General features: G+C 37.0%; 2 protein-coding genes across 2 annotated transcripts; both read left to right on the top strand.

Moving 5' to 3' along the window:
- Positions 1-18,937: 18,937 nt before the first annotated feature.
- On the top strand, positions 18,938-37,319 carry IFI44L (interferon induced protein 44 like). Its single transcript, XM_081491715.1, has 9 exons — positions 18,938-18,999; positions 25,214-25,707; positions 26,210-26,258; positions 26,978-27,173; positions 30,892-31,044; positions 32,065-32,236; positions 35,698-35,798; positions 36,079-36,253; positions 36,404-37,319. The coding sequence occupies exons 2-8, from the start codon at positions 25,224-25,226 to the stop codon at positions 36,247-36,249; spliced, it is 1,326 nt and encodes a 441-aa protein (XP_081347841.1). The 5' UTR covers positions 18,938-18,999; positions 25,214-25,223; the 3' UTR covers positions 36,250-36,253; positions 36,404-37,319.
- Positions 37,320-45,541: 8,222 nt separating this feature from the next.
- On the top strand, positions 45,542-63,342 carry IFI44 (interferon induced protein 44). The gene is made up of 9 exons (XM_081493891.1): positions 45,542-45,663; positions 45,901-46,352; positions 49,056-49,092; positions 50,035-50,230; positions 50,403-50,549; positions 57,480-57,651; positions 58,892-58,992; positions 61,323-61,497; positions 62,246-63,342. The coding sequence occupies exons 2-9, from the start codon at positions 45,911-45,913 to the stop codon at positions 62,263-62,265; spliced, it is 1,290 nt and encodes a 429-aa protein (XP_081350017.1). The 5' UTR covers positions 45,542-45,663; positions 45,901-45,910; the 3' UTR covers positions 62,266-63,342.
- The last annotated feature ends 8,747 nt before the right edge of the window (positions 63,343-72,089 follow it).

Genomic DNA, 72,089 nt, shown 5'->3' with positions numbered 1-72,089 from the left:
ATTCAAGACAAATCATTAAGCAAGATAATTTTATATGAATAAGCATGGTTCACAAGAACAATATCATGGTCATAAGCCATTTTCTCACAGTATTTCGTGTAAAAATGTGTTAGAAATACCTAGATAACTTGATAGAAACAATAATTTTAGAGCACTCAATTAACTTAACAAATTATACCCTGCTGAAGTCCAGCTCCAGCAGCCAGGGAATTGCCCTGAAGGGATGAACGGTGTCGGCGGAGAATGATGCAGCCTCTGATTCAAAGTGCGGAAATGCATGTTTATTTTAAGCATCAGGTTTTCCTTTATACTTTTACAAAAGCATTAGATCAGAGGTTTGACATCTTCAGTTTCCCCTCACCCGGATATACTGTCTCCATAAATCATTGTTGTCCTTCAGAGTTCCCTCTTAAGTGTCCTTGTGATAACATTGTAACTCATGTTTGTCTCTGGACTGCATACCACATTCCTCAGTTTATTTTTTATCCTTCTAAATCCTGCTATCCCCTAGTAACTTAAGCTCATTGTCTCCTAAAAAGGCTTCTAGCTATTAGTATCTCTAAAATTCCTAGTCTCCATAAGCTATAGTAAAATATGCCAACACTACAACATACCTTAAACTTTTAGCTTCTAACTATTCTTAATTATTCCTAAACCCTAAACTCAGCAAACTACTTTTGCCATAGACATTTCCCTCACAAGCAGGCCTCAGTAACAATCTTTCCCATGGCCTCAAGCTGCGGCCTATGTGCTCAAACTGGAACATTCTTTGTAAAGATCCTTGAACAAATGTAACTTTATGGATTATTTCCTGGGCAACTGCAGAAGGCTTTTTGCTTTCTCATGCAAGAACAATAAGCACCTTAATGTACTTTCCAGCCAACTCAACCGAAGGAAGGAAAGGACAAGTCAGAATCACAAGACCTAACTCCTTCATCCCAGGACCGTGCTGTGGGATGAGGAGAGGGGGTTGGGGCCGTGCCTCCATTTTGTCAGTAATGCCTAACACGGCTCCTGACAATACCCAAAGGCTAGATATTTCAGTAACACATTTAAAATAAATTGTTATGCACAATCATGTAAATTACTACTGGATGTAAAATAAAATTCAAACTCAATTTCATACTATTTAGAGAAAGTGGGAGAAGGCAATGGCACCCCACTCCAGTACTCTTTTGCCTGGAAAATCCCATGGACAGAAGAGCCTGGTAGGCTTCAGTCCATGTGGTTGCTAAGAGTCGGACACAACTGAGCGACTTCACTTTCACTTTTCACTTTCATGCATCGGAGAAGGAAATGACAACCCACTCCAGTGTTCTTGCCTGGAGAATCCCAGGTACGGGGGAGCCTAATGGGCTGCCATCTATGGGTTGGACAGAGTCGGACACGACTGAAGCGACTTAGCAGGAGCAGCAGCAGAGAAAGTGAAGATGTAATTTTCATATTAAAATATGAAATATATCTAAAAGTCCATTCAAGAGAAAATTCAAAACTTTAGATATTTTATTATTGAAGCAGATGAAATTCAAAGCAATTGAATTAAACATTTATCCATTGCATTTGAAGATGAACAGCGGCAACAAAAATATTGAAAGCACCATGAACTAAAGGAAAATGTGTAGGAAATGCAAAATTAATGTCATTCCCCAAAGTCAGAGGATGAGCACAGCACCAAAAATGATAAAGAGCACAGAGCAAATAAGTTTAATGACTCAGGAAATAGAAAACGGCAACTGATAAAAATCCAAAAATCGGTTACTTGTCTAAGAGTCGGGAACCCAATAATCTAATATTCTTGAAAAGCCTAGCAAGCAAAATTGAAATAAAGAAGAAACTACTAAAACCAATAGTAAGAAATTGGAGTAACACATTTTTAAAAGTTAAGAAGTGCTGCACACAGTTCCAGGCTTATGATATTAAAAAAATCTGGATAAAGTCGATTGTTTCTATTCATCCTAATTTCCCCTGTCTCAACATACAATGTACAAATGAATAGTATTTTGCAGTTCAATACTGGTTTGTTAACCATAGATACTGTGTTGTATAGCAGATCTCTACAACATATTTATCTTGGAAAACAGAAAATATGCATATATCCAAACTCAAGAGTTGCATACATGAAGTGTGTACAGTTTTTTTGTGCATAAATTATACCTCAGTAAAGCTAAAAATGAACAGTATTCAACTAATTTCTTATAATGGCACAGGCTGAATTAACTTCAGAATATAGATTCTATTATTGTTTTACTTTTTTTGAAACATTGTTTGTTTTGTCTCTGGTCCCTTTGTCTAATAATACTTTTATATACTACATCTCTATCTCTCCACCTGTCTATTAGATAATTTATCTTTAATCCATCTATTTAAAAAAGTTTTATTGGAGGATAATTGCTTTGTGTATGCTGGTTTCTGCCATATATCAACATGGATCAGCCACAGGTATACATATGTCCCCTCCCTCATAAACCCCCCCCTCACCTCCCACCCCATCCCACCATTCTAGGTTGTCACAGAGCACTGGGTTGAGCTCCCTGTGTCACACAGGAAATTCTCACTGTTTTACATATGGTAATGTATGTGTTTCCATGCTACTTTGTCAGTTCATCCCATCCTCTCTTTAATCTCTTCTTTCATAGAGTGTTATACATATAAGCCTTCCAATATTTGCAAAACTCTTTCAAAGTTTCTGAAAGCAGGTTGCTAGCTCCTCAGATGAAGATAAATTGGAGTCTCATTGTAAATACCACAATATAATCTTATTTTATGGGTACCAAAGCATCAGCATAAATTTGTGTGGTCTCACATCTTCCTCCAAATGCATTATGTTTTAGTGGTCTCAGCTGGATATCTGGGTCAAAATAAAGAATCTTGGTGAGAAGTTCATGCTTCACTATAGCTCATCTTTCCCAAGGTCATAAATAATGAAAGACAAATTGTGCCTTCCTAGTATTTCCAATGAAGTCATCAGGCCAAAAGGCATGGCAGTGGAACAGAGCATTAGGAAATAATCAAGCTATTTGTGCATTAATAGAAGCAACATCTGTTGGATGCTGATCTATGCACTTTGTGTTCTTCAAAACAGGTGCTTAATTTTCCTGTGCTAATAACTCTGTGTAAATTGTAACATTATATCATCTTCCTGGGAAAAAATAATCCTTCCTTCCCTCTTAACAAATATTTGTTAAACTCCTTTCAATATCTCCTAAATTTAAAAGCTATATGTTAAAACTATGTATTAATCATTAAGCTCACGGTAACTGAGTGGTCAATGTTCATTTCATAAGAATAGAAATCACAATGGGAATTTGAAGTCTATATTGGGTTTTATCAATTTAAGAACACGTGGTAGTTTTAAGCATAAAATAATTTGTCCTTAGTTTCTTTTTAAAAAATACTTTATTAAAATATAGTTGATTTACAGTGTTGTGTTAGTTTCTGGTATATAGCAGAGTGATTCAGTTGTAATGAATCACTGGACTTCCCAGGTCAGAGGTAAAGAATCTGCCTGCCAATGCAGGAGACCTGGCTTCAGTCCCTGGGATGAGAAGCTCTCCTGGAAAAGGAAATGGCTACTCACTCCAGTATTCTTGCCTGGGAAATCCTATGGACAGAGGAGACTGGCGGGATGCAGTCTATGGGGTCACAAAGAATCAGACATTACTGAGTGACTAAACAGCAGCAACATATATATATAAAATAGTTTACACGTGCTAATCCCAAACTCCCAATCCATCCCTCCCCCACCTCTCCTCTCCTTTGTTAACCACAAGTCTGTTCTCTATGTCCGTGAGTCTGCTTCTGTTTCAAAGATAAGTTCATTTGTATCATATTTTAGATTCCATACATAAGTGAAATCATATGGCATTTGTCTTTCTCTTTGTGACTTGCTTCATTTAGTATAATAATCTTTAGGTCCATCCAAGTTGCTGCAAATGATATTATTTCATTCTTTTTTTTTTTTACAGCTGAGTAGTATTAGGGTCCATGGAGGAGGACATGGCTACCCACTCCAGTATTCTTGCCGGAGAATCCCCATGGACAGAGGAGCCTGGTGGGCTACAGTCCATGGGGTCAAAAAGTGTTGGACATGACTGAGTGACTAAGCACAGCACAGCACAGTATCAGGGTGCCCACGCTCCATGCCACATAACCTTATCAGCCATGTATGGCTGTATCAGGATTAACGTTTTTAAGATGGCCTGGAAAGGGTTAATGGTAATTAGTAAGTCCCACTAGATTCACTCATTATCAAGAATTTGAATATGGAAATATGGAGAAAATTAGTTAATTGGTAGCTAGAGGGGAAATAGACATAGTAACTGAGCTGTGTTGGTAGCAGAAAACTAGAGTGATGTGAGGACTGTCATAGTGGAGAGGATTAAAAGTTGACCAGATTTTTAGAGCTGTCCTGGTGACTGAAAGATGGTTTGGTGCCTTGAGGACCAAGAGTGCGGTGGACTGGGAACTTGACTTTTTGTGAATTTCTTTGACGATTAATCATGTGCCTAGGATTCTTACTTTCTTCATTTGCCTGTACATACTATCAATTAGATTCTTATTAATTAAAATAAACATTCTGTATTTTGCACAGAGAATGATGCACACACACAACCACACATGCACGTACTTTATTTACTATTTTTGAACATTTTTGCTGGATTCTAACCAAGATTTTAAGGAAATAGCCAGTAAAGTGAAATCAAGCACTCATGAAATCATGAGAGCAATATCTCTAAATTAAGACAAGTAAGGAAGGGCTTCTCAGGTGGCTCAGTGGAAAAGAATCCGCCTGCCAGTGCAGAAGCCTCAGGATATGCAGGTTATATCCCTGGGTTGGAAAGATCCTCTGGAGAAAGAAATGGTAACCCACTCCATTATTCTTGCCTAGAAAATCCCATGGACAGAGGATCCTGGCTGGCTAATCCATGGGGTCACAAAGAATCGGACAGGACTGAAAGTGCATGTGAAAGTTAGTGAATTCTCATCAATGTTAACTACTTTATATAGAATGGAAAAAATATAATAGTTACATTTTTAAAAATAATAGAACTATGGAGTATACATAAGTTAATTTCTAGATACCTTGAAAGTTTAACTGAAGCATGTCAAATAAAATCAAGCACATTTAATATTCTATTAGAAAATATATTAAGAAGCTGGGGAGTGTAGCTGCCTATAAAATCAAATTATAAAGACTTTCAGCTTTCATAAATTATCTGTTGTGTGGTAAAAAGAATAAACAATGCTTACCCAGTATTGAACATATGGCCTATACACAAAACTGCATTTTCCAGAAAAACTTTGTTAGACTATTCTTCATCAGTCATAGACACAGAATTGTATGGTGAGTCAGAAATAATCTTAATGACTAGGACTTGAGAAATTTAAAGAGATTAAAAGCAAAAGATACTCAGATGCAGTGTTATCATTGCACATAAATTTCAAGTGCCAAAGATTTGAGAAGACACCAGAAAACAGATTTATGAGTTATATCTCAGAACCACTGGCTAGTATATGGTCTGAAGTCACTGCAGTCCAAAGATTCTGACAGTGTTGTTCCTCCTCTTTCTGTTCTCCAGTTTGTGAGTTAATCCCACCATATCCCAGCTTGCAAATTTCCCATCCAATTGGATTCAACTCTACTTTTCTTGGACTATCTTGATACATTTAAAAAGTGCTTCTATTGAGTGAGGAAAAGGATTGTTGATTTAAATAGTTATAATTATGATCTGTAATATACATATATATGTATATTTGTGTGAATATATTCTCAAAATCTGGGGCTGCATTGCTTGGAAAACCTCTATGAGGACAAGGACCCTCTGCTGTGCACGTTTCTCTCCTCAGTGCTTAGCTCAGTAAAAAGGCACATAAAAGATGGTCCATAAAGATTTGGTACATTAATAATAATTGAAAATAGTTTTAAAATTTCTCTGCCCAGTTCTCCAACCCTGACATTTTTAATCAGCTGTTCATTCTTTGTTTCTTGACCCTTAATGGCATGGTTTAGATTTACTGGAATCTGATGCACGATAGGAGGGATGATATGAATAATAGAGCTGAAGAGATACTTTACAATTTGGCTTTCTAGAACACTGAAATGTACAACTTAATCAATATAATTCTCACAACACTCAAATGTCTTGGAAGTTTTTCAGGAGATTTAGTAAGTAGAGTTTTGATGATTTGCTGAAGTAGCAGTGTGAGAAAGGATTAATATTTGAAAAAAATTGTTGATTGAAACTAATGGAACTAAAGATTCCAATGCAAATTCTATTAGTTGCAAAGAATTGTTTTTAATACACTAATGTTTTCTATAATATACTATTTGCCACTGAACTGAAAATTAGACTTCAAGTAATAAGAAAAACTTTTATTTATATACATATATTTTCTATTATCATTCTTTATCCTTTAATTTTTGAATAGTTGCAAGGGGCTGTTTGCTGCTTTGGTGGAATCCAAAACGCTTTTATTTAATTTCAAGAACTAAATGAATTAATGATTATTTTATAGAAAGAAGAGAGAGTTTTACTTATAATTCTTTTAACATTTGTTATTTTGTAGATAGTCTTCATGAGTAGAAAATATATTTATTTCCTATGGAACTGTCATTATTAATATACTGAATATTGTTTCTATGTTTCACTGAACAAACTTTAAAGCCAAAGATTTTATTTATAACACCTTTAGGATCTAAAAACTTTAGATCTTAAAACTTAATCCCCAGAAGCCCTAAATGGTTGCAAAAGGAGTCAATATATTTTCTCTGTAATCTGTTTCTTTCCTCTTCTCTCTCTGCCTCTCTGTTTCTTTCTCCCTCCCTTCCTCTCTTTCTTAGTCTTCTCATTATGTTACATTCTGACTAAAATTAAAATGTGGATATTTAAAAGCAGTTTTCTTTACATTAGAAAGTGAAGTCATCCAGTGAGAATGACATGTAAGTAGTGTCCAATTTCACTTTAGATAAATCTCTGTCTATTTTGCCAAACTGGTTTGGCTGCTAGGATTTGCGTTGACCCATCAGGTTAGTGGAGAAAACAAACTTCTAAGTCAGGCAAATGTTGGATATCTGCCTTATTAAAAAATTGTCAAAGTTTTGATCTTTGAGCTGGCTTAAAAAGTGTTTTTAAGTGATAACATTTGTTTAACATAACTTCTGTTTAAGTAATCTATTTTATATAAATACTAGCACTGTTTCAGGTAATACAAAAATGGGCAAAAAACGGTTCTGATTCCTGACAACAAATGTTTCCTGATTCCCAACAACTTTCTACAATATGTAAGTGAAAGTGAAAGTCACTCAATTGTGTCTGACTTTGTGACCCCATGGGCTGACTATACAGTCCATGGAATTCTCCAGGCCAGAATACTGGAATGGGTAGCTGTTCCCTTCTCCATGGGATCTTCCCAACCCTGGGATCAAACCCAGATCTCCCGTATAGCAGGCAGATTTTTTACCAGCTGAGCCACCAAGGAAGCCCAGGTATCAAACCCAGATCTCCTGCATTACAGGCAGATTTTTTACCAGCTGAGCCACCAGGGAAGCCCACAGTATGTAAAGCAGAAGTTAAACTACATTCTCTGTTTTCAGTAATAGCTCCTTAGGGGCATGGTTGGTGTGGGGCAGAGGAATGAATCATTGAACATCATCTAAATTCAGCCTGGGAAATGCATTCTACTGGAATTTCTAAGAATCAGCTCATAGAGCGAGAGAAGAGAAGAGAGAAGAGAGAATAAAGGGATGAACAAACCATGAAGTGACAGGCATTCCCAAGAAGCTCCTTTAAACTCACATGTCTAACAGGCAACTGAAAAGAACCCCACATAACTGTTTAACATCTAAGTTGGTACACTCAAAGTGGAACTTTTGGATCCATGGGCCAAATCTGATTTTTCCTGTTTCCCTTTGGCTCAGAAAAGGACACTTTCATATGGTCAATTGCTTAAGCCAAAAATTTAGAAATTGTTCGTTGTTTCTCTCTTTCTGCCTGTCCCATATACAATCCATCAGCAAGGTCTCCTGGCTTTACCTCCAAAATATTCTTCCTCCCTCTTCATTTACTGCCATCCTGATCATCACCACCCTAGGTCCATCCTTTATAACTCACTTGGATGCATCACATACTTTTGCTACCTTCCCTTGCCATCTGTCTTCTCAGCATACATAGTGATGCTTTCAGACTATCCCTGGATCATACCTTTCTTCCACTGAAAACCTTCACTGGCTCCCTATTATACTTGTAATGAAACAGAAGCTCCCTGACATGGTTGATTGATCCACACCAGCTCTGGTCCTTGCCAACCTTACTGGCCTCATCTCACACTTCTGCTGTTGCTCTCCGTACATTACTCTGATCTTCTTTCTCTCTTTCTCATCATGCTTGTTACTGCCTCAGATCTTTCTTTGATTGCTGTTTTCTGTTCTTGCAACTCTTTTCTGGGTCATTTTTGTGGCTGGTTCCTTACAATTCAGGTCTTAGCTCAAATGGTACTTCTTTAAAGAGGTCTTTCCTGTCTAAAGGAAGGCCTATGTAAAATAATTCCCTGTAATTTACTACTACCTAAGTTTGCTTTTGTCAGATTACCAGAATTTTTGCTATTCTGACATTAGCTTGCTTATTCATTTGTTCAGTTACTTATTTTCCATTTTTCTCCCACAGAAAACAGAGCTTGAAGGCAGGAACTTGTCACATCTCAGCTTCTAGAAAGTGTTGAGCACCTTACTAGCTTTCCATATATACTCAGTGAATGAATGATTGAATCCATGAGTGGACAAAATTATAGAAGGAAGTCCTTCTTCAGTGCAGGAGATGTAGGTTCGATCCTTGGTCTGGGAAGATATCCTGGGGAAGGAAATGGCAACCTACTCCGGTATTCTTGCATGGGAAATCCCATGGACAGTGGAGCCTGATGGGCTACCCTCCATGGGGATTGTACATATATTGTCTAAATATTTGTACAAAATATTTAAACAAGATAACACCCAGAAAAGAAAAAAATCTGTGAGTGTTTACCCAAATGTCAGTTTAAGAAGTTAGAGATAGAATGTAGCTGATAAAAATACCTCAGTTGCCTTAAAAGAAGCTTATACTCTGTCCAAAACAGAGAAACTCAGACCTGAGAGACAGAGCACGAATAAAGGCTAGAAAGGGCAAAGGATGGATTTAAATACTAGATTAAGATACATTTTGTAGTAATTAGATTAATAGTTTGCAGAAACATGTCCCACCAATGGATGACCACTTTTGAAGTAATCATGGAGAGGCTTCATGTTATATTCTATTCTGTAGATTTACAGATTTTCAGTAAAGAGAGTGCCTTGATGAATCCTTCAAAGATAAATAGGTAAAATGCCTCAGAACACCAAGAGAATCTAGAAAATAGGCAGTGTCATAAGTAAAGGAGTATAGCAAGGGTACCCCCTTGTGGCAGGAGAATATGTATTCTAAACGAAGACTGTAACTAGAATTTGTTAAATCTTTCCTATCTTATACCCAGGTGGCACTAGTGGTAAAGAACTTGCCTGCCAATGCAGGAGACCTAGGAGACCCAGGTTGGATCCCTGCATGGTCGGGAAGATCCCCTGGAGAAGGAAATGGCAACCAGCTCCAGTATTCTTGTCTGGAAAATCTCAGGAACGGAGGAGCCTGGTGGACTACAGTTCATGGGGTCATAGAGAGTTGGACATGACTGAAGCAACTTAGCACAGTCATAACCAATATATTTGAATTATGAGTTAATTGTACCATATTCATTAATTTCATGTCATTATGTTTGTTTTTATTTCCTTTTCTCTCTTTTAAGCAAGTTAAAGAAATATAACACATATAGAAAAGTATACAAATTACATGTTGACAAATTTATCATAAATGGAACATACCTGTGTAACCAGCACTCAGATCAAGAATATTATTATACTAACACCTGCAACATTCCCCTCGTTTCTGCTTCTAGTCACTACTCCTGAAGGGGGGATCACTATTCTGATTTTAAACACCATAGGTAGGTTTTGACTATTCTTGAACATTGATAGAGCATTCCTTTCCCACTTGGCTTCTTTCACTTAACATTATATTTGTGGGATCCATCCAGGTATATCGTGTGAAGGTATCATTCTTTGGTTCTCATTGCTATACAGTATTTCATTTTGTGAATATACCATAACATGTTTATTTGTTCTACAGCCAATGAGCATTTGATGAGTTTTCAGCCTGGGATTATTACAAACGGTGCTGCTGTGGAACATTCTTGTGCATTTCCTGTGATGAATAATGCATAGGAGAGTGTACAGGTGGTAGAACTGATGAGTCATAAGATACTCTATGTTCTGCTTTCACTGATATTGCCCACTAATTTGCAAAGTGGTTGTACCAGTTTATACTTTTATAACCAGAATTGCTCTTGTGCCACATTTTAACCAACAATTGGTTGGTCTTTTTCATTTTAGTCAATCTGGTAGGTGAATAGTGATATCTCATTGTGGTCTTAATTTTGATTTTCTTGATGATCGATGAAACTGAATATTTTGTATATGTCTATCCACCATTTATGAAGCACTAATTTTTCTATTGGTTTTTCTCTTCTGATTTTTAGGTATTCTTGAAATATCCTGGATATGAGTTCTCTGTCAAATATACGAACTGGAACTCTCCCATCGAAATTTGTGGGATGTATTTTCATTTTTATTGGTGTGTCTTTTGATAAGAAATCCTTAGTTTTTAACATTTTTCACTTTATCAAATTTTATACTTAGCTTTTTTCTTTTTGCATTCTATTTAAGAATTCTTTATTTACTCCAAAGTCTGGCAATGTTCTATATAATTCTTTTTCTAAAAGTATGATTGCTTTACCTTTCACATTTCAGATTTGTAATGAGTTTGGAATTGATTTTTAAGTATCCAAACCCCTATTGCTAACACGTTTAGTAACTGGAATACAATGTCTTACAGGTTTTAAAAATAATTTTTAATTAAACATTTTTAAAATTGGAAGATAATTAGTTTACAAAGTTTTTTTTGGTTTCTGCTGTGCAAAAAGGCAAATCAGCCATAAGTGTGTGTATATATATATCCCCTCGCTCTTTTTATCTATTTATTTTTAATTGGAGGATAATTACTTTACAATATGGTGTTGGTTTCTGCGTTTCTGCCATATATCACCATGAATCAGCCAAAGGTATAAGTATGTCCCCTTCCTCTTGAACCTCCCTCCCACCCCATCCCACCCTTCTAGGATGCCACAGAGCATCAGATTTGAGCTCCCTGTGTCATACAGCAAATTCCCACTGGCTGTCTAATCTTACATGTGGTAATGCATATGTTTCAATGCTACTCTTTCAATTCACCCCACCTTCTCCTTCCCCCGCTGTGTCCACAGGTCTGTTCTATGTCTGCATCTTCATTTCTGCCCTGAAAATAAGTTCATCAATAGTATTTTTCTAGACTCCATATATATGCATTAATATATGATATTTGTCTTTCTCTTTCTGACTTACTTCACTCTGTCGAGTAGGCTCTAGGTTCATCCACCTCATTAGCACTAACTCAAATGCATTCATTTTTATGACTGAGTAGTATTCCATTGAATATATGTGCCCAAATTTCTTTATCCGTTCATATGTCGATGGACATCTAGGCTGCTTCCATGTCCTGGCTACTGGGAATAGAGCTGTGATGAACATTGGGGTTCACGTGTCTTTTTCAATTATGGTTTCTTCAGGGTACATTCCCAATAGTGGGGTTGTTGGGTCCTATGGTAGTTTTAAAGGAATCTCCATACTGTTCTCCATACTGGCTGTATCAATTTGCATTCCCACCAATAGTGCAGGAGGGTTCCCTTTTCTCCACAGCCTCTCCAGCAGTTATTGTTTGTAGAATTTTTTGATGTGGCCATTATGACTGGTGTGAGGTGTTACCTCATTATGGTTTTGATTTGAATTTCTCTAATAATGAGCAATGTTGAACATCTTTTCATGTGTTCATTAACCATCTGTATGTCTTCTTTGGAGAAATGTCTGTTTAGGTCTTCTGCTCACGTTTTGAATGGGCTGCTTTTCTGATACTGAGCTGAATGAGCTGCTTGTGTATTTTGGAGATTAAGCCTTTGTCGGTTGTTTCATTTGCTATTAATTTTCTCTCATTCTGAGGGTTGTCTTTTTACCTTGTTTATAGTTTCCTTCACTGTGCAAAAGCTTTTAAGTTTAATTAGATTCCATTTGGTTATTTATTTTTTTATTTCTGTTACTCTAGGAGGTGGGTCATAGAGGATATTGCTGTAATTTATGTCAAAGTGTGTTCTACCCATGTTTTCCTCTAAGAGTTTTATAGTTTCTGGTCTTAAATTTATGTCTTTAATCCATTTTGAGTTTATTTTTGTGTATGGTGTTAGGGATTGCTCTAATGTCCTTTTTTTTTTACACACAGCTGTCCAGTTTTCCTAGCACCACTTATCGAAGAGACTGTCTTTTCTCCATTGTATATTCTTGCCTCCTTTATCAAAGATAAAGTGCCCATAGGTTTATCTCTGGGCTTTCTATCTTATTCCATTGGTCTATATTTCTGTTTTTGTGCCAGTATCATACTGCCTTGATGACTATAGCTTTATAGTATAGTCTGAAGTTAGGCAAGTTGATTCTTCCAGCTCATTCTTCTTTTTCAAGTATCTTTCGATATTCTTTTGTGGGTCTTTTGTGTTTCCATACAAATTGTGAATTTTTTGGTTCTAGTTCTGTGAAAAATACCATTGGTAGTTTGATAGGGATTGCATTGAATCTGTGAACTGCTTTGGGTAGGATAGTCATTTTCACAACATTGAGTCTTCCAATCCAGGAACATGGTATATCTCTCCATCTGTTTGTGTCATGTTTGATTTCGTTCATCAGTCAGGGCTTCCCCAATGGCTCAGCAGGTAAAGAATCTACCTGCAATGTAGGAAACAGAGGAGATGCGGGTTTGATCCCTGGGTTGGGAAGATGGCCTGGAGGAGGAAATGGCAACCCACTCCAGTATTCTTGCCTGAGAAATCCCATGGACAGAGGAACCTTGCAGGCTAAGTCCATGGGGTCACAAAGAGTCAGACATGACTGAGCACTAGCATGGATGGATCAGTGTTTTCTGCATACAGGTCTTTTCTCTCTCTAGGTAGGTTTATTCCTAGATAGTTTGTTCTTCTTGTTTCAGTGGTGAATGGGATTGTTTCCTCAATTTCTCTTTCTGGTTTTTCATTACTAGTGTGTACAAATGCAAAGGATTTCTGTGTATTAATTAGATATCCTGCAACTTTGCTATATTCAATGGTTAGCTCTAGTAATTTGTCTTCTGCTGGCATCTTTAGGGTTTTCTATGTATAGTATCATGTCATCTGCAAACAGTGAGAGTTTTATGTTTTTTTTACCCTCCCTCTGGAGCCTCTGGAGAAGGCAATGGCAACCCACTCCAGTCCTCTTGCCTGGAAAATCCCATGGATGGAGGAGCCTGGTAGGCTGCAGTCCATGGGGTTGCTAGGAGTCGGACACGACTGAGCGACTTCACTTTCGCTTTTCACTTTCATGCCTTGGAGAAGGAAATGGCAACCCACTCCGGTACTCTTGCCTGAAGAATCCCAGGGACGGGGGAGCCTGGTGGGCGGCCGTCTCTGTGGTCGCACAGAGTCAGACGCGACTGAAGCGACTTAGCAGCAGCAGCAGCTGGAGCCTCACTCTCCACATCCCACCCCTCCAGGTCCTCACAGATAGCATCATTATTTACATAGCCAGAACGTGGAAGCAACCTAGATATTCATCCACAGAAAAATGCAACAAGAAGTTGTGGTACATATATACAATGGAACATAACAGTTGTTTTCATCTTTAGTGTTAGAGTATTAGTCAAAGTACTATTTTTTGCAGTTACTTAGGTTAGTTCTTTTTCCCCCTCCCTCTTCTTCAAAGTAGTTCCATCGAATCAGCAGTGGGGGCGGAGCACCCGGTCCACTTCTTTAGCCAGCATTTCCGACAACCTGGCAGTGGGTCTCTGTCCACACTGTCTTGCAGTGCTCCTCCACCAGCCCTGAGCTCCATGCAGTTCAACAAGGGGCCCTCCTACAGGCTCTCTGGCAGAGGTCAAGAACTGGCTCCTGTAGGAACACGACCCTCAGGAGGAGGTGGAGCTCGGAAGCTGGGTGGAGGGACTCATGGGCCTGTCCATTGACTCGCCTTCCAGAAGGCTCTGAAGGACGGGATCATCTTGTGCAGAAACACAAACAGACTCACAGACATAGAAAACAATCTTATTGTTGCCAAAGGGGAAAGGTGGGGGAGGGATAAATCAGAAGTTTGGGATTAACAGATACAAACTACTGTATACAAAATAGATAAACAACAAAGATCTGTATAGCATAGGGAACTACGCTCAGTATCTTATAATAACCTATAATGGACAAAAATCTGAAAAAGAATATATTATATATATATTCGTATAATTGAATCACTTGATTCTGTACACTTGATACTAACATAACATTGTAAATTAATCGTATTGCAATTAAAAATGCTAATTGTAGTGTATACTTTTAAAAAAGAAAAATAAAATATAAGAAGGAATCAAATCATCCAGGATGTGAGAGTGTTGATAGAGAAGTAAATGCAGGTTTCGTAGGGTTCCTTTTTTATAAGCAACAGTAGTCAGCTCTCATTGACTTAAAGAACAGCAGTGTGTTACATGGATATCAACAGGGAAACTGGAAGTAAACTTGTCTAGGAGTCAAGGGAGAAGGGGCCCAGTCAAGCTCCTGTTATTGGAATAGTTTGCTTAGGACACATACCCTAACTGCTTTAGGACATACATTGTCCTGCTTCTGGATTCAAAGTTTTTGGTCCAATTCTAAAAATAGAGAGTCCCCCCAAATGCCAGAGCATAAATTCCTGACACTCTGGCAGTGGGATTCAGAAATGAACAAATTGATTTAAAGAAAATGATGATTCACACATGAGTTGGAAGAATGAAAACTTATGCTTCTGTTAAATGTATCTCTATTTTATGCTCATGATTACTGTGAAAATTTTATTATGCAACATTCTTCTTCATTTAATAATAAAAATGTTAAAAGTACTTATAGTAAAATTTATAAAATTGGAATTTATCATACCATAGTTTGTGGTAGCCCCAAATCTGAAATTACATAAACTTTGTAGAGTTCTTCCTGGGTTTGACTATCATGTTTAAATTCATTCACTATTCATCTACAGTGCAGAATAATGAGAAATCAATCAATATGTAGTTGTATATTTAATTGTAAGGAAAGGAAATTCTTAAATCATAGAAAAATATTTATTTTTATTATTTTTATTTTCTCAAAAAGCTATTTTTCTTTAAATACGCTCTATCTTCCTTTTAGAAAACAGGTCACAACGATCATGACTGGATTCTTCTTTAATCTTGGGAGTTTCTAAATTGTCACACATCTATTTCATTTAATTCATTCTTCAAATGTACATTAAGTGGCTAAGGAAAAATAAGCAGAATTGGATACAAACCACAGAAGAGCAGAAAGAAAATCAAGGAAGGAAAAATGCTGAGGAGACAGAAAATAGAGAAGGAAGGAACTGTTAGAGGAGGAAACAAATTAAGTAGAGTGGAGGGAAACCAAAATGTTCAAGGCCTGACAGTACTTCCCAGTACTGTCTCATGCGAGTGTGAGCATGCTCAGTTGCTGCAGTCGTGTCTGACTCTACCCTGAGTCTGTACCAAAAAGAGGCTGCAGAAGAACAAAGAAGGAAAAGGAAGGCATGGCCATACCTTTCTGTTCCTTGAGAAGAGCTGTGGCTCTCTGGCTTTCCTGACTACACTTAGTGTTGGGGATGCTCATTGGTTTTAGAGGTGGTCCACTATTCAGCTACAGGAATAACTCAATTGAGAAAAATCTTTGGCCATTTGAGCCTTTAAGGCCTGAGTCTAAAATTTAGAGTCTGACTCTAAGCAGAACTGGAAATCGTGTTTTTCGCCCTGTTTGATTAATTTTTTTTAAAGTGTAATTGACTTACAACATTATAGTTGTTTCAGGTGTTGTTATTTAGTCCCTAAGTCATGTCTGACCCTTTTGTGACTGTATGGACTGTAGCTCGCCAGTCTTCTCTGTCCATGGGATTTCCCAGACAAGAATATTGGAGTAGTTTGCTATTTCCTTCTCCAAGGGATCTTCCCAACCCAGGGATCAAACTCATATCTCTTGTGTTTCCTGCATTGCAGGCAGATTTTTTACCTGCAGAACCACCAGGAAAGTCCAACACTTATATGTGGAACCTAAAAAATAAAACTATATACAAAACAGAAACAGACTCATAGACATAGAAAATAAGCTTGTGGTTACCAAAGAGGAGAGGGAAGGGAAGGTGGACAAAGTAGAGGGGGGATTAATGGATACAAACTACCATACATAAAATAGATACACAACAAGGATTTACTGTATAGCACAAGGAATTATACATATTATCTTGTAATAATCTATAATGGAATATAATCTGCAAAAATAGTGAATCACTATGTAGTGAAACTAACACAGTATTTTAAATCAGCTATACTTAGAAAAAAACAAACAACAGATGAATGGATAGATGACTGAATAAATAAATGGAGGGACTTCCCTGGTGGTCCAGTAACTAAGACTCCCCACTCTCAATGCAGGATGTTTGGGTTCGATCCTTGGTCAGTCAACTAGATCCTATATACTGTAACTAAGAGATCACGTGCTGTAACTACAGATCCTAAATCCCACAACAAAGACAGAAGATCCTGTGTGCTGCAACTAAACCCTGCTATAGCCAAATAAATATTTAAAAAACAGATGGAAAAGGCAAAAAAGTGGTTGGTTTTATCCCAGTCTTGCTCTTTGTGATAGAAATCTCTGCTGGCCCCCTCTGACCTATGTCACTGTGTAACTGACTCTCTTTGAGTGCAAGAGAGATCTGAAAATGATGGACTGTCACTTCCATGATTAATTTCTTGGCTTTAAAACAGAGATTATCTTCAATGGGTGGGCTCCATACAATCAGGTAAACCCTTAAAGAAAGGGGCTCTATCTGAAGAAGATTTGACACGAGGGAGATTCTGCTGCTGGCCTGGAGGATTCTGTTGTCACCATGTCATGTAAGCCCCTGATGAGTGAGAAGACCGTTGGCAAGACACTGGGGGTAACCTTTTGGAGCTGAGAGTGGCCTCAGACTGGCAAAGAATAGGGGACCTGAGTGTTGCACTTTCTCGGAACTGAATTCTGCCATTACCTGAAAGAGCTTTCCCAGAGAAAGAGGAGACCAATGCTGGCCAACACCTTAATGAGAGAGCCTGAGGAGAGAATCCAGTTGAGCCATGCTGGTCTCCTGATCCATGGAAACCGTGTGATAATAAATGTGAGTTGTTTCAAAGCCTCTAAGTTTATGATATTTGTTACAAAGCAAGAAACAACAGAAGAACTTTTGTTTCTAAGACATTTGGTTTTGATTGTGCCACCCTCTGCTTTCAGAGTGTGAATACTGTCTCTCTGATAAAAATTCAAGTTAAATAAGTCTTTTTAGAACCCCGTGCTTCCCTGGTGGCTCAGATGGTAAAGAGTTTGCCTACAGTGCAGGAGACCTGGGTTCAATCCCTGGATTGGGAAGATCCCCTGGAGAAGGGAATGGCTACCCACTCCAGTATTCTTGCCTGGAGAATTCAGTGGATAGAGGAGCCTGGTTGGCTACAGTCCATGGGGTTGCAAAGAGTTAGATCCTACTGAGTGACTAACACATTAAAACCCTGATCACCTCCCTAGACTTGTTGCCTGCCAGTCTGATGTCACTCCATTCCAGTCAGACTAAAATAATTGGAGATCTCGTAACACTGTGCTCTCTCTTGCTTCACTTCTTCCTTGTAATTCCTGTCTCAATCTAAACTTCGATCTTTTAGCAAGTGTTTTACTAGTGCCCTAAGACTAGTAGGGCTTCCCTGGTGGCTCAGAGGGTAAAGCGTCTGCCTGCAATGCGGGAGACCCGGGTTCAATCCCTGGGTCGGGAGGATCCCCTGGAGAAGAAAATGGCAACCCACTCCAGTATTCTTGCCTGGAGAGTCCCATGGATGGAGGAGCCTGGTAGGGTACAGTCCACAGGGTCGCAAAGAGTCGGACATGACTGAGCGACTTCACTTCACTTAAGACTAGTAGCGTGAGGCCACCATTATCCTGGTCCCCAGACAATCTTGTTCTTATTCCTCCTGTAGCCCTTGGCACACTAACAAAACTTTCAGTTTACCTGCCTGCCTCCCTGAGTACAAGGCATGGTCTCTGAGGGCAGAGGTTTTATCTTACCCAGCATTTTGCTTTCCAGGATCTAAGTCCATGTTGAATGAATGAACTTGTAAATGGGAAAAGAAGCTGCTCATTGCCTTACATATGCATTTAGGAAAAGCCAAATCATAATCTCCTTGTTCCAGTGCAGAGTCTGGGTTTTGAATACCAGCTGACCTCACCACTCCATCAGTTCAATCACTTTGGGGGAAGTCTCTGAATGTCATTAAGTTTCATTTTCATACTTTGAGAAATATGGATGCTAGTAAAGTTTACTGTATAAGATTGAAGAAACTAGGAAAATGTATGTAGTCCCATAGATCAGTGCCAAATAGATAGTTAAATGAACAAAAAATTTTAAACTATTAGTTTTATTGTAATTTCTTATTAATAATTGCATTTCATGCATGCTTAGATGTGGGCTACTGAGGGGACCAAACACCTTTGCACCTTTTTCTTGTGCTGAGCAGATCTTTCTTTCTTTTTTTCTTGTTCTCTGTCTCTTTTTAGTTCAGGGAAAAAGAAACTTAACAGCAGTTGGCTTGCTGTTTCCTGCTCATTTGCTGCTTTGAGTTTCACTTTCCTTTCTCAGGAACAGGAAGCCACTGATCTCAGCAGAACCTTTAGTCTCCAAACTCTGGCTAGTCCATAAGTGTGACAGAGCAGTTAACACTCCATTAAGCCTTGTCTCATTCTGAAAAGCTGGTAAGTGACTTGCTGCCATCCACTGTTTCCTAGCTGTGGGCAAAGAAATTTGCCTGTTTTTCTTTCTTTGAAGAAGAGTTTCAAGTGAAATCGCTACTAAGATCATGCTCTTCTCTTTTGTTGGTTTTGTTTTTTAATGAATATTTCAAATACAGGGAATATAGAGAATACATAAACTCTACTGTAATTTTATATAGTTCTGGTTTTTCACATGATTTGCTTTATTAATAAGAATAGTTTTTTCTTGTAAACTTCAAGGCATTACAGATCTTGCTGAAATTATTGATGAGTCTCTCTTATATTTTCTTCAATTCCCTTACTTCCTAGAGAGAAATTGTACCCAGACTTTCTCATAAATTATTGTCATGCTTGTTTTTATGCTCTTTTACTGTATATATATGTGTATTTAAATGACCTCTAGTATTGCTTTGTAAATTAACAGTTTATTTATGGTATCATACTAAGATTCTCATTCTCCACTTGTTTCTTTCCAGTCAATATGAATTCTTTGAGATTTATCCGCATTGAGACGAATTGGTCTCGTTCAGTTACTTCAGTGCTCTTTAGTATTTCCTTTCATGAATATGCCAAAATTTGTACATCCAATCTTCTAACATTACCATAAACAATGATGCTATGCACATTGTTTCCAAAATGATGCATGCTTGTCAGGACAATGTAAATATTTTTGAATTTCTATATCCTGGTCATCTATTTCACGGAACTTTTGTTTGATGTGAAATGATGTCCCATTGTTGTTTAATTTACAGTTTCTTGTCACTAGAACTGTTGAACATTTTTTCATATGTTTATAGTCCATTTAAGTTACTTCCACTCGTGAATTTCTTGTTCACATACTTTGACTACTTTTCTATTAGGTTGTTTGTGGTTTCTTTATTGTTCATAGGTGGGATAATATTTGTAAGATATATGATGTTTTAAAGTTGCATTTTTTGTACCTTTTATTGTAAAATATTTTAAGTTTTAATGTAGTTAAATTTATTTTTCTTTCCTTTATAGCTTGTACTATTGGTATCTTATTTTAGAAATCCTTCCCAATGCAAAGTTTGTAATGACAATCTCTAGTACTTCTTTCTAAAATTTTTTCACATTTAGTGCTTCATATCAACTGGAATTTACTTTTGAGAATGTTATGAGATTATGAGGATGATACGACTTAATTAAAATTTTTTTTCCTGTAGAGATATTACCTGCCCTCCAAGCTGAGTAATCTGTTGTGCCAAGTTTGTATTTGGTTTAAGTTGTTCTCAGTTTCACTTTCTGCTTTATCTCATGTTTATTTCTTTGAAATTGTACCCAGCAACAAAGTCTCCACATGTAAACTTGGCATTCAGCTTTGTTTTCCAGGGCATCCCAGCTATGAAAGTGGGTCAGTTTCAGGGCTCTTGACTATCTAAATGCCACGGTCACATTTTTCAAATTATCGTAATTTTATATAATTCTTAACTTGTTCATGTTTAAAACTCTCTTCGCTATTCTTTGCTCCTTGAGATATCATGGGAACTTTCAGATTATCTTCTTACATTCAACTGAAAGAATGTTCTTGGACTTTTCATCGCCCTTGCACTGAACTGAAAGATATATTTTGGAGGAACTGACATAATTTTTCAGAAGGCTTTTGTCGTCTAGGAAAATTGGATAGGTCTTCATTTATTTGGGTCACTTTTCATGTCCTTCATAATATTCTTCTTGTAATTATCTCTACAGAAGTTGTTGTATCTTTAAAAAAATTTGCTCCCAGGTACATTATTTTATTTGCTGCTTTTGTGAATAAATTTTTAAAATCCACTTTTTTTTTCTTTAGGCTTGTTAATATTTTGCTAAAGATTTTTAAAAATATGTATTTATTTTTAATTGCTTGATGATTCAGTTCAGTTCGGTTCAGTCACTCAGTCGTGTCCGACTCTTTGCGACCCCATGAACCGCAGTATGCCAGGCCTCACTGTCTATCACTAACTCCCGAAGTTTACCCAAACTCATGTCCATCGAGTCGGTGATGCCATCCAGCCATCTCATCCTCTGTCATCCCCTTCTCCTCCTGCCCACAATTCTTCCCAGCATCAGAGTCTTTTCCAATGAGTCAACTCTTCGCATGAGTTGACCAAAGTATTGGAGTTTCAGTTTCAACATCAGTCCTTCCAATGAACACCCAGGGCTAATCTTCTTTAGGATGGACTGGTTGGATCTCCTTGCAGTCCAAGGGACTCTCAAGAGTCTTCTCCAACACCACAGTTCAAAAGCATCAATTCTTCGGCGCTCAGTTTTCTTCACAGTCTGACTCTCACATCCATACATGACTACTGGAAAAACCATAGCCTTGACTAGATGGACCTTTGTTGACAAAGTAATGTCTTTGCTTTTCAATATGCTGTCTAGATTGGTCATAACTTTCCTTCCAAGGAGTAAGAGTCTTTTAATTTCATGGCTGCAATCACCATCCACAGTGATTTTGGAGCCCAAAAAAGTAAAGTCTGACACTGTTTCCACTGTTTCCCCATCTATTTCCCATGAAGTGATGGGACTGGATGCCATGATCTTAGTTTTCTGAATGTTGAGCTTTAAGCCAACTTTTTCACTCTCCTCTTTCACTTTCATCAAGAGGCTCTTGAGTTATTCTTTGCTTTCTGCCATAAGGGTGATGACATCTGCATATCTGAGGTTATTGATATTTTTCTTGGCAACCTTGGTTCCAGCTTGTGGTTCATCCAACCCGGCATTTTACATGATGTACTCTGCATATAAGTTAAATAAGTGACAATATACAGCCTTGACGTACTCCTTTCCCAATTTGGAACCAGTAGTTTCATGTTCAGTTCTAGCTGTTGCTTCTTGACCTGCATGTAGATTTGTCAGGAGGCAGGTAAGATGGTCTGGTATTCCCATCTCTTTAAGAATTTTCCACAGTTTGTTGTGATCCACACAGTCAAAGACTTTGGCATAGTCAATAAAGCAGAAATAGATGTTTATCTGATATTCTCTTGCTTTTTTGATGATCCAACAGATGCTGGCAATTTGAACTCTGGTTCCTCTGGCTTTTCTAAATCTATCTTGAACATCTGGAAGTTCATGGTTCACGTACTGTTGAAGACTGGTTTGGAGAATTTTGAGCATTACCTTGCTAGCATGTGAGATGAGTGCAATTGTGTGATAGTTTGAGCATTCTTTGACATTGCCTTTCTTTGGGATTGGAATGATAACTGACCTTTTCCAGTCTTGTCACCACTGCTGAGTTTTCCCAGTTTGCTGGCATATTGAGTACAACACTTTCACAGCATCATCTTTTATGATTTGAAATAGCTCAACTGGAGTTTCATCACCTCCACTGGCTTTGTTCATAGTCATGCTTCCTAAGGCCCACTTGACTTCGCATTCTAGGATGTCTGGCTGTAGGTGAGTGATCACACCATTGTGATTATCTAGTCCGGTGATCATACCATCACAGTTATCTAGGTCATGAAGACTTTTTTGTATAGTTCTTCTGTGTATTTTTGCCACCTCTTCTTCATATCTTCTGCTTCTGTTAGGTCCATACCATTTCTGTCCTTTATTGAGCCCATCTTTGCATGAAATGTTCCCTTGGTGTCTCTAATTTTCTTGATGAGATGTCTAGTCTTTCCCATTCTATTGTTGTCCTCTATTTCTTTGCACTGATCACTGAGGAATGCTTTCTTATCTCTCCTTGCTGTTCTTTGGAACTCTGCATTCAAATGGGTATATCTTTCCTTTTCTCCTTTGCCTTTAGCTTCTCTTCTTTTCTCAGCTCTTTGTAAGGCCTCCTAAGACAACCCTTTTGCCCTTTTGCATTTCTTTTTTTGGGGGATGATTTTGATCACTGCCTCCTGTACAATGTCACAAACCTCTGTCCATAGTTCTACAGGCACTCTTGTCTATCAGATATAATCCCTGGAATCTATTTGTCACTTCCACTGTATAATTGTACATATTTGATTTAGGTCATACCTGAATGGTCTACTGGTTTTCCCTACTTTTTTAAATTTAAGTCTGAATTTGGCAATAAGGAGTTCATGATCTGAGCCACAGTCAGCTCCTGGTCTCATTTTTGCTGACTGTATAGAACTTTTCCACCTTTGGCTGCAAAGAATATAATCAATCTGATATCAGTATTGACCATCTGGTGATGTCCATGTGTAGAGTCATCTCTTGTGTTGTTGAAAGAGGGTGTTTGCTATGACCAGTGCATTCTTTCGGAAAACCTCTGTTAGCCTTTGCTCTGCTTCTTCTTTGTAGCTCTTCATAATCCTCACCCATGGTCTCAGGGGGGGCTGGTCAATGAACCCTCTCTCTTGTGCTGTATTATTCTAGCTCTATGAATCTAGCAAAACCTTTGCTGAACTTCTTCATTTCTGCTGTTCAGTTTGTCTGACTGTTAGTGATCCCATGGACTGCAACATGCCAGGCTTCCCTGTCCATCACCAACTCTTGGAGTTTGCTCAAATTCATGTCTATCAAATCAGTGATGCTATCCAACCATCTCATCCTCTGTCATCCCCTTCTCCTCCTGCCTTCAATCTTTCCCAGCATCAGGGTCTTTTCTAGTGAGTCAGGTCTTTACATCAGGTGGCCAAAGTATTGGAGCTTCAGCTTCAGCATTAGTCCTTCCAATGAATATTGAGGACTGATTTCCTTTAGGATTGATTTGTTTGATCTCCTTGCAGTCCAAGGGACTCTCAAGAGTCTTCTCCAGCACCCTAGTTCAAAAAGATCAATTCTTTGATATTCAGCTTTCTTTATAGTCCAACTCTCACATCCGTACATGACATCTGTGCAGCTTTGACTGGATGGACCTGTGTTGCTCAATAGTAATGTCTCAAAGATATTGCTCAAAGTAATGTCTCTGCTTTTTCATGTGCTGTCTAGGTTGGTCATAGCTTTTCTTTCAAGGAGGAAGTGTCTTTAAATTTCATGGCTGCAGTCACCATCTGCAGTGATTTTGGAGTTCAAAAAAATAAAGTCTCTCACTGTTTCCATTGTTTCCCCATCTATTTGCCATAAAGTGATGGGACCGGATGCCATGATCTTTGTTTTCTGAATGGAGAATTTTAAGCCAACTTTTTCACTCTCCTCTTTCATTTTCATCAAGAGGCTCTTTAGTTCTTCTTTGCTTTCTGCCATAAGGCAGGTAAGATGGTCTGGTATTCCCATCTCTTTAAGAATTTTCCACAGTTTGTTGTGATCCACAGAGTCAAAGGCTTTGGCATAGTCAATAAAGCAGAAGTAGATATTTTCTGGAACTTTCTTGCTTTTTTGATGATCCAGCGGATGTTGGCAATTTGATCTCTGGTTCCTCTGCCTTTTCTAAAACCAGCTTGAACATCTGGAAGTTCATGATTCATTTACTGTATAATCCTGGCTTGGAGAATTTCTTAGCATCTTCTGAATTTGAGAGATGCACCAATGCCAAGCTTAACTCTCTGTATTCACTTCTTTTCCAAATCTTAGCCAAAAACATAATTCTTTACTGCTTTGTTTTCTCTCCAATGCTTTCAAATATATCTATATCACAGTTATCCTTGTTTTTATTTTTTCTTATTGAAAGGATTGGCATGATGGCTAATGTTCTAGCCATCATAGATTTTCCCACCTATGAAATCCTCTCAGGTTTCAATTTCTTTCTTTGTGCACTGTTTTCTGAATTAATTTCTCATTTCTATCATGAAATTCATGGATTGGTAAAATATGCCCTCATTCCAGCCATCTATTTTTTGTAAAAAAGTTTCTATTTGAACATTGTCATGAGCTTTGTTCATGACTGCTTTTGCCTTATGCTGGCAAAGTTGAGTAACTGTAGTAGAAACCATATTACCCACAAATCCTAAAATTTTTACCATGCGTTACTAAGAAAAAGTGTGATCTCTGCTCTAATTCATTAATTTTTCTCTACTTGTTAAATCCAGCCTCTAGTTTGTTTTTCCTATTGACTTAAAAAAATTAATGATATTTTAAATGTCTAATTATTTATTTTTCATATCTACCCATTAATGTTATATATATTAAAATATGTAATATATATGTATATGTATATACATATGTGTGTGTATATAGTGCTTTACACTCCAAATCCAAATAACATGCTTTAATTGGGTCAGTGAATAAAGAACTCACTGAAACTGGGATAGCAGAAATCACAGTACTGTACTGCTCTCTGAAACTTTAAAATTTTTTTTCCCACTAGATACAGAACAATGGCAGTGACAACCACATTGACTTGGAATGAGGAAAGAAGTTTTGAAAAGCTGCTTGGAAATGTTTCTCTGAGACTTCTTTATAAGTCTAGTGTCCATGGAAATAGCTATATAGAAATGCAGAATAGGCGCACTTGTCAAGGATCCACTGTAATAGTGATTTATTATCCTAACGATATTTTTGGTGTCTTTATACTTGGGCATAGTTCTGAAATGTCTGAAAGTTTTATAGAGCCAAATGCTTCCTTCTTTTTTTCACTTCAAAAGAATGAAACAATGGAAATGAAAACTGCATTTTTAAATTCAACAGTGACAATTGGTTATAATAGCATGGTATTTGATTTCTCTAGTTGTAACATTCAATGTTTACATCTAGATTTCAGCAGAAGATGCATTCATATACCTAGATTTTTAGAGGAAGAATTAAGCGTAAAATTTGACTCAAACTCCCGATATTTAGAATGTGAAGTTTTTCGAGTTGAAGGTATGTTAATTTGTACACTACTATGTTCTGATTCTAGTTTTTGTGTTTGGTAGCTCATAATTAATCTACAAGAACAAGAAAAAAGAAGACAGAAAGTGAATTTCATTACCACACATTTTTTAATAACCTCCAAAATGAAACATGGAAGGCATAAAGGTTATGGGGTTATCACCCAGAAAGTATAGGCAGCTTTGATCAAAGTAAATTGAGAAGTATGAGTGAAGAGATGGAGACGGAGAGTGAAGCCTCACTATTTTGACACGTGACACCTTTTGAATCAGCCCTGGGATTCCTAGGCATAATTATATGAGTTTGCAGAGTGACTTATACAAAGAAGATACTTTTAGCTCCTCTTAATCTCATTATGCTGCCAACCCTAATTCCTAACCAAACAGCTCGGCTGGGTTATGCAAAAAGACTCAATGCCCTATTTAGAAGTTAAGCTCGGTCACATTTAATTAGACAAGTTTAAAAATTGTTATGCCATGTTTATTTCCTTTAGGAATTGAGGATGAGGCAGGCTACATAAACAGGATAACAAGAGCCACAAAGTAAGTTAGTTTCTTGAACTATCTATTACTCATTTCATTTAGATCAACTGTATAAATGGCACTGACAGTGAGATTAAAAATCATGTTACTTGGAGTGATAAAAATCAGTTACAGTGTTCCTGACATAATGTGTTGAAGACAATTTAGAATAGCAACAAAAACAAAACCACTACCAGCTGAAAGTTTTTAAGATCCACCTGATGGCAGTTTGACTTTATGTTTCATTTTTGTCCTGTTAGATTCAGAGTTTTCCGGAGTTGAGATGACTATTTTAGATAATTCCTCTGAATCCTTGTTTTGAGACTCAAGTTTTCAGAAAACCTCAGAAAATTTTAAAAACAAAGTCCCCTGTCCCCATTTTATAGGTAAACACCTGCATTGCATATATTTTATTTTTGTTTCCCCTTAATGTAACATTGTTACTGAAAATTCATTTTCAGTGTTGTTATTTCTTATTATACTTATGGGGTCTAAGGCTAATAGTTTAGAAATGATTTGGTTGCTGGTTAGTTTAACTTAGTCAGATATAGATAAGTACATATTCTTCAAGCACAGAATGTATAACTTTAGACCCTTTCAAGTTATATGAAAGAAGATGTTAATATCAAAATAATAATTAAGAGTTAAAACATGCTTTTTAGCAGGAAGAAAAGCTCAGCAAAATTATATTGTTCCTTATGGAAGTTTGGCTGTTGTATTTAACTACTGCAGTTTTCCAGGCACAGAAATAGTCTCCTAGCAGATGTCAGAGCCTACAGTCCCTATGCAGACTTGGTTTCAGAAATCCGTATTCTCTTGCTGGGTCCGGTTGGATCTGGAAAGTCCAGTTTTTTCAATTCAGTGAGGTCCATTTTCCAAGGCCATTTGACTCGCCAAGCCTTAGTGGGATCTGATGTCACCAGCATTACTGAACAGGTAAGTTATTTCAGGATTTCCTGAGGATTTTGTTTTATAGGTTACAATTATGAGGTTTGTTAATTTCTTTGGCATTTTCTCTCAATAGCTTAACCTCCTAATCTATGAACAATTATATGCTAAATCAAATGTAAAACAGTGATAAAAATTGAATCAGAATTGCCCCCATGAGTTATATTAGATAGAGAAGCTTTCCATTTTTATGGACATAAGCAGTTTTAAGAAGAATGCTTTTTGGTATTTGCAAAAAAATAATAAATATTTAAAAACTTTGTAGAAATCTTTGTCCGTTTTATTTGATATATATATATATTTACTCATGTCCCACATGGTTTTGCCTGGATTGAAATTATTTTCTCTTTTTTTTGTAATAAAATAATGAAAATTATGTATTGTAACACTTTTGCATTATATGAGATCATTTAATAGAAAATGATCATGAGAAGCAAAACCTTCATGGGGTAAATCAGTCTACCAATGCTCCTATAAAGACTGTCTTATTTGTAAATAAATATATTTAAGGAAATAAGTGTTAATACCATTTTTAAAACTGTTATGCTGAAGATCTTCCATTTACAGTGCAATATTTATCTAGAAGCTTCCATTCTATGCTTGTCAATATTATGTAATCAAACAAAAAGAACAAAGGGAATTAATAGAAAATGTCAAAATCAAGCTGTGTTTTTCTATGATTGCTAAAGTCCAATATTGTTATCTTCTGATTGAGAATATGTTGTACATTGTCAATGAAAAATTTAGCATAAGACAGTCATAGCTGATTGCAGTTTTATGTCATATTTAATAACTGAAAGCATTTTCTAAGACTTTTCAGAATCACATCTTATTTCTGGATGTTGGCTATTCTCTATCCACTTCAGTAGCTTAATTATGATAAATGGGCCTAGCCTCAGGAGCAAGATACTGCAACAGCAATTCCGTACATTAAGCATGGATTGAAATGTTTATGTTTGCTAAATGTTGTGTTGCAATAGAGACCTAAATGCAAATAATACTACGTCCCTTTACTCAGGGAGCTCAGAGACCAATGTAGATAAGAATCAAGTAAGTACTATTCAGTGTGAGACATGCTATAATAGTGGTACTCATCAGGACAGAATTTCTATGCCTTCTTTTTATATTGAAAGCTCCAAAGACTTGCTGCTTTAAGGGAAGATGTATTAGATCCTGAACGTCAAATAGAATGCAAACACTATGTACATTAAAGGAAAACAGGACAGTGTATTTCTGAAGGAAATGTAATGCTTTATTGCTCAGAGATCCTTCTTTCTGAAGAATTGAAGCTGTGAAGGAAACAGGTTAATGGTTATTGGGACTATGAATGTGCCTATTGATCTTGAAATTTTACAGTGTATTGAATATCATCTAACACTAATGCTCCGTGTAATTTCTTTCATGTTGAGGTATCAATAAACTCCATTCACTTAGATCAAAATCTCCAGTGGAATTGCTCTAGGCATTTTTACGAAGCAATGGGTACTTTGACTCCATCACAAATGACAATAGGTTACAGAGGAATTCTCCACTTCCTGGTTTGGACTGAAAGGACTGTGATTAGAGTATCACCTGGTGTCTCTGAGAAGCCCTTTTCTTTGTGATTCGTCCCAAATCTTCCATAGTTGTGTCTACGTTGAAAGTGTATTTGACCAATAAATGAAATTTTTTCAGAGTTATCCTGAAAAATACTCTTGGGATCAGATAGAGTGTGTCTAGAAAAGAAGCTTTGTTAAAGTGAAAAGTGAAAGTGAAAGTTCCTCAGTTGTTTCTGACTTTTTGTGACACCATGGACTGTCCACGGAATTCTCCAGGACAGAATACTGGAGTAGGTAGTCTTTTTCTCCTCCAGGGCATCTTCCTAACCCAGGGATTGAACCCAGGTCTCCTGCATTGCAGGCAGATTCTTTACTAGCTGAGCTACTAGGGAAGCCCCTTTGTTAAACTAGTGCATCTTAAAGTGAGGTGTGTTGATCCCATGAGAGCCTTTGAAATGCTTTTAAGGGATCTATGAGCTGGAGAATCCCAGGGACGGCAGAGCCTGCTGGGCTGCTGTCTATGGGGTCACACAGAGTCGGACACGACTGAAGCAACTTAGCAGCAGCAGCATGAGCTGAAGACTCTTTTAAAAACACTAATATATTTTTTGCTGTTTCTAGTGTATTAACACTTGAACTGATCAAACAAATATAATTTTATCTGTTGGCATCTTAGCATGAATCAAGCAATGGCAGCAAACCCTCCACAGTCTCTGTAATCGTCCCTACCACTGAGCTTGCTATAAAAAACAAACAAAACACTAGTTTCATTTAAGAATTTCTTTGATGAATCTGTAACAGTTATTGATTTTATTTAAACCCAGCTTTTGAATGCACATCATTTTAAAATGTTGTGTGACAAAATGGGAAGTGCATATAAAGTGCTCCTGAAAGTGAAAGTGTAAGTGTTAGTTGCTCAGTTGTATCCCACTCTTTGTGACCCCATAGACTAGAGCCCGCTGGGCTCCTCTGTCCATGGGATTCTCCAGGCAAGAATGCTGGAGTGGGTTGCCATGGCCTCCTCTAGGGGATCTTCCCAACCCAGGGATTGAACCCAGGTCTCCTGTACTGCAGGCAGATTCTGCATGCAAAGCGTTCCTAATGCATGTCAAAATATGGTGGTTGTAAGCTGAACTTTTCTCATGGAACATCATACTTGATTGAAAAAACAACTGAAAGACTTGCTTATTTTTACTTGGATATCTGGTAGACATTTTGGGGGAAAATGCACGAAATGAAGGTATCACTTCAAGGATAACAACCCATAGTGTTTGTTGTCAAAGATAGCATTTGAGCTTTTAAGAAAAAGAACATGAGGAAGCTTGTATCCACTACTTTGAGCTTGAAAACTTAAGAACTTAAAAGACTTATCTAATGAGATTAATGATGGTATTAACAAATATGATATTTTAATATTGTACAATGAAATGTGCCAATATTTGGAAGATCCAGATAAGCCAGTGAACCAATACTTTCAAATGACCAATGCATCAAGTTACAAAATCATGGATGGATAAAAAATATATTCAAAGTGTAAAATAGATCAATGAACTTAATGTCATAGTTTGAAAGCATCACAGGTTTCACATTGCAGGTAATCTTTGAGAAATTATCACTTGTTCAGCTTTGATGTATTATTAATGAGTAATGTCCATAATTCTCTACAAGCTGTTAAATTAAATACTCCCTGCTTGCAGGAGTAAGGTATGTGTGAGGTCAGATTTTTTCATATACTTCAACCAAAACAATATATCACAACAGATTGCATGCAGAGGCAACTATGAAAATCTTGCTGTTTTCTATTGATTCAGACATTAAAGAGAATTGCAAAAGTAAATCAATCCCACTCTTTTCCATAATTTTTTTGAAAATAATTTTTTCTAAAATTGTTAGATTAATACATAACAGGTTCATATTGTATTTTTAAATGATTTAAGAAATATTAAAAATTTTTGTTTTAATTTCTAGTATGTTGCATATAAATAGATAAGACCCACATGAATAAAATATCTTTGGGATCCTCAATAATTTTTGAGAAACTTAGTTGATCTTGAGACCAAAATGTTTGAGGACCACAGTAAAAATATTAATGAGTTTTTCTTCTTCTTATTACATCTTGAAGGCTAGTTGAAGAGTAAACTTTTATATTGCTGTGTTTTGTTTTACAGTATAGGATATATTCTATTAAAGATGGAAAAAATGGCCAATCTCTGCCATTTATGTTGTGTGACTCCATGGGGCTGGATGAGAAAGAGGGAGAAGGCTTACGTGTGGATGACATACCCCACATCTTAAAAGGATGTGTGCCAGACAGATATGAGGTAAGAATCCTTCAAAGTCTAGAACATTTCAAATCACTTTCAGCAATGCTTTTTGTTGATGTTTTATCACATGCATTTTCAATTTTGATAAAGTGGTTTCAACACCAACCAACACTACTGTATTTTAAATTAAAAAATATTCATGTAAAGAAAGCAGATAACTTCTCTTATTTTCTATAGCATTAAGAAATATAACCAAAAGGCAAGAGTTTACTCATATAGGTTCCAGGGAAAGGTCAGGAGGAACTGTGTTTATATTGCTATTTGCAATGATTCTAAATAATAGGAAAGGAGTAATAGAATCTCTTGCACTTTTATAATCACTTAGACAAAATATTGAAACAACTACTCTTTGTTGATATGTGATGTTATACTGAAGGTGAGCAGGCTTCACTACTTAAATACAGCCTAAATACCTGATTTCAAAGGTTGGCTCTGCCACCAATTAGATGTGTACCCGTAAATAAGTTACATGCTTGTCTCTGTGAGTTTTGTTTTTTTTATGTGTGAAATGTAGATAATAATAATACTGATCTCATAGGTGGCTAAGAAGATTAAATGAGAAGATAAACTCTAAGTTCTCAGAAAGTTAACTATTATTGTCACCTTTCTTTTAGGTGTTGGGCACAATAAAATTAGCCTCAATTTCTAAGCAGTGATTTCCTTTTCCTCAGTTGTGCTTTGAGATTTGAAGAGACTGAGATTTGAAATTATCTTTTTAAGATAACATTGTTTGTACTTTTCTGAAATATTTCCATTACGGATAATTAAGTTGTAATTATAATTTTTTTTTTTGCCAAAGCAATGAAGTGGGTTGTATTCTTTTTTTTTTATAATGATGCCATGCTAACAGTGGAGAGGAAGTATAAAAGAATGCTATAAACTAATCTGGGGCAGGAGTATTTGGGAGAAGGGAAGTTTTGTGTTGGAGGTTAGTGGCGATCATGCTTGAAACATGAATTGTATCTGAAATAATTCAGCAGAGACTCTCTTAAATGTTACCTTATATTTCTATAACAGTTTAGTCCCCAAAAACCAATTACACCCGAGCATCCTACTTTCATCACCTCTCCATCACTGAAAGACAGAATTCACTGTGTGGCTTATGTCTTTGATATCGAGTCTATGGACAATCCCTCCTCTAAAATGATGGCGAAGTTCAAACAAATTCAAAAAGAAGTAATAAACTGCGGTGAGTTTTATTGTATTCATCAAAACATTTTTACTTTGAAATAAAGATACATTCACAGAAAATTGCAAAAAGAATACAGCAAGGTCCCATGTCCCTTTCTTCCAATTTCCAGAGTCCTGGTTGGGTTGGTGGCAATAGCAGACAGAGATCATTCAAAAGCTTTACTGAAATCCTTAAAGACTAGAATGGTTATAATTTTTTCATCATGTGAGATTTTCCTATGGCTAGATAGAGGAGTTACCTCCCCATATTAGATGACTAGATCAGAAAGATTAAAACCAGGAGATACAACACTCATAATGCGTGTTATAGCTCTGTTATTTTGTTACATGTGTAGATTCCAGTAACTACCACTACATACAGAACTTTTCCATCACCATGAAAGTCTTTGTCATGGTACCCCCCAATCCTCACCATCCTTAATTTTTGATAACAATTAATCTCTCCTTCATCTCCATAAATTTTGAGAATGTTATATAAATGGAATCCCAACAATGTGTCTGATTTGAGGCTGACTTTCTTCACTCAGTCTATTATCCTTTGAATTCCATAAAAGTTGTTATGTATATCAGTTGTTCATTTCTGTTTATTGTTGAGTACTAATTCATGGTATAGATATTCCATAGTTGTTTTAACTGTTCTTTATCAAAGGACTTTTTGATTACTTCTGTTTTTTGGCTATTGCACATAAAGCTCCTTTGAATATTAGTGTGCAGGTTTTTGTGTGGATGTAAGTTTTCTTTCTTCTGGAATCATTCCCCAAAAGTGTGATTGCTGGGTCCTATGCTAACTCTGTGTTTAATTTTTTAAAGAAAAAGCCAAACCACTTTTAAGAATTACTGCACATTTTATATTTTTACAATATATGAGAGATCCAGATTCTCTGGATTCTTGCTAGTATTTGCCATTATTGCTTTTTTTAAAAAAAATTTAACTCTTCTAGTAGGTATATAGTGATAGTTTGCCATGGTCTTAATTTGCATTGTCCTAATGGTGGCTCAGCTGGTAAAGAGGCTGCCTGCAGTACAGGAGACCTGAGTTCAATCCCTGGGTCAGGAAGATCCCCTGGAGAAGGAAATAGCACCCACTCCAGTATTCTTGCCTGGAAAATCCCATGGATAGAGAAGCCTGGCAGGCTACAGTCCATGGGGTAGCAAAGAGTCAGACACGACTGAGGGACTTCACTTTAATGATGAATTACATTGAACATCTTTTAATGTACTTATTTGCTTGTATACGTCTTCTTCAGTAAAAGATCTCTTCATGTCTTTGACCTATTTTCTATTTGGACACTGGTTTTTTTTACTGTTGAGTTTTAAAAGATCCATAAATCCTAGATATGATTCAATTGTCAGATATATAGATTGCAAATAGTTTCTCTCAGTACTTAGTTGTCTTTTCAATATCTTAGCAGAGCCTTTCACAAACAAAATGTTAAAAATTTTGGTGAACTCCTATTTGTCAATTTTTTCTTTTAAGGATCATGCTTTTCATTTTGTGTCTAAAATCCTTCACCAAGCTTCAAGTCTTGGATTGTTTTCTGTTTTCTTCTAAAAGTTTTATTGTCTTACATTTTACATTTAAATATGTAATTAATTTTGAGTCACTTTTTGTGTAAGATGTGAAGTGTAGGTTTATTTTATTTTTGCCTATGGATATTCAGTTGCTTCAGGACCATTTGTTGAAAACCTGTCATTTTCTCAATTGTATTGCTTTTGTTCCATTATCAAAAATCCATTGTCCTTACTTCTGTGCATCTATTTCTGGGTCTCTATTCTGTTCCCTTGATCTATATGTTCATTCCTCTACCAATATCACACAGTCTTTTATCACTGTGGTTATAATAAAAACTATAGGTCTTAAAGTGGGTAAAATAATTCCTTCCACTTTATTCTTATTTGTCAAAATTATTTTATCTATTCTAATTCCTTTACATTTCTGTAGGAATTTTAGAGTTACTTTGTGTATTTCTACAAAAAAGTCTTAATGGGATGTTGATTGTTTATTAGTTCTAGGAAGATTTTTTTCATCACTAAATTCTTAGGATTTCATGTCATCTCAAATGGGGATGATTTTATTTCTTCTTTCTTAACTTGTATGTGTTTTATTTATTTTTGCTTATCTTACCGTCCTGGCTAGTACTTTCAGTTGAATAGTGATGACAACAAATACCCTTGTTTTGTTTCTGAACTTAGGAGAAGAGATTCAATGTTTCACCACTTTTATGTCAACTAATGTCATTATAGTCTTTAATAGCTGTTCTTTATTAAGTTGAGGAAGTTCTTCTTTATTCCAACTTCTCTGAGAGTTCTTTTTTTTTTTTAAAGCATGAATGGCTATTGAATTTTGACAAATGGTTTTTCTCTATAGATTGATATGATCATGGGAATTATTTCCCTCTGTAGTCTATTTCATGGATCATATTGACTGAATTTGAATGTTGAGCCAACTTTGTCTCCATAACATAAAACCCATGTGTTCATGGTGCATAATTCCTTTTATATATTGCTGAATCTTATTTGATAATATTTTATTAAGAAATTTGGCATCTATATTTATGAGGGATATTGGTCTGTAGTTTTTTTTTTTTTTAATTTCTGTAGTGTTTGTCAGGGTTTGCTCTCAGGTAATATTGGTGTTATAAAATGAGTTGGGAAGTACTCTTTCCCTTTTCATTTTCTGGAAGGGATTGTGTAGAATTGGTGTTTTTTTTAAATGCTTAGAATTCTCCAATAAAACCATCTGGCCCTGGAGATTTCTTTTTCATGGATTTTTAAAACCATGAGTTCAATTTAAAAATAGTTTTAGAGCTATTAAAATGATCTATTTCATATTAGATGAGCTATAGTTTGTAGTGTATAGTTTCAGTCTATTTCATCTAAGGTGTCAAATTTATGCATGTAGATTTGTTCATAGTATCTTCTCATTCTTCTTATGTCTTTGGGGTCTGTGGAGATATCCCTCTGTCCTTCTTGGGGAAATAGCTGTTAGTAAAGTAGAACTTTAATTCAGTTACAGCCAGTTATTATTTACTTTGATTTCTATGGTTTGAGGGAAAAGGCAAGGTCCTTAGTAGAACTGTGAAATCAGTGTACTTCACGTTCACAAGTGCTCTCATACAACTCTCCTTGCTTTCTCTCTTTCTTGGGGTTCTTTTTAGTCTTCAAGATCCAGCAACCACTTTCCCCCCCTTACCAATTTAAAACACACTGTTTGAATGTGATAGTAGCTGACTGCAACTTAGTATAATTTTAATTCCATTTAGAAATAGTCTGTCATGTTGGAAGAAATAATTTCTCCCATTAGAAGAACTTCAGGTCCCATATTGAGATTTCTTGGGGATATTGCATTCTCTGGATCTTAAATTTACCTTACAGAGTACTATTTTCACACATATTTAATTACCTTGTAATTCATTGCTGTTTATGATATAAAATAACTGATTTATCTACTTGATATAGGTGTAGCACAAGTAGCATTACTTACTAAAGTGAATAATTGCAATGAAGTTCTTCAAGACAACTTCTTAAAGATGAATAAGGCTATGATTTCTCAAAGCCAGGTAAAGAATACTTTTTGCAACTAGATAGAATTGTAATAGTTTTATATTTTGTGTGTTTGTGTGCATGCTCACACTACATACTCACAGGTAAATGAAGAAATGGATCAATTGGCTGGTTGATTGAAGTTAATATCTTACTTTAAAATAATAATCTGAATTATAATTATATTCAGAAAATAATATTAAGCCATTGTGTTTACTGTTTATTTATTAAATTATACTTAAATTCAGTCAAATTTTAGATACAAGACTTATGTTTATTAAATTCTTTTTTCCACAGATACAGAATGTCAACAAGATACTAGGCATTCCTCTTTCTAGAATATTGGTGGTTGAAAATTATGCTTCAGAGAGGGAGATGGACCCATTAAAGGACATTCTGATCCTCTCTGCGCTGAAGCAGATGTTCCGGGCTGCAGACGACTTCTTAGAGGATTTGCCTCTTGAGTAAACAGGTGATCTGGTCCCATCCTGCTCCTCTCACAAAGTTTTTAGAAAAATGCTATTTCTCAGTTGGATGGTTGATACCCATCTACCTGTGGTAGTCCTCACAGCCATGTAACAAGATTGCTTTGTTCTCACTCTTTTTTATGTTTTGTTTTCAGATGCAACTGCAGGAATGTTCCAGCTCTGCATCAGTTGACTTGATTCAGACATTTGGCCCAAGCCGGAGTTGCCAACAGCCTCTTTGAGATTCTGCTCCACTCGTGTTTTACTTTCTGTCCCTGACAACATCTAGCTGATGGTTCCTTCTAAGATCAGTCATACCTCAAGTACAAAGGCCAACTTTGAGCAGTAGTGGGCCAACATATGCCCTATTGCAAACCATCTTTTGTATTTATACACTATTTACAAATTAATTTCTATGACATCTTTGAATATATCCTCAGCAAAGTTAACTATTCCCTTACTTACTTGTCTTAATTGTTTCAACACTTAATTTAAAACTCAGTGTCAGTACTAACCACACTGAGTATAAAATGGTTATAGATATCTGCTTCTCTAAATAGTGAACTTTTCAAGAAGCAGGGTTTGGATTTTGCTTATCTTTGTATTCGCAGAAATTCACACACTGCCTGGAAGGGTGCAAGCATACCTGCTATTAAGCATATCTCCCGATCTCCCCAATGTGATAACATGTATTTAAAATTTTCTCCTTATGAAAAGGAAGATTGTGAGAGAATGAAATGCTGGAGAGAAATAAAGGAGGGAGAATGTATCACTTAACTCTGGATGAAAATATGAATTTAAGTTAATTAAAAGAAACAAGTATTCCCAAGAAATTAACATTTCATTTCTGTGAGAAAAAACAAAGATTTTTCCTCTAATGAACCCATGACTGATTTTCATTGATTGAGTTTCAAACCACCCTAGCCATATTTCCAAAGTAGAGTGATCAAACAAGGTTACTAGTGCAAGTCAATAATAAGGTTCTTTTATACAAGTACTCCCAAATGATTCTAAAGTTCCCTGGATAGCTGAAGAAATTTCGAACTATTAATAAAGAAAGAAGAAGAATCAGGTTTTCTCTCTTTTTACTTAACTCCTTTTAAATTTCTGTCTTTTTCAAATGAATATGCTTTGGATCAATAGTTCTTTATATTAATACAATCTAATTTATAATCAGAATTATTATCTTTTTGGGGAAGTCCTGGGTATTACAAGGGCAAGAATTCCTTTGGGATAATTATGTGAAAAGCAAAGCTACAGGTGAAGCCACGTTCTAATGAATGTCCAGAAGCCATAATTCAATGGAAGAGATGGATAGGTTCTTTAGAAAATATTTGGGAATAGGATGGTCATAAGTATTGAGAAGTAGAGCCGAAAGTAGATATTGGGAACAAAATTAGAGTGGCAGACAGGATAGTTATGATATGGATGTAAGGCACAACAGGTCTGGAAAGTAAGGTATGTTTGCCTCCATGTATTCTAGGGAGAAAAAAAAAAAAGCCATGGCTATTGTTGGTTGGAAAAGACTGAAGGTGACTCAAGACCCACCATTGATTTCACCAACCGTAGGGCCATACTTCATCCTTCTCCATAGTGGAGTCAGCAAAAATCTGGGAGGAGGAAAGTTTTTCTAGATGTAAAATTAGATTCAAAGTGGAACTTTATTTGAAAGGATAGCATGGAATACTGTTATGAGGGAGAAAGAGATGCTGAAAAAGAAGGGAAGTAATGGAATCATGAACAGACTTAAGCAATGAGGGACTGTCTAGGTGAGCCAACATTGTTTGAGAATGTAAATACTGAGGTTTTTTTCTTTTTTTCTATGAAGGGCAGTGTTAGATAATTGATGTCACAATTCTGAATCCTCTGACTTTATACTAATTTGGGAAAGTTTAAACTTCCAATGGAGCTAAATGTTTATTTGGAGTTTAGGCTGGAAAAGGTTGGTGATGGCAGGGAGCCTCAAAAGGAGATAAACTTCTCTTCTATCTGAGAGAGGACTTTCCCTGACATTGTAGATTTTGCTGATCTTTCTCTACCATCCTGAGAGATAGTAGGACTCACCATTTTGCTGCATTTTAGAAGCCATTCAGGATTTTTTAAACTTTACATAATATGCAATTCATCTAGTTGTATAGTCCAGCCAAAATTGCTAAAATACTTCTTAGCAAAATAGTGCTAAGCGGCACAGTAGATAAAACAAGGGGAAACATACGGTAGAATATTGTGTTAAAGTGAGAGGGATGTTGGTGAGACAGTTTAAGTATCAATGCTAGAACCTTTGTGTGGTAGGTGGGGTAGGTGGATGAGTAGGTTGGGTTGTGGCATTAGAACATGCCACAACATGTTGCTTAATCTACATGTCCATCAACGGATGGATGGATAAAGAAATGGAATATTATTCAACCATAAAAGAAGAAAATTCTGCCATTTTAGACAAAATGGATGGACCAGAGTATTATGCTAAAAGAAATTAGTCATATAGGGGAGACAAATACTGCATAACATTACTTAAATGTTAATGAAATGGTGGTGGCCAAGGGCTGAGCAGAAGGAAATGAGATGTTGGTTAAAGTTGTTGCTTAGAGAGTAGTTATTAAATATTTTCACCACACATATAAAGAGGGTAATGATTTGAGATGAGATGATGGGTATGTTAATTAACCTTATTGTGGTAATCATTTAATAATATATGTTTATTAAATCATCATGTTAAACATCTTAAACTTACATAATGTTTTATATCCATTATATCTTAATGAAATTTGAAAAAAAGTAAAAACAAAAGTGATTGTTTCTGACAGAAATTTGTAGCATTGTACAAATTCATCCAGCATCTACCTTAATAAGAGGGGTAGTTATGGTGGGTGATGTGCAAGCCTATATCTTCTTTAGAAAACTAATCTTAAAAGATTACCGTACTGCTTCTTCATAAAAAAGGGAAGCTAATAACTAATTTGACAAAACTGATTGGGGGACTCATGTAAGCCTCAGATGATTCAGATACCAGCTGATGATTAATCATCTTGTAGGGACATAACTCCATCTGATGCTAAAGTGGCCACTTGATAGTAAGGCTGATCAGTCTTTGTGTTAGTTGCTCAGTTGAGTCTGACTGTTTGAGACTCATGAACTGTAGCCCACCAGGCCCCTTTGTCCATGGAGTTCTCCAGGCAAGAATACTAGAGTGGTAGCCATTCCCTTCTGCAGTGGATCTTCCTGACCAGGGATTGAACCTGCGTCTCCTGCATTGCAGCAGATTCTTTACCTTCTGAGCCATAAGGGAAGCTTGATCAAAGTCTTAAGACATTCCATAAAGCTGGGAGAATTTGGATGTCCCCAAATCCCATCCTTAATGTGATGAATGTCTGGGCTAATTTATGGAGGAGAATAGATTAAATACATCTGATTTTTGCCCTCAATCTAAGCAAGATGGCATCAAGCCTACCAAACCACTGCAAAAATTTTCTCTGGTGTTGGAGAAAATGCAGGACACTGGGGTCAGTCAGACAATAGTTAGGATAATAGTCAATATCTAGCTGCACACTCCTCACATGGATAGATTCAAGCTATTCCAGGCCCCAGGGAAGAAACGGTGTAAGCAAAATTGCAAATACAGATGGCAGGAACTCACAAGAGGCAGGGAAAAGACCAACAAGCTGAGCTCAACAGAGGTGGGTAAATCATTATAATTTTTTTAAACTATTTATTTCTTTGGAATATTTCATGAGAATGCCAGTCTGATATTAATAAAAAATGCAAGGAAAACCACATATAGTTAAGTTTTTGAGCACATTTGTGTTCTATTTTGATGTTATGCTGCAGAAGCAATTCAAATGTGAATGGATCACTATAATTTCAATAAGCTTGCTATTAATAAGATAAAAATACAGTTATGTTATTCTGAGTGTATCAGACCTTGTTCTGCCTGATAGGTGATCAGTGGTTCTATTCTCAGTGTAGATTTATAGAGGGAGAATTGTCAAGTCCCCATGACTGAAGAGTCCAGGGAGACAAAATAGCCCATCTACATGGTAGGACTTCAGATATTTCAAATGGGTTGCACATGCAGCTAGAATAACCTCTTAAAATAACTATACATATATATAAGTTATTTGTACTTCCCGTGTATATTTCATCCCTTATTTCCCAGAGTCATGCCCATTGTCTGCTTAAGAATTACGATTATTTAAAACAGGGGTTAAAAAAACCCCAAACAAACCTGAAACAGTGATCTGAGTTTTTTAAACTTCCATATAGACTTTCGGGAGTCCAGGCCATGAAAGGATCTGAACACAGAATTTATGGAATTGCTATGTATTAAAAAGGTAATAGAGGGACTCAGTTCTGTAGAAACTACAAGGTAGTCACCGATCCTGGGAAGAAAAAGGGAAGAGACATTGGTAATAACACTGGTGGAAAAATCAAGAGAAATAGAATTGAAGAGACCCAGAGGAAGGGTGTCATTAGCAAATGGGGAAATTCTTAGTACCATGTGAAAGTTAAGACACTGACTAGAAGCCAAGGCAATGTGTTCAAAGTCTTCATTCCCATTTGAAGAAGTCTCATACTTTACACGTAAAGAAGAAACTGTATCTGACAATCTTGTCAATGTGGCCTGTGAGCCTTTCATTAATAATGGCTTGATTATAATAATCTGACCTAGAGATAATCTAATCATCTGTAGATTATCCAACAGAAAGACATATTTCTGTTCTAAAATGTGAGGCTGAGACTCAGGTTGTCTGAAGCTGTCTGAACGGTTGTAGCATATCTTTTTATAAAGACTTGAGACACTCAGAATACTCCAAACATATAGGGTTGATCCTTATTGCTAAAAGGACCAGTGGGAGTGCAAGGGGTGGGGGTGGAGGGGACTCCAACACAGGCTTTTGGATGGGATCTGTCCCAACTCTGAGTTCATACTGAGCATGTATTAATATGTTTTTTTAAAGTCTCAAGGAAAGGAAAGCTGAGAATATCAACTTTTTGAAGGTGTTGATTCATTTAAATGACGTAATTTATGAGCAAGGGCTGTCTAAATTATTGGGTTATTGTATGTGTGTATAAAGAAGGCAGAATGCCAAAGAATTCATGCCTTCAAACTGTGGTGCTGGAGAAGACTTCTGAGAGTCCCTTGGACAGCAAGGAGATCAAACTAGCCAATCTTAAAAGAGATCAACCCTGAATATTCACTAGAAGGACTGATGCTGAAGCTGAAGCTCCAGTATTTTGGTCATCTGATGTGAACAGACGACTCATTGGAAGAGTCCCTGATGCTGGGAAAGATTGAGGGCAGAAGGAGAAGAGGGTGTCAGAGGTTGAAATGGTTGGACAGCATCACTGATTCAATGAACATGAACTTGGCAAACTCTGGGAGATGGTGAGGGATGTGGAGGCCTGGTGAGCTGCAGTTCATGGGGTTGCAAAGAGTCGGACACGATTGGGCAACTGAACAACAACACGTGTGTATGGGGTGGGTTAGGAGGGCAGGTTTGAAACTACATCTTGATAAATGCCAGTTCTACAGCATTTTTCAAAAGAATGTGAGGTTAGTGCTGACTACCAGGGATTTCTCCTGCCATCTCCATGTCTTGTTTTCTTTATTCTTACAGAGCTAAGCCTTATTTATTTTGGTTTCATTGATCCTACAAGGAATGTGTCAAGTATTACCCTAAGAGTCCCATCTTTCTAATTGAGCTGACAGCTATCTTCCAGGTGATATTAGACCCCCTCTCTCCAGTCTGAGTTCTTAAGGCAGTCTTCAAAATGGAAGAAGAGAGGATCTTCTGCTCTTATGAGCCTTTCAGGGAACAGTGGAACCTGAACATAGAAGTTCAGACGGTGGTGACACTGCATTTAACCTTCTCTAATCTCTGAAAGCCTTTTGTTTTATCAAATAATCTCTGCTTGAGGCTGCTCCTCCCATCACAGCTTTTCAGAAACCTTCCCATGTTTTTTGCTGGAATCAGCTTTAAAGTCTTCCTTATCACCAACAGCATATAATACAGTGGTCCCTGATGCACTAAGAACTCAGGACCCTCAGGACTGGCCAGTTTGACAAGAGGTCCTCTCTATTGAGCATGAAAAAAGGGAAATGGAACTGCTTACCCTTTAGCAATTCACTGAGGCCAGGGTGGGAGGCCTCCCTCTCTGTTGCTGGCACAGACCACAGCCTCACTCGGCTCTCTGGAGACAGCTTCTCTGAAGATTCACTTCTTTATTTGCAGCAGAGCTACCTTCTCTAACAAATTCCAACCTTTCCCTAACAAGAGATAGTCGCCACTACCCTAATGCCCTCTGCCACAGTGAGACGAGACTATCCCTCAAATTCCCGGATCCTGAGAGACAGAGTGAGTCTTTTCAGATGTCTAAATGCAGGAGGCTCTGAAGGAAAGTGTTCCACTATTTGATGCAGCCAATCACTTTCTCATTCTTCACGTGGCTCCTGGAATAACTTACTCTTCTAGCTTTTCTCTTTTCTGGTCACACATTCTTAGTCTTCTTGGATAGACCTTTTTAGTAAATATGACCTTTGGATGTTGGGGACAGGGGCAGGTCTTGGTCTATAGGACTGCTCTCATTAATTTAAAGTCACTTTTAGCTTTCTAGATAGATAAATATAGATATTGTGGTCATTGTTTTGTCACTAAGTCATGTCCGACTCTTTGAGACCCCGTGGACAGCGGCCCACCATGACCTCTGCCCATGGGATTTCCCAGGCAAGAATACTGGAATGGGTTGCCATTTCCTTCTCCAGATGTATGCTGCTGCTGCTAAGTCGCTTCAGTCGTGTCCGACTCTGTGCGACCCCATAGACGGCAGCCCACCTGGCTCCGCCGTCCCTAGGATTCTCCAGGCAAGAATACTGGAGTGGGTTGCCATTTCCTTCTCCAGTACATGAATGGGAAAACTGAAAGCGAAGTCGCTAGTTGTGTCCTGCTCTTAGCGACCCCATGGACTATAGCCTACCAGGCTTCTCTGTCCATGGGATTTTCCAGGCAAGAGTACTCGAGTGAGGTGCCATTGCCTTCTCCGCTCCAGATGTATAGATGTAGATTTATGCTGATGATTATCAAATTCAATGTTCAATCTGGTCTTCTTTTCTAGTCTCTGATCTCATAAACCCAACTAGCTGTATTATGCACTTAACAGATTTCAGTATAGGACAGCATATATGATATCCCCTCAGGAAATCTTCCAGTATACACATCTCAACTAATGGTTCCATCATTTACCCAGTCTCAAGACAAAAATCCGTGAGGGCCATTCTCCTTTGTCCAAAGGGTAAATTCTCCTTTGTCCTCCATTCCTGCTCCCCTCCCATCACAAGTCTAACAATAAGTTCTCACAGCCTTTTTGTCATCCTTAAATGTATGCTGATTCTTACCACTTTTCATTGCTTCTCTCCCTATTGCACTAGGCTACTTGATCTTCACTTCTCACCTGATACTGCTATAGCCTTCTTGCTGCCCTATATTCTTTCTCTTTTTAGAGTGATCACTGACATTAATCTCTTCCATACCTACTTTACTGCTGCTATATTGACCTCCTTACTGCCATCCAAGGTTTTGCTTGCCCTCCTCTGCCTACAATGCCCTTCCTCTGGATGTATCCAGGGCACTCTCCCCACCTTCATTCAGGGCTCTTCTCCAACACCATCTCCTCAGACACTCCCTTATCATGTGATCTAAAGTGGCAGACACCCCTCGTCATTCTTTTCCCTCTTATTCCCATTTATCTTCCTCACAACTCTTTTCTCTAGATAACATTTGTGTTGATTGCCTGCCTTGTAAAGGCTGTAGTTTTATGAGGGCAGGAACTTTGTCTTGTCTACTATATCCTTAGCCTCCAAACCAGTGGAGGCACATAGTAGGTATCTGATAAATATTGAAAGAAAGAATGTATGAAAGAATCTCAGTTCACAACACAAATAGGAAGCTTACCTGGCATAGCTAGAGACTCTGGAGTTAACAGATAATTAATGGCTTTTGCAAAAGAGGATCTACTTGAGTGGAAGACCGGTGATCTTATGATGCTATCTTTCTTACTTTTATTTTCATGTTAAGGAATTATTTAAGTATATCTATGTATGTCATTGCTCTTAAACTGTGGCCAGGCAGTTTAACTGTATTACAACATTTTACTATACAGAGGAAAACAGGATAATATAGTGTTTGGAACTTGTAGACTTTTTTAGCAGCTATAATAAGATATAATTGAGATACATAAAATTGTACCTGTTGAAAGTATATAATTTGATTGGTTTTGACAAATGTATGTGCCTGTGAAACCCCTATCACTCTGCTTTCACTTAGATTATGGTTCAAATCTTGGGTCTAAAATTTAGCAGCAGAGTGAATTTTGGCAAGTTATTCAACTTCAACAGTTTATTTATCTGAAAACTGGAGGCAAGATTGGTATTTTTCCCACAAGATTATTGAAATGAATAAATGAGATAACACAGTGCCTTGTAAATAATAATCATATGATAGCTTCTGGTACTTTTTTTAGCTAAGTAAGTAATACCTAAAAGCTACCTAAAATATTTTTATTTTATAGTGCTTTTTAAAATAGAATAAAAAACTTAAATTCCTCCTTGGGCCAGGCAAACAATTAAAGATTTTCAGAACCAGGATTAGTGGATTTATGAGGACAATTGGAAATAGAATGATATAAAAACATTCAAACTTAAAATCTACCCTCACGCCCCATTCCCCCCGAGGAAAAAAAAATGGGAGAAGGAAAAGGAATTGTGTTGTCTCTACAAAACAAATCTGCAGGTTGTGTTCAGCCTATAGGACACAAGTTTGTGACCCCCAGCAGTGTGGAATCAGAGAAAGGGTTTTAGTGTGAAATTTACATTATTCAGAATATATTTTACAAATGACTGGTTCCATTGAAGAGACAGTATTGGAGAGGAGGCAAACAGAAAAGTAGAGGGACCAGTTAGGAAACTAAACAATCTGCATTTATTGATTTAGAATATATCGATAGCAGAGATGAAGATAAATGAACATATTTGAGATGCATGCTGGAGGTAGAATAGACATTGCTTTTTGTGTGTGTCCATATATAGAAACTGAATTGTCCTTAAAATTTTTTTTAAGTCATTAAAAAAAGTTGTGAGCTATTAGGCTTTCTTCCTTCTGACTTCAATTCCTTGATTCTTCTAATATAATTTTTATATGACTTTACTATCTAAAATTAGCTGGATCCCTTGATGCTTGCTTACTAGAGGGAAGTGAGCACACAGCCAACTGGGCTGGACCTCACTAAGTTTCAGTTTCCTCTTCTCTGCCGCTCCAAAGCCTCAAGGTTGCTGAGCAAGTTTTTGCTCCCACTTTGGGCCTGCCTAGCTGTCAGACAGAGCTGCTACCCTCAGCTTCAGCCCTTGAAGAGATCCTCCAAACAGGTAAATGATTTGTGGCTTTCCACTATTCCTAGCCTCTTGCAAACAGTAGTCTGTTTTTTAATTAGAAAAGAAATCATTTAGAATGAAAAACTAGCTAATGATTTTTCTTGCTATTTATTCACCCTCTGTTTACACATCTCATTTGTAACGCAAAGTAAACAAGAAGCATTAATGTAAACATTTTGGCAGTGCAAAAATTTCAATATTTAATCGAAAATGTATTTGATTTTCCACCAGATTGAGAAGTATGTCAGTGGCAACTCGTTTGACATGGATGCAAGAAAAAAAGCTGCAAAATTACTTTGGAGAAAAGCAGTTTAGCCTTCTCTATAAGGCCAGTATCCATGGATTCTCTACTGAAAGTTTGCTTCAGATATGCTCTAGACAAGGACCTACTCTAACAGTGATTTACAGTGAAGATCAGATTGTTGGGGTATATATGCAAAAGAACTATGGGGAAGAAAACCATTTAATCACTGTTTTCGTCTTTCAAGAGACTACAATTACAGAATACAAAGTAAGGCCATTTCAACTATCTATGTTGTCTGATCAAGACAATGATGGAAATTTTGACGTCAGAATATATCTAAAGGAAAAAAAGATGTATTTTAGTATAAATGCAATGGATAAACTTGGACTGTCTCAACATTTTATTTCCTTCCAAGACTGTGAAGTTTTTCGATGTGAAGGTAGGTTTAACCAGATAACCCTTCACATTTGGAGAGTTCTAGCTGACTCATTCCTGTAAGGAGCAACAATTTTTTATACTTGTCCTTATCTTCAGGAGGCCCAGGCTGAAAACTGGCCCCAAATTGTTTTCTACAACACAACCATGGTCAAAAGTTGCATATCCAGAGTTCTCTGGAGTGTGAGGAAGGGATAGGGAGGAGGAGATAATGTGGAAGGAAGTGAGAGAGAGAGAACAAAAAGCAAACTTGAAGACTGTGAGATTGTTAGAAAGAAACCAGAGCTTTAACTTCTCTTGGCTGGTACTCGATGCTTTCTGCTGCAGTTTCCTATTATATCCATCGTATCAAAAGATCAAAGTTAGTTTACCCACTGTTTTACTAAAGACATAAACTGTTTCTTATATTTGCTCTTACAACCAATGCTTCTGTATTATCTGTGTGCATATAAGTACACAAAAATACTTCTTTATGGTAATATCCTGAGTTGCTGTTTAAGAATTATGTACATTTGCATTTGGATAGATACCTTCCAAAAGCTTCAGTTGTCTGTGCTACCCACAAAAGTGTTGTAGAAATGCCTGTTTATGTGCCAGATATTGCCCTGTGCTCTAGAATAATACATGGCTGCCTTTTAGCCTTTAGCTAGTTACATGCCAATATATCAATTTGTAATATAGAAATGGCTTCCAGGTGACTCAGTGATAAAGAATCTGGCTGCCAATGCAGGGGATGCAGGAGACTTGGGTTGGATCCCTAGGTCAGGAAGATCCTCTGGAAAAGGAAATGGCAATACACTCTAGTATTCCCATGGGTAGAGAAGCCTGGTGGGCTACAGTCCACGGGGTCACAAAGAATTTGACATGACTGAAGTAACTTAGCACATAAGTCTTAGCCAGAAACATGCTGTTAAAGATATTCCAGAGAAAAATACCGTCCTTGTAGCAAATATCACTAGTTTATTTCCCAGGAGACAAGACTACTAGCATATTTATAAGAAAATTAGACCTAGTTACTTTTTTTCTTTCCCTGGTAAAGAGAGTGAATGTATCCTAGGTCAGCTGTTTTAACTTCTACCTCCCTAATGATTCATCCATAGTATTATATATAGTAGTAATTTTCTCCTTTTTATTTTCATATAATATTCATTGTAATGATTCCATCACACTATAAAAAAGATCAAGTCACTTTTGGTGACCATTTGGATTTTCCAGTTTGGGGTTAGTACAAATAATATTGCTATAAATATTCTTGTATGTGTCTTTTGGTTCATGTATATATATATAATTTTTTTGAAGAATATAAGTATGAAATTGCTGGGTCCTCAGGTATGTGTATATTCAGTTTCAGTAGATACTAATAAAGTTTTCCAACATTGTCGTACCCATTTTCATTACCACGAGCAGTATATGAGACTTTTTGTCTCTCTAAAACTTTCCCCAAATCTTTTATTTGGGAAAAAGATTTTCCCCAAATCTTTTATTTTGCAATTTGTAGCCATTCTGGTATGTAACCTGTGGTGTGACATTTTGTGAATTTGGCTTTTTTGGATTAGACTAGTTAGTAATTTATTTATTTCATACTTTACATTAATTAATTACTATATTAATTTATTCTTTTTCAATTTATGAATTTGCCTTTTTATTTTTGTTATATTCTTATATTTCTAAGATTTGTTCCCCTTTATTCTTTTGTTTCTATTTTCAGTTTCTTTCCTTCTTTCTTATTATTCATGAAATATACACATCCCAAGGTTGATATTAAGTATTTATATTCTTATGTTCTATACAATTACAATTGTGATTTTTATTTCCTTTTGGATGTTAAAGCTGTCTAAAAAGTGCTTTGTGAAATCCTAAGAGGTTGCCCTTCTCTTTGTTTCCACTCATTCTTTTCTAGTTTTTTATATTGTAGTCATTGAACACATTCTTCACTATTTCTACCTTTGGTAATTTAAAGAACGTTTCTTTGTAACCATGCATTTAGCTATATTTATAAATGTTCCACACAGGATTATTCTTTTGTTATTTAGAGTTACCGGCATCACTACACCTAATCCTTTCAGTTTTAAATCTGCCAAAAAAGAGTAACTCTTTCCAAGAAACAAAAGAATGCTGAGCCTGAGTTTCACTGGTTCAGTGAAGACGTAAGTCTGCCCTTGAATCCTTTATTGTGCTCTCATTGTTCATGCACAAGTACTACATTCCCTTCTGCACCAAGAAGACAATCAATTTGATTGGAAGTTCCAAGAGGCCCAACAGTTGATAGTAGGTTTTAGAGAAAATCTGGTGCCTGTGGTTTTTTTATTTGTGTGTCTTTGTACATTATCCCTTTCAGATCTATTGGATTTATGGAGAAGAAGATTATTTTGAGTCTTTCCCTGGCCTGTCTATGCCTCTAGGCCTTGCTTCTCTGATTCAGAGAGGACCTAGCCCACATCTCTTGTGTTGGAGTGGGCCACACACTACTGCTAAATAATTTGGTGAGAAAAGACCTTGCAGTGCCCACCTTGAGTCCAGCTCTGGACTCTTCAAATGAAATACATTAAGGAGATTTCCTGTAATTTTCTACTTGCTTTTCACCATACTGTACTGTTCCTGCAGAAAGGCAATTTTTGTATTTTTTTCTCGTGACTTCATTGACATTCATTCAGTTCCAATCATTCAACAACCTGTAATCTTCATTATTCTTTGATTATTTCTCTAGATTTATTGGATGAAAGGAAGATGAATGGGATTACTGAGTAAGTCAATGTTTTTAATATTCTATTATTCTGTTCATTATCTTAGACTTATTTTACTATCCTTTCCTCCTTCAAGTCTCTTCAGTCATGTCCAACTCTTTGCGACCCTATGGACTGTAGCCCACCAGGCTCCTCTGTCCATGGGATTCTCCAGGCAAGAATACTGGAGTGAGCTGGCCATGCCCTCCTCCAGAGGATCTTCCTGATCCAGGGGTTGAACCTGTGTCTCTTATGTCTCCTGCATTGGTAGGTGGGTTCTTTACCACAAGCACCACCTGGAAAACCCTATTCTACTATACATTCTGTCAATAAAATTGGTAGTGTAAATTATAGCATATAAGTTGTGCGTCACGAAGAACAAACTGTATCTATAATCATAAACTATTCCATAATTTCAATGTTAAAGCAAAAAGAGCACTAAGTGGATGAAAGGCATTTCTAGTGTTTTTATATACTTAAAGGGAAGTTGTTATTTGGCTGAATGTCTACATTTTTGCTTAGAATTCTTAAAGCTACAGTTTTAACTACTTCAGGGCAGGGGTGGTTGGCAGGGCAGGAATACTTATGATGAACTTCAAGAACATGTTAGAAACCATCTACTTCTATAAACTTCAAAAGTCACATATTGTGTTGTGGTTTTTGAAGTCCATTATTGATAATTTATCTTCTTGTTTAACATAATTGCTGATTTTCCAAGATTTATATATACTTAAGTCCAAAAGGTTTTATGTCTGATTGGTTTTAGTTAAAACTGTTATTTTTACTTTTACTTCTTTTACAACAGGATTTGAGATAGGATAGTTTCATGTCTTTTTATACTAGTTGCTAGTTAGAAATAAATAATAACATAGAAGAAGAAAAGAGACTGAATTCTAGGAAAATTTATGGTAGAGTCTTACGATTTAACCTTAGTCAACTGATAAACTTGTCTTATCTAAACAGGCTCAAGGAGAGCTTATTGTGTGCTATCAGAAATTACGTACCATATGGAGGCCTGGTTCATAAAATTCGGATTCTGCTTCTGGGTCCAGTTGGAGCTGGGAAGTCTAGCTTTATCAACTCAGTGAAGTCTGTTTTCCGAGGCCATGTAACGAACCAGGCTTTGGTGGGTTCTAATCCAACCGGGGTATCTGAAAAGGTGAGTCCATGCTAGATCACTCAGCCTTTGCTTCTTTGTTCAAGTTAACTAGATTTGAAATGTCTTTTGCTGATCAATTTCATTACACATAGAGTTCATTTCAATTTACAGTGTTTTTGTTTGTTTGTTTGTTTTTTAATGAACTCTTAAAGCTGCTTTTTTCCCTCTGCAGTACAGAACATATTTCATTAAGGATGGGAAGGTTAACAACACTCTGTCATTTATTCTGTGTGATTCAATGGGGCTGAGTGAGAAAGAAGGCCTGGACATGGATGACATACCCTATATCTTAGAAGGCCATTTTCCTGACAGATACCAGGTATGACTTAGCTAATTATTGAGAATGTATGATTGATACTTAAAATGTTTATTTTTGCCCACAGTTGACAATATCAGACTCTAGTGCATTGGGATTTACTGTATTAAACTATACATGTTCATGATCCTTTTCTGCTTTTTGATATTTTATTTTATGAAGAATTAAAACATCCAAGAGGCTTCCCAGGTGGTGCTAGTGGTAAAGAATCTGCCTGCTAATGCAGGAAACTTGAGAGACCTGTGTTCTATCTCTGGATTGGGAAGATTCACTGGAGAAGGTCACGGCAACCCACTCCAGTATTCTTGCCTGGAGAATTCCGTGGACAGAGGATACAGTCCATACGGTTGCCAAGAGTCAGACACAACTGAAGTGACTTAGCACACCAAGCATCCAAAGGATTCTTCTGTCATAGCTGTTATAACAATGAATGCTGTTTTATGTTCACTTGCTTTTGGTTATGTGAAACAGAAATCTAACTACATCAATATACTCACATGGGTGATTTTTCTTATGTAACAGGAAGTCTGAAGATCGGCAGTTTTGGGCCAGTGTGGCAGAGTCCTTCTGACTTTTGGTGCTGAGATCCCTCAGCATAAGGCATAATGTTTGCCCTCCCAACCCCACATTCATATGTTGAAGGCTTAATCCATAATGTGCTGAGGTTTGAGGGTAGAGAATTTGGGAGGTGATTAGATCATGGCAATGAAGCCCTTATAAATGCAATTAGTATCCTTGTAAGAAAGGACACAAGAGATGACCCTCTAGAAGCCATATGAGGACACAGCAAGAAGGTGGCTCTCACCACACACCTAATCTACTAGCATTTTGATCTTGGATTTCCTAGCTTCCAGAACTATGAGAAATAAAGGTGTTTCTCTTTAACTTGTGACAGCAGGCCGGGATGACTAAGACATGTGGGTTTAATCTTTGTGTTCTCAAGATGATCATGCTAAGAAGTGTCAATATTCCAGGCAAGAGAAAGGAAAAGATTAAAGAGAAGAACTACTTTAGCTGGCCTTTAAAGAAAAACAAAAAATCTTTCCCATTCCTTTTTATAAACATTTAGATCTTAAGTTAATTATTAATTCATCTTGTTCCAAATGAATAGTCAAATGTGCCAACATCTTTCATTGAATGTCTTTGCATATTTTTCATTCTAAATGTATATATTAATTTTATTCCATAGTTTGTCCTATTAATATATATTTCAATTCCTTTGTGATATTGTTTTTATTATATTGTCTAATTGTTTTAATTTCCATGGCAATAAATTGTGTCTTGATAACTCACTGGATACATCATTCACTATTCATTTCTCACAGATTTTTGACTATTTCATACATGCAATTTTTCAAATTAACTTGTTTGTGCTTTATTTGGTTGTATCTGTGTTTGATTTGTTGGTGCTTTGATTGGGGTGATGTGAAAATTTTATATTGCATGTTGATATACATCTTTGCACATCCAGTATTTTTATCCAGAAACAGAAAATACTTTATTTTTAAATTCATGCAAGGTTCTTTCATTCTTTAGTGTCAAGTTCCCTTATAGAGGTAGCTAAGTTTATTTTAAAATATTCTTTAGAAGAAATATTTATTATAGAGAATGTTAAACCTATGTAAAAGTGGACAAAACTATTTAACAAATTTTTATTTACACAGCTTCAACAATTTTTTATTTATAGCCAATCCTGATTCATCTATGTCTACCCACATTCTTCTCTCCTGTATTATTTGGAAGAAAATATGAGAAGCCATAACATTTCACCCATAAATGAATATGTCTTTAAATATATGTTGTTGTTGTTGTTCATTTGATGAGTTGTGTCTGACCCTTTGGGACCTCATGGACTGCAGCACGCCAGGCTTCCCTGTCCTTCACTATCCCCTGGAGTTTGCTCATACTCATGTCCATTGAGTCTGTGATGCCATCCAACCATCTTATCCTCTGTTGTCTCCATCTCCTCCTGCCCTAAATCTTTCCCAGCATCGGAATCTTTTCCAGTGAACCAGCTCTTTGCATCAGGTGGCCAAAGTATTGGAGCTTCAGCTTCAACATTGGTCCTTCCAAATGAATATTCAGGGTTGATTTCCTTTAGGATGGACTGGTTTGATCTCCTTGCAGTTCAAGGCACTCTCGGGAGTCTTCTCCAACACACAACTTGAAAGCATCAATTCTTCGGCACTCCACCCTCTTTATCGTCCAATTCTTACATGCATACATGACTACTGGAAAAACCATGGCTTTGACTATATGAAATTTTGTCAACAAAGTAATGTTTTTCCTTTTTAGTATGCTGTCTAGGTTTGTCATAGCTTTTCTTATAAGGAGCAAGTGTCTTTTAATTTCATGGCTGCAGTCACTGTCCGCAGTGATCTGGAGCCAAAGGAAAGAAAAATATATAACTGCTTCCATTTTTTCCCCTTCTATTTGTCATGAAGTGATGGGACCAAATGCCATGATCTTAGTTGTTTGAATGTTGAGTTTTAAGCCAGCTTTTTCACTCTCCTCTTTCATCCTCATCAAGAAGCTCTTTAGTTCCTCTTTGCTTTCTGCCATTAGAGTGTTGTCATCTGCATATCTAAGGTTGTTAATATTTCTCCTGGCAATTTGGATTCCATCTTGTGATTCATCTAGCCTGGCATTTGCATAATGTACTCAGCATAGAAGTTAAATAAGCAGGGTGACAATATACAGCCTTGATGTTCTTGTTTCCCAATTTGGAACCAGCCCGTTGTTCAATGTCTGACATGCATACAGATTACTCAGGAGACAGGTAAGGTGGTCTGGTATTCCCATCTCTTTAAGAATTTTCCACAGTTTGTTGTGATCCACACAGTCAAATCCTTTGGCATAATCAGTGACACAGAAGTAGATATTTTTCTGGAATTCCCTTGCTTTCTCTCTGATTTAACGAATGTTGGCAGTTTGATCCCTGGTTCCTCTGTCTTTTCTAGTCCAGTTTGTGTATCTGGTTCACCTACTGCTGAAGCCTAGCTTGAAGGATTTTGAGTATTACCTTGCTAGCATGTGAAATAAGTGCAACTGTACAGTAATCTGAACATTCTTTGGCATTGCCTTTCTTTGGAATTGGAATGAAAACTGACCTTTTCCAGTCCTGTGGCCACTGCTGAGTTTTCTAAATTTGCTGACATATTGAATGTCCCACTTTAACAGGATCATCTTTTAGAATTTGAAATAACAGCTCGAATTCCATCACCTCCACTAGCTTTGTCCGTAGTAATGTTCCCTAAGGCCTACTTGACTGCACACTCCGAGATGTCTGACTCTACATGAGTGACTACACTGTTGTGATTGTCTGGGTCATTAAGACCTTTTTTGTATAGTTTTTCTGTGAACTCTTCCCACATCTTCTTAATCTCTTCTGCTTCTGTTAGATACTACCATTTCTGTCCTTTATCACGTCCATCCTTGCATGAATTGTTCCCTTGATCTCTCTGATTTTCTTGAAGAGATCTGTAGTCTTCCTGGTGGCTCAGATGGTAAAGAATCTGCCTGCAATGCAGGAGACCCAGGTTTGATCTCTGGGTGAGAAAGATCTGGAGGAGGGAATGGCTACTCTTTCCAGTATTCTTGCCTGGAGAATTACATGGACAGAGGAACCTAGCAGGCTACAGTCCATGGGGTTCCCAAGAGTTGGACATGACTGAGAGATTAATGCTTTCACTTTTATTTGAATATATATATCTTTTAAATTTTATTATTAAAATATATATTTAATTTATCAAATGTTTATATATTTATTTATCAAACATTTGTCAAATGTTTTATATGTATATAAATTTACATTTATACATACATTTATATGTATAAATGTATATATACATATACATATATATATACACACTCATGGCACATATGTGTCTTTTATTAAATATAGCCATAATATGCTTATCACATCTAAAAGTTATACCTGTTCTTAATTTGCAAAATATTACCCATTTCTCTTTATCATGCATCTTTTTTTAACAATTTGTTAGAAAAATTTTCAAATAAATCTCTCTAGCCTCTTTTAGTCTGTATATTCTGCCTCTATATCTCCTGGTATTCTTCTTTGAAATTTTATTTTTAAGAAATCTAGTTGTTTGTTCTCTAGACTAACCTATAGTTTGAACCTTGCTGTTTGTTTCAATTGATGTGGGTTTCCAAAACCATGGAAAAAGTTCCAAAACCATGCCTGGGGCATGTTTAAATTCAGCTTCTAACTCATAGGTGGTGTTGTGTTCTTTCATGAAGAGGCATACAACTTTGGGTTTTCTCATTTTTCTATTATAGGTATTCATCAGTGTTCAATGTCTAGATCATTTACTACAGTGTGAAAATAGTGACATTCTCTTTTTATCACTCCTTCATTTCATATATGAAAGAGAAACTTCCCCTCTTCTATTACTAGATTATTTAGTTCAGTTCAGTTCAGTCGCTTAGTCGTGTCTGACTCTTTGCGACCCCATGAACCATGGCACACCAGGCCTCCCTGTCCATCACCAACTCCCTGAGTCCATCCAAACCCATGTCCGTCGAGTTGGTGATGCCATCCAACCAGCTCATCCTCTGTCATCCCCTTCTCCTCCTGCTCTCACTCTTTCCCAGCATCAGGGTCTTTTCCAATGAGTCAGCTCTTCACATCAGGTGGCCAAAGTATTGGAGTTGCAGCTTCAACATCAGTCCTTCCAATGAACACCCAGGACTGATCTCCTTTAGGATGGACTGGTTGGATCTCCTTGTAGTCCAAGGGACTCTCAAGAGTCTTCTCCAACACCACAGTCCAAAAGCATCAATTCTTCGGCTCTCAGCTTTCTTTATAGTCCAACTCACATCCATCCATGACCACTGGAAGAACCATAGCCTTGACTAGATGGACCAAAGTAATGTCTCTGCTTTTTAATATGCTGTCTAGGTTGGTCATAACTTTCCTTCCAAGGAGCAAGCGTCTTTTAATTTCATGGCTTATATAGGAAAGGTAGAAATGTATGCTCCATTTTTTCTCTTTTTTGCAAACTTTTGAAACAATAAGTTAGTTCTTTGTATCTGTCAACAATTACCATTTATTATTTTATTATCTGTATGAACTCATGAATTGAACATACTTGATATATTTCTATTTACTATGTTTTTCTCCATATTGATGCCAAATGTACCGTTTTTGACAAGTGGGAATCTCTACATTTTGGATACTGAGTGGTTTTTTTTTTTGACAGAAACCTGAAAAATCTATATTTCTTATTTATGATATACTAGATATTCAAGCCACATTGTATATATTTCCAGTTCTAGATTTTGAATCAGTGATTTCTCTAAGGAGTCTTTGCTTCAGTCATTAGAACTGTTGATTGCTTCTTGGTTGGCCACTGGTTCTTGCCCTTTTCTGTAGACAGGGCTAAGATACACACACACACACACACACACACACACACACACACACACACGTATATATAATATATGTATTTATGATAAAATATATTACGGATTCATGCAGAAACTTTCCATTCAAATTCAGGGCTAGAGAATTTTTACTTAATCTCTTCTATCTTACATGATCCTAAAGAAAATTAACTGCATATTCACTGGGAGGGCTGACGCTGAAGCTGAAGTGCTAAAACTTTGGCCATCTGATGTGAAGGGCCTATTCATTGGAAAAGACTCTGATACCAGGAAAGATTGAAGGTAGGAGGAGAAGGTGGGTGACAGAGAATGAGATGGTTGGATGGCTTCACTGACTCAATGGACATGAGTTTGAGCAAACTCGAGGAGATAGTGATGGACAAGAAAGCCTGGTATGCTACAGTCCACAGGGTCACAAAGAGTTGTATATGACTTAGCCACTGAACAACAATCTTACATTTGTATCTGATTTCTCCCAAGTACAGAATCCCTATTCTCAAGTGCACCAGAGGTGGCAGAATATCATGTCACAACTCATTTGCTTTATTGCACATAATATTCACTGTGTCTCAGAGCAAAATTTTTATTACTACTATGAACAATCTAATCATGATCATATTTAATACTAACATAATATAAACACAATCAAAGCTGGAAACAATTTAGTCTTTTAGCAGATTTTTATATTCAATTTAGGAAATATGTAGCAGAAATATACAAATGACTATGTTTTCAAGTCAATCAAATTGTTTATCTCTATGTGGTTATGACCCCACTGTATGTAAAAGCTTTTTTGTTTAAAGTTAAGGATAGCTTTTAAAATTTAGTTTTATATTTATGTTTATGATCTATACAAGGTCAAATCTAGAAAGAGGGTGTACTCAAAGAATCCATCTTTTCTCTGACTCATAAAATACATTCCTCCTCTTTTCTTATAATTACCCATATAAAAAATTTATGGTTTATTTTTGGTTTCCCCTTTCTTAGAGAGGTGATAGAATACTATATGTCATTGATGAATCAGATTTTTGCCACTACAAATAGTCCTGAAGTTAATAGTCTTGTATATATGTCACTTTGTATTTTGCCAGTACATATGTGGGACAGATTCCCAGCAGAGGAATTGCTAGTTCAAGAGTAAACACATCCTATTTTCAATCACTTTCCCCCTTGTATTCTGATAATACCAGATTTGTTTCTGAATGCTTTCACCTCCACCTTTATTCACGTTGCTTCTTCTATCTCGAATGCTTTCTACCATCTCCTTATTCCCTTTATCAGACTAACTCTTCCCAACATTTTAGTTTTCTGAGTATATGACCCTTTCTCACAGAAGCTTTACCTGACCTTGTGAAAGGACAGCTATGTAACTGCATAACAACTGTCTTCTCTACCAGATTGTTAGCCCTTTAATGTTAGAGACATGCCTGTTTTGTTCAGTTTCAGTCACTTGCATTGTGCTTGGTGCAGAGTGTGTGCTTACAAATATTCATTGAATTAATATGTTGCTTTATGTTTACTTTACAGTTTAATTCCTTGAAACCAATGCCAAAAGGTATTGGTAACCATATAGGCTGCCCGTTGCTGGAGGACAGAATCCATTGTGTGGCATTTGTGTTTAATGCCAACTCTGTTGGAGAGCTCTCCCATGAGATGGTGGAAAAGATCAAAAGAATTCGAAGGGAGTTGATTAAGTCTGGTGAGTCTCTTTCCACTTTCCTTCTAAGGGCAATTGATTATATTGTTGGGTGATTTGGGGACAGGATGAAGAACTTAAGAAATTGCGTATGTGAATGTGTGTGTGCTAAGTTGCTTTTCAGTTGTGTCTGACTCCTTGAGACTCTATGGACTGTAGCCCACCAGGTTCCTCTGTTCATGAGATTCTCCAGGCAAGAATACTGGAGTGGGTTGTCATGCCCTCCTCCAGGGGATCTTGTCAACCCAAGGGTTGAACCTGCATCTCTTATGTCTCCTTCATTGGCGGGCGGGTTCTTTACTACTAGTGCTACCTGGGAAGCCCTCATATGTGAATATTCCCCTGGCTAATCAGTGTGATTCAATCAAATTAATCCCTCACAAGCTGGGTGACTTTGTGACTCAATTTTCTGATCTATAAAGTTGTAGTATAATTGTAGAGCCTACCTCAGAGATTTATTACAAAGATTAAACAAATTAATATGGATGAAGAGATTACTATAATCCTCACTGCCTGCTACCTCGGCATTCTAGCATGTGTTTATTTACCAAGAATCCTAAATTCCCCTTTGTTTCTTAAAGGATTAGAAAGTGGAAAAGAATATTTCAGTAAGAAAAAGATGTAGGAAAGTAAGATGTTGAGTAGGGAGAGGTAGCATCAAGGCTTTGGAGAAGGTAAATAGGATTAGGGAATTAGGGAATTAATAGTTTTTCTAGGCTCTGTTATCCTGTTTGCAGATGAGCCAATTTGTCACAACTTTGATTAAGTTAGAAGTAGGGGATGATTGATTTACTTGTTCACTGAAATTTAAAAGCTTTCAAGGGTGGTGTGCAGGGAGGTGATTGCTAAAATTCCATCTCCTTCTTGATGCGTCTTTTCCCCCATCTTTTGTGTTAGAGTTCTTTTGGTCTTCTCTAATCTCCATAAAAACACAAATGTTTGGACAGGATGTGAAATCAATCAGTAATGCTATAGCATACATTTTAGTTACCTCTTCCAACAGGTGGTTTCTTTTGAAGTCTTGTCTTTTCCCATAGGAGGCAATGAAGGATATGTCCTCTGTTAGACGAATTCCAAGTATGAATGAGTAGTTAAGGGGGGCATTTTTTGTGGGGGATACGGAACCTTCTCAGGTCTCAGAAGTTGCTCCATAGATAGCATATTGCATAATTGATAGCTGATTAAATGAAAAATATTGGTGTTGTCTTTAATAATGAAAATAATATGGATCTTTTTGGCATAGATGTGGTCCATGTGGTGTTGCTCACTCATGTGGATACCTTGGATCTGATTACAAAAGGTGACCTCACAGACATATACAAATATGTGCCTGTGAAACTTAAGGTAATGGGTGATGCCATTTGTAAACACTTTTTCTGGGGTATCATGTCACTCTAATCGCATATTACTGTGTATAAAAATAAAAACAAACACCTACTGAGTTTGAGAAGAATTAAAACAATTGCTTGGGATAACTCAGGCTCATTTTCCAATTTTTAAAAATTAAATATATATTTATCTTTACACTGACACAGGTATTTCCATTCATTACAATTTAATTCAGTTAGGTTCTATTCAACTTATATCAATTACCTTGCTCAGTTCAGTTCAGTCCCTCAGTCGTGTCCGACTCCTTGTGACCCCATGAACCGCAGCATGCCCGGCCTCCCTGTCCATCACCAACTCCCGGAGTCCACCCAAACCCATGTCCATCGAGTCGATGATGCCATCCAACCATTTCATCCTCTGTCGTCCCCTTCTCCTCCTGTCCTCAGTCTTTCCCAGCATCAGGATCTTTTCAAATGAGTTAGCTCTTTGCATCAATTACCTTGATGATCAAGCAAATATGACAGTCTCCAATCAAGTATACAGATAATAAAAAATAATTTCCCTGCACTAAAAAGCTTATAATTTTGTAGGAAGAGGTAAAGAGACTAGGGCAGGTGGTAGGATAAGAAGAAATTGACAAAAGAATATGATATGATTGAGTGTGATAAACAGAAATGATTAAAAATAAAATGTTTTGAAAGTTTAGAGAAGGGAAAATAGTGCATTAAAGGGGAGGAGGATGATTTCATTACTGGGGTGGTACTGAGGCGCAGCATTTCAGGAAGTGAAGGGACTGAAAGGGGAAAATCTGAGGCCCTGGGGACAGCATAAGTCAATGCATCAGTGAAGGAAAATGTAGTGTGTATGGGAAGCATGGCACTGTTTAGTTTAGGGGAAGGCTGAATCCTTGGAGTGGTAGAGAGAGTGAGGAAGTTACATTTGCATGAGATGATTCTATTAATTAGGTGCATTATATGGAATTACAGCAATTTTTTTGAAAGAGCAATGGTATGACTGAAGTTAAGCCAATAAAAATCTGCCACCCATGTGCAGAATAGATTGGAGTCGAGGGAACCTGGAGGTGGAAATCATAGTTGGGAGGAAATAAAGATAGTATTTGTTGAGCAATGCTGCTGCTTAGTGGCTTCAGTCATGTCTGACTCTGCGACCCCATGGACTGTAGACCATTAGGCTCCTCTGTCCATGGGGATTCTCCAGGCAAGAATACTGGAGTTGGTTGCCATGCCCTCCTCCAGGGGATCTTCCTGACCCAGGGATTGAATCCAGGTCTCCTGCATTACAGACAGATTCGTTACCACTGAGCCAACAGGGAAGCCTGTTGAGCACTAAATATGTGATGTATTTTCTTATTCAATACTTTATAACAACTTTATGAGATGGGTACCGTCATTGCCACGTTTGATAGACAAGGAAACAGAAGCACACAGAGTAAAGCAATTGCTAGTTTACTGATGGTGCTAGGAGGTGACAGAGTCCTATTTTGAACCGAGGAAGTGTGGTTCCAGAAATAAACTGGACTAAGCCTGAATTAAGCATTACATTAAATTAGTCTAGTAAAACTGACTTATCCTGAGAATAACCTTTAAAAGGAAACTGAAAGGGAACTTCCCTGGTGGAACAGTGGGTTGGAATCCACCTGCCAGTGCAGAGAACATGTGTTTGATCCCTGGTCCAGGAAGATTCCACATGTCCTGGAGCAACCAAGCCCTTGGGCCGCAACTACTAAGCCTGAGTGCTACAACTACTGGAGCCTGGGCTCTCTAGAGCCCACACACTGCAACTGCTGAGCCCACGCACTGCAACTACTGAAGCTCATGTGCCTTGTGCCTGTGCTCTGAAACAAGAGAAGCCATTGCAATGAAAAGGATGTGCATTTCAACTAGAGGGTAACCTCCACTTGCTACAACTAGAGAAAGTCTGTGCAAAGCAGCAAAGACCTAGCACAGCCAAAAATAAATAAATAAATAAAAATTGAAAAGAAATTTAAAAAGGAAATGAAAGGAAATGATAGATTCTAATATAAAGGTGTTAAAATGCTTGAATTTCAGTGTAGTTTGTATGAAACTATTAGGTACCTTTCACTTCTAATTCATATTGAATCTATTATGTGTATTCTAAATGAAAATTAGCAATGATATTAGAACTTCACTTGTGAAGTTCTCGAAGAAACCCCTTTATGGGACCAGATCTCTGTCTCTACATTCTCCAACAGCAAACATATTGCCAATTTCTTACTTTATTTTAGTGCTTTCATAATTTATATTGACATAAAACTGTATTTTTCACTGTTTTAAGATTTCTGGGCTTTACATTCTCTATTGCAGCTAAAGGTAGTTCACAGAAAACTTGGATTCGCTCTTTCTGACATCTTTGTGGTTAGTAATTATACCTCAGAGTGGGAACTGGAGCCTGTCATAGATGTCCTGATCCTCTCTGCACTGAAAGAGATGCTGTGTGCTGCAGATGACTTCTTGGAGAATTTGCCTCTTGAGGAAACAGGTAGATGTGTTTGATGGTGTAAAAGCTTCAAGGTGTCCACTATGTGACTACTTCCAGTTTGGGTGCATACTGGACCTACACTACTTCTTTCCCTTCTTGTCTTGTTTTAAAATGAAAATTTGAAATGATTCACCTCTGTCTTAACAGACCAAGCAGTATCCTTGTTCTCTTTTTCAAAGTGGGCTTTGCTGCTTGGGACTCAGAAAAGGATTGACTCAGCATTGTTTCTGATCAGATGCGGTCTTTGATTACTGGTCCTTCCTTGGAGCTTTATACTTATGCCTTTTTTTTTGACTTGATTTTTCAATGGCTTTCCCTCACAGAGCCCGTCTTAATGAAGTGTAATCAGTTCTGGGTAGAGGTGGGTGCTTTTCCTGTTTATGACTTCAGATTTTAGTATTATGTGTATTTCCTATTATCAACCTGTATATAGTACATGCTGCACTGTTCCAATCAAAGATAAGGCAGGAGTGTTAACCTAAACTCAAATCTTATTTCAGTTTGTGGGAAATCAGAGTATCATATTATCTCTGGCTCTCTCACTTGCAAACTCCTGGGAAACCCTCACATTACTAAGTTTGCGGTTCTGACTCTACCATCTTGGTTTTTCCATCCCTTCTCTTCCTCGTGGGGCATGCACTCCCAAAGTCAGTGTTGGCTTAGACCTCCTGTAGCCAATGTCTGTTTTTCCTCCTGGTTGCTTTTCCCTAGATAACCCATTAAGAATATGTTGTTTTTCTTTACTCAGAGATTAGAAGAAAGAAATGATCGAGTGTGAATAAAGAAAATAAGTGAGCACATTGCCTGTTAAAGCTTTTAACCTCATCATAGAAGAGTGAAAAGTGTGAAATGAGAAAACACGGGAAAAAGGGAAGCAGTTGAACCTCAGGGGGATATTTTATTCAAGTCTAGAATGAAATTACACATACAAAATCATAATACCAAAAGAGGAACGGCACAATTTAAGTTATTAATTATATAAAAGGCTAATAATTTCTTTAAAAATTATGTTCTGTATCTGTGAAAAATCAAAGTTTCTTCTTGTAAAACTGAAGTCTAACTTGAGTGTGTGCATACGTGTGTGTGTTGTATGTGTGTGTGTGATTTTGGAAAAGATTATTCTAATATGACTTGTCAACATCTTCTGACCTTCATCCATGTTGTCTTAATTTTTGCTTTACTATGTTATTTCTAAAGTGCTTGATTCTCTGTGGGTCCCTGTTAATGTTGTATTCTTTAACCTAAAGCCATTTTTGTTTGAATATCTGAACACTTCTTCAGATATGTAGATGTAGCAAATTAATACTACATAGAGATTTCATTTCATGTAGCAATGAAAATTAAAGAGCTATAACTATATACAACAATATTGATAAATATTAAAAATATACTATTGACCAAAATGAGAAAGATATGAATGAATCCATACATGATGAATAAATTTATATAAATCTCACAGAAGTTCTAAGTAAAACAAAGGGAATGATGATCTTAAAAACGATGATGGTCATAAAAATGAAGATGGTGATTACATTTCAAGGTGGAAAGGTGCTGTATGTAATATACTGCAATTTATTATCTAGTCTATTAATACTATTCATAGGCCTGGAGGTTATCTCCAATTTGGAACTATTATGAATAATACTACTACAAAGATTCTTATACACATCTTTTGAGGCACATATAAAAATTGTCGCTAAGATGTATAACTGACAAATTGCTAGCTCATTGGATCTGTCTACAAATCTTCGACTTTATTGGAAACAATCCAAAAGCCTATTGACAGGTGAATAAGTAAAAAGATGTGGTATATCCACACAATGGAATACTACTCAGCAATAAAAAGAAGGAAATATTTTTACAAGCAAGTGTAGGAGACAGGAAGAATAAAAGAAAAGCAAGCCCCAGCAAGGGCCACAAAAGAAATTAATAATTTATTGATAAACTGGATGCTATAAGGCATGAGACTCTTGGAACAAGTCCAGAGGGAACAGTTATAATCTTGAAAACAAGATATGATCCTGTGGTTGGAAAACCGACCCCAGACTGTTTCTCAACTGGCGTCTCAGAGTCACATGTTTCATGTATCTGGTGGAAAATCTATAGATAAGAATATTTTTTTTTATAGATAAGAATATTAGTCCTAGTTACTGATTTGTTATTGATTATTGTTTCTTAATTATTCAATGGTTAATGATCATTTTGTTTTTTGGCCCTGAAGGACACATGAGTTATAGTTTAACTCCCCGCATATTGTTTCCTTCATGGCTGAAAGTATAATAAAGCTGGCTTGGATTCAGTTTCGGCACCTTCACCTTGGAGCGGTGTTGGTCCCCAGATCCTCGCTTTTCTCTGAATTTTTGTGTCTTGTTTCTCATTCTCTCGCTGTATCGCACTTTCGGAAACCCTGCTTGTCGAGCCGGTCTGGATGGGCAAGAACATAGACAAATCCGGTAGACTATTTTACTTCTTTACCTCCCAAGATGGAGAGGGTTTGTGAAGAGTAAGGAGCCACCTGCAGGAGCTAAAAGTGTCCTTTGTTTTGATCAGAATGGTGGTGAAATGGATATTTGCTTTAATATCATTTTTAAGTTGACTATTTGTATTTTATGTACTTTCCTGCATGTATTGTATATTCCATACTAACACAGAAAAAAACTATCATAGAAAACTTTTGGAATTCTGCAGAACTGGGACTAAATCCCTATTATGCCACATAATTTGCAATCTTTTAAAAAATCGTTAATTTCCCCATCTTACAGATGAGGATGCTAACACTTCATTTATAGATATGTCATAAGCACTAAATTAGATAGTATACATAACTAAATCATTAGATAATATATGTATATGCATAATTAGATAATATACGTAACTACATTAATATGTATAATGTATAATATGTATACATGTAATTAATAATATACTTGAATTAGGTAATATTAGTAACTGCATTAATCATTAGGCACTTAGAAACATAAACCCAGGTACTGAAGGACATTAGCAGTCTTATATTACAGCAAACCAATACTCAACTATCAATCTCTCTATTGTAAATTTAATTTTATTGTAGTTGAAAACAAACATAACATTTGGACTTAGTAACTCATAAAAAATGAAAGAGACTTAAAATTGAATTAAGTTTTTTTTTCTTTTTGTTTGTTTGTTTGATATGCAGTTTTAAAGAAAATACACCTTTGGCTTTAGGAGCATACGACATCTCAGATTCAAAATCTGAAACAGTCAACAGAAACAAACTAAATGACTGGGTCATTTCTGCCCCCTAGTGGTCAATGTTCTAAATGGAGACGATGGTGAAGGTTGAATTTGGAAGCTCAAATAAAAACTAAGGCTTCTAATTTTATTTTTTTTAAGGAAAACCATCACAACAGAAAAAAAAATTAACATATAATTTTGTTAAAGGTATGCATTATTGAAGTGGAAGATGATTTTCTCCTGGTGTTGAATATATGACAGCATTTGGAAATGCTGTATTCTGTGTTTTATTGCTGGCGTTATATCAGACATTATTCAGGCATGTTTGCAAACTAAGATATTATTAACATATCCTATTTTAGCATGTTTAAATAGAAATTTGAATGTATAATGCTCAAGGCCTATGGTGATCAATAAACACATAAAATGGGAACTTTTGTCTTTTGCTTTAAAACAATGTTATTCCCAATTACATTACTTTTGGATAATGAGGTTCGAACCCACTTACACATGAGTTAATTTGTGCAGGCAAATTACATTCATGTAGAACAGAAGAAACATTATGCTTCAAGAGTCATCTTCTTTCAATGTGAATTTATATTTGATTTAGTATTACTCTATACAAAAGAAGAGTCTGCAAATTAGTTACTATAGCACATTGCTCCAAAAACATGACGATGTGCCCTGGTTCCCTACCAATGCTTCTTTCAGAGATTTACAATGAATTCCTTTGCCTACACAGCATTATGTCCAAACTTCTTAGGATATTTTTCCTAATCTGGACATACTTGATCTCAAACACTAAAACAAGTGCTCCACTGAGTGAATTCCTCTTCCTATTTTGTGCATTGTCCCATCTCCATGCCATTGTTTATACTTTGGGGAAGTTATTTAATTTCTATGTACCTTGCTTTCTCATCTGGCAAATGGGAATAATTATAGTACCTACCTCAGAGAATTGTTTTGAGGATTAAATAAAAGTATACTTAAAGTACTTTTTGAAGTATCAGAAACAGAGTAGATAGTAAATGTTGTTGCTGTTGTTGTTTAGTTGCTAAGTCATATCCAACTCTTTTGTGACCCCAGGAACTGTATGTAGCCTGCCAGGTTCCTCCATCCATGGGATTTCCCAGGCAAGAATACTGAAGTGGGTGTGCCTTTTCCTTCTCCAGAGGCTCTTCCAGATGCAAGGATCGAACCCATGTCTTCTGCATTGGCAGGCAGATTCTTCACTGCTGAGCCACTAGGGAAGCCTCGGCAGTAAACAAATGCCTATCGCTATTCATGTTTCCCTTCTGGAGTATTACATCTCATATACCTCTCTACCACTTGCCAATCAGGAATTGATTTCCCTGTCATTTGCATTCTGCTGACGCTTTGTAGACACTGTTGAAGCATTATCACACTGTATGTTCTTTAGCTACATGGCTATGTATGGGCACACTGCTTTTTGTGGTCAGTTCACTTAGTACAGCTTCTGTGAATAATAGATGTTCAGTAATGTTTGAAGGAATTAAATGAAGTGATTAGAAAACATATGAAGACTTATGTGGATGTGAACCTGATTCCTGAAAACCCAGCTCAGAATAACAACAAAAAATCTACAGCTGATTCTTGAGCAACACATGTTTAAACTCTATGGGTCCACAGATAGTAGATCTTTTTCAGTAAATATATTGGACAAAATTTTGGAGATTTGTACTGGTTTGAAAAACTTACCGATAAACCATGTAGTCTAGAAATATAAAAAAAGTGAAGAAAAAGTAGGTATGTCATGAATGCATAAAATATATGTGTATACTAGCCTATTTTATCATTTATAGTAATAAAATACATACAAATCTATTATGAAAACTTAAAATTTATCAAAACTTATGCATTAAAACACATAAAGATCATACTTGGCACCGTTCATAGCCGAGAGAAATGGAAAAATATGTAAAAAAATGTAACGATGCAGTATTAAATCATAACTATAAAATTAGCTGCAGTACACACTGTACTACTACTGTACAGGCACCTCCTGTTGCTGTTTAGGTGAGCTCAGGTGTTGTGAGGGTCTGTGTAAAATGCCACGTGATGCTAATCATCTCCATATGTACAGTTCCTCTCTCCAGTAAATTGTGCATCACAGTAGAAAGTGATCTTTCTCAGTTCTTGTGTGGTTTTCATCATGTTTAGTTCTATACCATAAACCTTGACTAACACCGTGGGACCCATATGAACTGCTGCTAGTGAGGTTGGACTTGCTCCCAAGAAGCAGAGAAAAGTCATGATGTTACAGGACGAAGTGGAATTGCTGGATATGTACCCTAGATGGAGGTTTGCAGGTGCTGTTGCCTGCCATTTCAAGATAAACAAATCCAGCATAAGGACCACTGTAAAAACAAACAAACAAAACAACAACAACAAAAACCCAAAAAGGGAATCCATGAAGACATAACTGCATCTACATTAGCAAGCAGGAAAACTTTGCACTTGTTGCAAAATATCTTTTTATCTTGTATTGAAAATGCAGCTTTTATGCAGGTGCAGGCATATCTACAGACTAATAAGTTTCAAAAAAAAGTGAAGTTATTATATGACAATGGAAAGCCAAAGGAAGGTAAAGGATCTAAAGCTGTAGAATTTAACACCAGTGAAGGATGGTTTGATGATTTTAGAAATATGTTAGCTTTAAAAATATCAAGATAACAGGAGAGGCAACTTCCACTGACCAAGAGGCAGCAGATAATTTCCTGGAAAGAGTATCTCCAGGAATTATTAACATTTATTAATACAGAAGGGAAATGAGCACCAGGATTTAAGGCAGGAATGGATAGCCTAACTCTCCCATTTTGTGCAAATGCAGTCGAGTGTATGATCAGAACTGCCTGTATCTATAAAGCTGCTAACATCTGAGCCTTGACAGGAAAGGATATACACCAGCTGTCAGTCTTCTGGTTGTACAACAAGAAGGCCCGGACAATGAGAAGTCTTCTTCTAGACTGGTTCCACTGATGCTTTGTCCCTGAAGTCAGGAAATACCTCTCCCGTAAGACACTGCCTTTTAAGATCTTTTGATATTGGGCAATGTCCCTAGCCACCCAGAACCTCATGAGTTCAGCACCACAGGTGCTGAAGCGGTCTACTTGCTCCCAATCACAGTGTCTCAGATTCAGATCCCAGATCAGGGGCTCTTAGGGACTTTAAAGCTCATTACACGTGGTACTCTATGGAAAGGATTGTCAATGCTGTGGGAGAGAACCTCGATGGAAACAACATTATGAGAGTCTGGAAGGATTACACCACTAAAGATGCCATCGTTATTGTAAAATAAAACCTGCAAAAACCATAAAGCCTGAAACAATAAGTTCCTGTACAGGAAATTGTTTCCAGATGTTGTGCATGACTCCTCAGGATTTATGACAGAGCCAGTCAAGGAAATCATGAAAGAGACTGTGGATGTGGCAAAAAAAGATAGGGTGGTGGTTGTGAAGGGTTTCAGAATATGGATCTTGGAGGATTCAAGAGCTAATAGACACCACACCAGAGGAATTACCAGAAGATGACTGAGTGCTTCTGAACCAGTGCCAGACAATGAAGAAGATGTACAAGAAGCAGTGCCAGAAAACAAAAACAAAAACTAACGCTAGACAAAAGTCAGAAGGGTTCTGACTTTTCAAGACTGCTTTTGCGTTCTTTTATGACGTGGGTGACTTCTTCTATGATTTGGGCACTGAAGTGGGTGGTAGGAGGATAGAGTCGGTATAGAAACATTTTTAGAGAAATGAAAAGCGAAATCAGACAGAAGTTATGATATATTTCCACGGTTACACTGAGTGTGCCTGCCCCTCCTGCTGCCCTTTCCACCTCCTCTCCCTCTTCGGTCTCTGCCACTCCTGAGACAGCAGGACCCACCCTCCTCTGCAGCCTACTCAACATGGAGATGGCAAGGATGAAGACCTTTATGATGATCTGCTTTCACTTAATGAACAGTAAATGGTCATTGTGCTGTACAGTTAATAAACTTATCTGTTGTGTATGTTCATGTGAAAATCTAATAACTGTAGGACAAGAACCATAAGAGATATTTTTGTGTCTTCGTCATCGTCACCTAAGTGTTCATATTCTGTTAATTCCTCAAAATAATTTTAATGTCGGAGAGGCATATTTTGGGGTGACATATCCTTATTTCCTTCTGTTGAAAGAGGAAGCTGCTACCTCTCTATCTAGGCAGAGAGGACGATGTGGTGAGATGGTGTTACCAGAACCAAGAAGCCAAAGCTTTCTGGAGGAAAATGTAACTACAGTGGGATCTTCCTGGTGAGAAGTGAAACTGCTCAGAGTGGACTGTCCCATGGAAGCTCGAGCCGTAAGAAGGACTTAGTTGCTGCTGGAGGTCACACTCAAGGGTGAGAAAGGAGCTGACAGAGCCCCCATCTCTGTACTACAAACTGCTTTCTAGTCTCTAGCTGGCAACTCCCACTGACCAAACTCAGCCATTAATCAGATGAGGTGGAAGCCTGGATGAGACAGTCTGTAGGAATGGGCTTGTCTGTGATGTGGAGTGGAATGGGATGCAAGCCTGAGGAACAGATCTAGAGGCAGAAGTGCAGCTGACCCTTCTCTAATTTCTTTTCTTTCCCACAAATTACATTCCTATCTCTGGTTTTCTGGTTATTCCTAAACACAGGATGCATATTCATTCCTTTACTACTATTCCTGCAGCACAGAACAAAATCTCTATGTTTTTTGTTCTATTAAAATTTAACCAACTGTTCAAAGTCCAGCTGGTATACCATGCCATTTAAAAACATTTCTCATACTGTCAGTTAAATATTATATTCCATTGGTTCTTTATATAGCACTTTGATTATGCTTCTGTTGCAGCAGTAATTTTTGCCTTACAGTAGGGCTTCCTTGGTGGCTCAGATGGTAAAGAATCTGCTTATAGTTCAGGGCACCTGGGTTCAGTCTTTGGATCAGGAAGGTCCTCTGGAGAAGGGAATGGCAACCTACTCCAGTATTCTTGCCTGAAGAATTCCAGGGACAGAAAAGCCTGGTGGGATACTGTCCATGGGGTCAGAAAGAGTCAGACATGACTGAACAACTAACACACAAAGTGTTTTATGTGTAGGTCCTTTTCTCTTAATATTGAAAACACATTTGGCTATTGCTTGATGAAAAGTTTCCATGGGTTCAACACTTCCTTTAGTGCTCAAATCAGTGTGAAAACATTGCCTAATATGGTCTTACCTCTACTGACAGCTCAAGGACCCTGGTATATGGTATCTCTCTCTAGACAGCAGGGAGAACTTCTGTTAGCTCAGAAATGGGAGGAAAAGGACTTTCTTCCTGAGGCATGGAGAATTTGAAACTACAATGGATGTCAAGATTTTGTCCTCACTCTCTCTGGAGAATTCACCATCCTAGCATGATTCTAATTTGCTTAGGGGAAAAAAGTGCATTGAGTTTCTTTTAAAAGATCATTTTTCCCTAAAGACAGAAAGGTTCTACCTCTTTTTCAAGATAAACCTGCAGAGGGTGAGACGCTTTTCCTTTACCAGTGGTTATGATGTATTAACACAAATGTTAGGCTTGGTCAGTATCTGCTGTATCTGTATGTCAAACCACATATTTTCCAGTGCATCAAACAACAACTTTCCCAGCATTGTGGGAGGAGATAAATTCACCCGTTTAACACCATTCTTTATTGAATATCTATGTACTGTAAATTGTTCAAGTGTCTTGAGAAGGGTCATTCTGCACAAAGTTTAGTCACAATGATAGCTGGATGGTGAGGCAGTTCTTTTCAGGGATGTGGACTGGGGCTGTTGAGGGCTCTTGATTTACAATGACACAATTTAACTGCATCATAGCAATGCCAAGAACACGCATTTCAATACATTATTCTCAGTCATTCCAAGATCTCTATATCTAGAAGCTTGCAAATATTCTGTAGTCTCTGCAAACTTGAGATATTCTTCAAGTCTCAAGCTATGAGTTTTTTAGACTTCCTCCTTTACTGTTCTAATTTTACTCCTTCTCCATGCATATTTTGTTTTTAAAACATTTAGCAGTCATCTGAGCTACATTTTCTTTGCATTCCATATGCATGGAAAACATGCTTATCCTGAAAATCATGTAAATCGTAAGTTATAAGAGTGGGCTCCTAGCTGTATTCAAGAAAACTGACTCCTTCCAACCTCATGATTATTACTCATGAGAATCCCCACTGTGTAATGTATTGTTTCCATTTCTAGAGTTTGGGGAGTGTCGCATTAAAACGGGACTCTGGAAGCAAACAGTCAACATTTTGCTCTGTTGTTAAGTAGCTCTAAGATTTGAGTTTAATTTCCTTACTTCTGTAAGATATAGGTTTTTCATTTGTAAAGTTAAGAGCTTGGACTTTGAAAAATTAATTCTAAGCCCTTTTCCAGGTCTGAAATTCTATGATATTATAATGATAAAAATCCTGATGTAAATATTTGCATATATGGGACAGGCAGTTAAAACTCTATAAAGTATATCCCTCTGACACACGAAGTTCTAAGCAATTAAACTTGATTTTGAAAGTATCTTCGCTGTACGAGTGGTGGGAGAAATCTTGAAATAAAGACATTGGCCCCTGTAAGTTACAAACTATTTTTCTGTGACTTTTCTCTCACCTTTTCATAGTTTTCTATTCAAAACAAGTTTTATCACCATTTGCAGAATCAAATTAGGATATAAAAATCGATCCATGCTTATACCATTTTCATACATCATTTAAGATTACCACATGATGCACCAAATATCTGTAATTTGTTCCAGTTTGTCATTTATGGGCCCAAATGACAACACTGTATGTCCAGAGAAGTGAGAATATCATTCATTACTTCAACCAGGTTAAGCCCGTGGCTAAGAAGAGACAAATTCATAATTGGCAATGAGAGCTGGGCAGGGGGCGGAGAGGAGAATGACAGTCCATGGGGAGAGTGAGAAAAAGGCAGAGCAGTGGGAGAGAGAACTGGGGAAACTGAGAATCTGCCTGCACTGAGAAGGAATGATCTCCCAGGGCTCTGGGAGCTTCCACCTGGATCACTGATCAGTATGTTGGCTAGGTCACTCTGTTCAGCTGCTCAGTTCATGTTTTCTCTTTGTTTTCTTTTTCTCTTTGTTGCTATTAGTCACAAAATGAATTGGTTGCATTAGAGCAAGTATCAGTCATAAAACCACAATACATTTGATTTTCCCTGCACAACATTTATTATTGCTGTTTTCCTTTAATGTCAGTTATTGCAGAAATTTAGAATAATATACAGGATTAAGAGGCTTTCCAGGTGGCTCAGTGGGTAAAGAAACTGCCTCCAATGCAGGAACTGTAGAAGATGGGTTCAGTCCCTGGATTGGGA

This window comes from Giraffa tippelskirchi, chromosome 5 (assembly GCF_054371585.1).
Source record: "Giraffa tippelskirchi isolate mGirTip1 chromosome 5, T2T-mGirTip1v1.2.pri, whole genome shotgun sequence".
Lineage (NCBI taxonomy): Eukaryota > Metazoa > Chordata > Mammalia > Artiodactyla > Giraffidae > Giraffa > Giraffa tippelskirchi.
This window is presented reverse-complemented; position numbering and strand designations above follow the sequence as displayed.

What these genes read in the sequence shown, in the direction of transcription:
- IFI44 (XM_081493891.1), top strand. Translation starts at nt 45,911, where the DNA reads ATGTCAGTGGCAACTCGTTTGACATGGATGCAAGAAAAAAAGCTGCAA. An exon ending in TGAAGTTTTTCGATGTGAAG is followed by an intron (nt 46,353 to 49,055) that starts GTAGGTTTAACC and finishes TTATTTCTCTAG; the next exon opens with ATTTATTGGATGAAAGGAAG. An exon ending in TTTGCCTCTTGAGGAAACAG is followed by an intron (nt 61,498 to 62,245) that starts GTAGATGTGTTT and finishes TTCTTTACTCAG; the next exon opens with AGATTAGAAGAAAGAAATGA.
- IFI44L (XM_081491715.1), top strand. Translation starts at nt 25,224, where the DNA reads ATGGCAGTGACAACCACATTGACTTGGAATGAGGAAAGAAGTTTTGAA. An exon ending in TGAAGTTTTTCGAGTTGAAG is followed by an intron (nt 25,708 to 26,209) that starts GTATGTTAATTT and finishes TATTTCCTTTAG; the next exon opens with GAATTGAGGATGAGGCAGGC. An exon ending in AGGATAACAAGAGCCACAAA is followed by an intron (nt 26,259 to 26,977) that starts GTAAGTTAGTTT and finishes GCAGTTTTCCAG; the next exon opens with GCACAGAAATAGTCTCCTAG.